The 60948-nt window shown below is 32.3% G+C and overlaps 1 protein-coding gene across 1 annotated transcript; it reads left to right on the top strand.

The window, feature by feature from the left end:
• The first annotated feature begins 24192 nt into the window (after positions 1-24192).
• Positions 24193-59108, top strand: LOC145304355 (lachesin-like). Its single transcript, XM_080146223.1, has 13 exons — positions 24193-24251; positions 24937-25024; positions 35533-35616; positions 36542-36650; positions 38201-38255; positions 40755-40813; positions 41971-42068; positions 43730-43808; positions 49711-49788; positions 56717-56855; positions 57342-57410; positions 57747-57844; positions 58969-59108. The coding sequence occupies exons 1-13, from the start codon at positions 24193-24195 to the stop codon at positions 59106-59108; spliced, it is 1155 nt and encodes a 384-aa protein (XP_080002349.1).
• Positions 59109-60948: the final 1840 nt, after the last annotated feature.

Below are 60948 nucleotides of genomic sequence, written 5' to 3' on the forward strand. Positions count from 1 at the left end.
TGAGTGAAATAACCAAATACGGCTGTCACAACTGTTATTTTCCAGTTATCTTTAGGTAGAAGACAATGGACAATGATTTGATATATATACCCAATTATAGTAAACAAAATTACTCCTTCTCTAGAATATAATTATCACGTTTTAACAAATTTCTTATCATTATTCTGGGAAACATATTATTACATCCTTACAAAAATTACAGGATGTCTGCGTTGAGCTTAAGATTTCACAAACCCCTGGACCAGTACAGTACCTCTTTTACAGTACACTACCCCCCCCCCCCCAAAAAAAAAAAAAAATTCTTTTAAAACTGAATTGAAAGTTGGAGGTTGACTTAACAACCTCCACCCCCCTTCTTCCTTAGGTGACACTAAAGGCCACAAGGGGGGGGGGGGTATCCACTATTAAGCATTATTTTGATAAAATAACACCAGCCAAACTTTGTATGAAAACCAAAGAACATTGACATTCAATAAAATTTCAAGGCCTTATAAAAAAACAAATAATAAAGATGTTTCTTTAAAACAGAAAATAAGTTTTTAATTAGTAAAACTTAAATGGAAAATCCCCCCCTCCCAAAAAAAAAAAAAAACCTAGCTTTGACTGGTAATAATTCAAGTCCTTAAATTCTCCATACTCTTTTCTGATATTTAAGCAATAGACACTATTTTTAACATCCTTTGTATGACATGATGTGGTCTAGAATAGAACCTGACCCCTTGCCGGTAGTAAGCCTGAAACTGATAAGAAGCAAATATTTATTTTAACAATGTTGTTTGAAATGAAGTAAAAAGCCAATAACAGTTTAGGTTTTGCAGTGAAATTAAATGAAAACTACAAGTAAGAACCAGAAAAAGCATTCAGAAAAACAATTAATATGAATTTAGAATCTATTCTACAAAAGTTCATCTTCCCAGCCCTTAAATATCCATATCATATTTATGTATTTTGAGTCTTTCTTAGAGAGGTGTTTGCAGGATCTAAAGAGATAAGACAATGGCCGACTAATTGATATACATCCCCAATGTTAATTCATAAAATCACCCCTTCATTAGATTACAGTTGTAACGTTTGAACAATCAACTTAAACAATCAAAATTCATTAAAAGTCTCCAAAGTTGTTAAGCCAACGAAAAAGAAAACCTTAATTTATAACTTTTGGGACTTGTGTAATAAACAGCCAATTATCTCCTCTCACTCTCTCAGGGTAGTTTAATAAACATTACAATTTTTTTTCTGAATCTGCATCCCTATCATTGATAGCAAAGGAAACAAACAACAAAAATTGTTAAAAATCATTTCTTCCTTTCAACAAAAATAAAACATTTTTATACCAATTTGGGTGTGCAGCTTTCTGGTGCAAACACATTTGGGACAATATACGTTTTATTTATTAAATGAAGTTTTTCCCTAATTCCGTTGTTTCATTTCTTTTTGTTTTCCACGACATAACAACTGGTTTTCTTTTGATTTCACAACATTTGTCTAAAAGATTTTGATGTTCAAGGTAATATAGTTTTTCTTTCCCATAAAGCACAGAGCGTGCATTGACAAAAACCCTTTATAAAAAGTAAAATTAAGGAAGAGGAGGGGGGGGGGGGGGGGGTTCTTAAGGTTTCTATGCATGATCAAGCACTTTTTAAGAAAATTTTTTAAAAGTCTTTATTGTGATCCGGTGAATTGTCCTAAAGTATTATTAAATTTCTGCAGTTTTTTTTTGCATTGATCAAAAACATTTGTCATAAACTTGAAAGCTATTATTTAACAGATGCGTAGCAATTCTTTAATTGGTAGTTCTTTGCTTGAGTTTTAAAGTCCAGGGATCTCAAGGGATAAGACAATGGCCTATAAATTGGTGAAAACCCCCAATTATGTTTCACAAAATTACACCTTCTGTTACAATAAGTGGTTGCAACGTTTGGATCCTCAAGTAAATGAATCAACCATTCAAAATTCAGTAAAAGTCCCAAAGGTTGTTGAGCCATCGAATAAGAAAAAGTAATAAAAAAAATAAAAATAACATTTTAGGGAGTAGTTCATAAACATTTTTTTCGAGTCACCCACACAACCCAATAAAAAGATTTATACTGCTGCTTTTTCAGATGCGCAACATTTAATATTAAAGTAAGGATATAACATGAACCCAAAACGAGCGTCATTCATTCCAATGTACAATAAATCCTTCAATACATGTTTACAAAATGATTATTGTTTTATTCTAAAGCTGAAATATTATTATTATTTCCTCGTTTCTTGTTGTATTATAATAGTACAAGGGTAATAAGACAAATTGATGACAGCATTTTTGACAGATATATTGCTTTTCAATTATATGTGTACTTACAATACACTCATTATTAGCTACCAAAATATATCAAAATACTATAATGGTTCAATTTTATAATTCTCATTATTTAAATCAGGTACGGTTTAGAAATTAAACCCATTGGGCTTTGCTTTCTAGTCGAAATCTCTTCCAATCCTATTTGATTTTTGAATTTTTGCGCCAAAAAAAATACAACCCACCCCCCCCCCCCAAAAAAAAATAAGGTTGATCATGCTAAAAAGGCTAACAAATTTAAAGGTCAACCTTTTAAAATTATTTAATAATGGAAGACAATTGTTTCACAACTACTATATAGATAATCAGCTCCAATCAATATGTATAGAATACATGTTAAAAAATACATGTCTTTGCTTTTTGAATTAGCATTACTATATAAAGTAGAAGGTTTTTGGTCTGAAGCTTTAAAGTTTAAAAACTAACCGATTGGGTTCTCTATTTTATATAAGCTTCACATAGGTCCTGTGATGGTTTTAGGCTACTGTTTTAGATTTAAGTTTTTGGGATGGTTTTAAGCTACTTTTTGGCCCATATCTGTTTCTTCAACTACAAAGCCTATAAATGATAGGAGCGTAGCCATTAGTACATATATATAAAGAATAATGTCAATCAAAAAAGATTGGCCTAAAAAAAACTTTTCTTTTGTACAAAAAAAAAGAAAAGAAAAAGTTGTAGATAAAATACAAGACAAACAATGACTGATGCATTAACAACAAGGATAATTCAGTGCAGTAAGGCAGAGATAAGACAATGGTCGGTAAATTTATGCACATCCCCCATGATGATACATAAAATTACCCATTAAAATTTATGGTTGAAATGTTTAAGCACTAAATTTAATTAAACAACTAATCATAATTCACTAAAGTCCCCAAAGTGTTAAGCAAACAAATAAGAAAACGTGCTTATAAAACTTTGGGTACTAGTGTAATAAACAGCACTTTGTCCCCTCTCTTTCTGACATTAAGGTAGCACAGCATAAAAAGGAAGTAATTTAGTCTCAACTAAATATAAAACACTTAAGGAGAGGAGGGATGGGTTGTTAAGTCGACCATCCATATTTCATTTTTGTTTAAAAAAGAAAATTAAAAATTAAAAACAGACTGACAGACTTACAGACTGCCACTAGATGCTTATTGTGTAGCTCCGACACATAGCAGTGGTTAATATAAAGAAAAGATACATTAACAAGAATAAGCATGTTCAACAATCGTTCAGATGCAAAAATTTAATAACATTTTAGATATGAATGTACTGTATGTTTTTAAAGCTACTTTTGTTTTGCATAACAAAGCGGAACTCATAGTAATCTACAAATAAGAGAAAGAGTGGACGATGGGCTGTTTATTACACTAGTCCCCAAAGTTTCAAAATAACGTTTTCTTATACGTTGGCTTAGCAACTTTGGGGAATTTATTCAATTTTGATTGGCTAATTCATCAAGTATAGTGTTCAAACGTTTCAACTACTAATTTTAATCTACAGAAGGTGTAGTTATGTGTATTATCATTGGAAATTTCATGTATATCAATTTATCTGCCATTGTCTTATCCCTTTAGATCCCTGACTTTACAAGAAATGATAAAAATATTCTTGTTTCCATATTTCTTTGTCTCAAGTTTTTATAAAAATATTCATAAGATTCATCTACATAAACAATTAAATATATGTATGTTCCTTCAAATCCTTATAATAAAGTAACTGCATGTCTGTCTGTACCGAAGGATCTTGCTAACGGCAGAACCGATGTGGTTCTCTTTTACAGGGTAACTTCTCATAGGTATTGGGAAGATTTTAACTTTTTGGGGGGAGGGTTCCACCACATTCTATCGAGGAATCTACTATAGAAAGATATGACCCCTTATAAGTATATATATTTTACTTTTTATTTTTAAAACTAGAAAAATATGGTATACAATGGATAGATAGATGGATAAATACTAGATAGATGTGTGAAGTTTTTATAGAAAAAAGCTTAGCTAAATTGTATATTTTTTGGCTGGAATGTAGAATTACTACTTTATATGCTTATTTAAAACTTTTTAACATTTTCAAGTGTTTTAGCTACAACACTTTAATTGTAAAATTTCTGCTTTCTTTCATTTTGAAACATTTATCTCTTTAACACTTTAGCTAAGCTAAGTGCATTTTATGAGAAGCGTAGCAAAATTATAAGAAATGTATGCCAGTACAAAATAGAACGTTAAGCTATCCATAATCTCAAATAGTTATCAAATTCTATATCTACAAACAATCCCAAGTACTTTAAAAACAAGCTAGCCACTAGAAGAGGACAGTGGATCTTAGAAAAATAGCCCCAAATTAACCCCAAGTAATATTAAATGCTTCCTTTAATTAGCACAATCCAAATAGACCAGCGTTTCTGAGATCTTTAGCTTTAAACAAAACAAAAACTAATTACTTTACATAATAAGATTATATTTATTTTGAAGGATTAGTAAACAACACTATCATTACCGACGTACAGAAAGACAGACAACGACACACAAACAATTATAGAGTAGCTTTGCATAAAAAGTTGAACATTTTTCTTCTTTGTTAGCTGGTTTTTTTTTTTGCTGTGTTGCTTTTGGAGATAACTGTTCTTTTCTTAGTTTTAATTTATTTTAGCTGCAAGGCTACTTTACAACAGAGACATAAAGAGATAAGACAATGGCCAATAAATTGATATATATCTTCAATATTGAATATACTGAAATTAACCATTCTTAAGATTACAATTAGTGGTCGAAACGTATGGACATCCAATTTAATAAACCAACTAATCAAAATTGAAGAATATTCTCCCAAGTTGTTACGCCAATGAATAAGAAAACGTTTCATTATAAAACTTTGAGGACTCGTGTAACAAACAGCCTAATGTTTCCTCCCTCCATGACTTTACAAATTGTTGTACAAAACCCTCTCTGTCAAAATTGTTAATATTTTGTCAATATATACAGCTTTCGCAATCTGGCTCTTATAAAAGGGGTCGTAGATGACGTAATTTTGACATATGATTTTTATAATAAGTAAAGGTTACATATAATCGATATAGTTAACGATAATCTAGTAGCATTATGACAAGATACTTATATATAAACATATTTCTTCAATAATTATTTGGTAATCCTGCCTTCTCTTTATTCTCATCTATGTCCATGTCCAGACCCCCAGCGAGGAACCAGCTAGCTTCTCTTCATGCCACCGCCATCTCCATGCTCAACCCGCTAAAAGAATCAGTTCTGTTTTGTGTTTCGTGACGACAAGATCTTCCTCTTGTATCTGAACACATTTTCTTGGCTGTGGAATTCTTCCTAAGTGGCCTACATTGCGTCTAATACTTGTACGTCGCCTCCAGCTTACAGCAGGACGTCCAAGAATTCATCATACTCATCAACATTTTATACCTAATCTGCCTAGTAATCCCATTTATTTCGTATTATATTTTTTAGTGTAAATATATCAGTGTTGTTTAATCAAAACCCAATTTGTGTTAGTTATTATATATTTTATTGTAGCGAAGGTTGCTCTATAATACCGCGTTGTCTGTAAACCGACCATACGTCAATTATCACCTACCAAAGGCAGAATTTTAAAACAAGATAAACCAATCACCAATCGTATTCAAGTTCATTTTAAATTTTTCCATACTTCATACTGCGTTAGATGACAAGGATAAATATATGCATGTAAGGGAAGCTTAACATAGGCAAGTTTTTTTAATGATTAAGCCTAAAAAGATTAAAATTCTTTACAGGCAAAATTTTGAACAAAGACATTAGACATACACATATTTACGTATTGATAAACTACAAACATATCAGCAAGAGTATAATTGGTGATAGTTTTATCACCATGTTCGTGTTTCAACCCCCATTAAAAATCCTGATTTATTTATAGAATTTTTTTTATATCTTGACAGTTTCTTGTTTATTTTGTAAAGTGTTTCATATTTAAATCTGAGATTATGTAAATGTATTTACTCCATTGAAAACAAACTGTACTATTGGTTAAGTAAATTTAATAGTTCTTATTTTTATTTACATTACAATGTAAAAACAAGAATGACAACATCCCAAAAAAGTAGCGAAGCATTAAAAACCTATGAATGGACAAACCGTCAACGTGTTTAGGTTAGGTTCAGAATTTCAGCTGATTTTTAAAATTGTAAAAGGTTTATATCCCTGAAGCTTACAGGTGGCTGAAGCGTGGCTGCCGAGCCCTGTTTTTATATACATAGGGATCTAAAAATACAATTAGTGGTTGAAACGTTTGTACACTAGACTTAATAAAAAAAAGTCAGTAAAATTCCCCAAAGTTGTGGCGCCAGCTAATAAGAAAACGTAACTATAAATCTTTGGGGACTAGTGTAATAAACAGCTCAATATCCCACTCCTCCATGCATAAAATTGAATTATCAAATTTGTATAATTTTCAGAATATAACCGTACGTAATGTAATATAAAATGTATTTTGTTGGTGTATGTATGGCGCAGTAGCTATCCATAATGTGGAATATATTCATTATTCTAAATATCATCTTGGGCAATGCAGGTACAAAGATAGATAGACAGACAGACAGATTGTCAATTATATAGATAACTAGATGTATAGATAGATAAAAAGAAAGACAGATAGATAGTAGAAAGATAGATAGCCATACAGACAGTTAGATAGGCATATAGTTAGAAAGATAGATAGACAGACGGCTAGTCAGACAGACAGATAGTCCGAAAGACAGACTGACAGAAACAAAGATAGACAGGTAGACAGACAGACAGACAGACAGACAAACAGACAAACAGACAAACAGACAAACAGACATTTAGATAGAGCGATAGTCAAAAAATAGAAAAACAAGCAGACAGAAAGTCAGATAAATAGAAAATAAGATAGATAGACAGACAGGAAGATAGATAGTTAAATAGATATAAGATCGTTCCTAAATATATTCTTCTAACTAGTGCAATTTATAATTTGATTAAAAAGTACACCTTTTCAAAAAAAAAATTTTATGAACTTAAATATAATGAATTTTTAGCAAAAATCTTTGAAATAAGGCTAGTTTTTCCATCATTTTTTTACATGAGTAAGTTTGTATTTTAAATAAAAGAAAGAAATCGCCCAAAGAAAAATATATTGTCTTTTATTTTCACAACTCCTCCCCCCCCCCCCCTCACTGCCTCAAGTAACTCTAGAAAGGCACATGCGTTTATAAGTTGCTAGAAATCTTGTTGGAAACTGACAGACAGACGTACGGATGCTTTGCAAAAACTGAATTAATTAGTCACCTTTTGGTTTTTTTAAAGCGAAGCTTTCCTATAATTATGGTTGATCCGTAAGTACCAGTTAACTTTTTAAGTTGAACTATTAGCTCTTTTCGTTATTCTATACATGTTAGAATTGTCCTATCGATTACAAAATTTTCATGATGATTCCAATAACAGTTAGGTACGATTTAGAAATTGTAGCAACTTAATAATCGTTACCAGAAAGTCCGTACGTGCATTTAAAAATGTTTAGTTTGACCTTTTTAACAACCTTTTTCTATGATAAATAATTATCCTATTCATCTGATTTTTAAAATAATGATTCCTATTATATCAAGTTATAATGTTACAAGCGAAGCTTCTCTATAATCAAGTCCTAAAAATGTTACAAATAATAATATTCATTCGTCCTTCTCTTTTATGGATGTTGTAATCCTTGTCTTTTTGTTATTGTAGGAATAACAATATCAGAATATGGTATGAATCAAAATTACAGGAAAGAATGTAATCATTATTACTTTCGTATCTACGGACAATTGTCTGTTAACCTTGCAAGAAATATTAAAAATCTTACAAACACGTTTTCTCATTTAATAGCTTATTTTTTATTTTTATTAAAATTTGAATAGTTCAAAAATAGGTAAAAAAACTGTAACCAAATTTTTCAACCAGTAATTTTGCTTTACAGATCAGAAGCATTTTTGATTATCATCATTAGAAAAAAAATAATTATTGTTCATTTTCTTATACCTTAAAATCTTTGATTACATTAAATTCTTTTTTAAACAGAAATAATGTAACAAATGGACAGAAAGTTGAAAATTTAACAGGTAAATCTTTTTTTAAAATCATTAAATAACCAGAAAATGCATTTTTGACAAACTGCTTAAAATTTATACTTTCCCTATTTTTTACCTAAGAACATTGTTCTGTTTGCTTTGGGGTAAGCATGTACTGTGTATTTGTATAGTAACAAGGATGACAATATCCATAAAAGCGAAGCTCTGAAACTATGACGGACGAACATTAACTCTTAGAAAGTGTCAGAACTGATTATACAAAATATAAATATAAAAGTTTTGACAAAATTATACGTAAATTTGTTGAAAAACTTCTTAAATACAAAATTCTTTTTACGGACATACTGACATTTTTATGACTTAGTAATGGAGATGCTTCGCTTATAATATTGTAGCTTATTGTATTAGCAATCAGTACTCCAAAAATCAGATCAATCGGATGAGTATATCACATAAAAAATTTTTGTTAAAAAGTTAAAAAATCAACATGTTTCAAATGAACGTACGAACATTCTTGTAACGATTATAGGGTTGCCACACTTTGTAAATCATAAACTACTTCATGAATCATTATGCAAAGTTTGAAATCGATAGGACAATCCTAACATGCCTAAATTAACGAAAAAAGCTATCAATTTGTGACGGACGGACGGACGGACCGACCCTAATTATAGAAAAGCTTCGCTTTTAAAAAGACATATTTACTTTTTCTTTACTTTTACTCAGTTCAATTATTTATTTTTATCATAAAAACATGATTTTTTTACTAAGAGTCTGGAATAGAAGCATTCCGCTTATAACATTTTGAAATTAGCACTATGCCTGACCACGGATTAAGTTTTGAAACTAGGTTATATTACGCGGCATAAATGCGAACAAAGCAGTTTTTACAACTTTACTTATCCCTTTAACTTTTTTTAACGTTGTAAAGACATTAAAGTTAAAAACTCCATTATGATGTGATTAAATTCAGTAAGGAAGGGAACGGGACATTGGTCTGTTTATTACATTAGTCCACAAAGTTTTAAATATTTATTTCTCGAATCGTATTATAAACAGCTTTCCGCGAATATAGAATGTACAATTATAAGATTAAATCCAGTTTTTTTAGTCCCGAGGTGCCGAAGGTACGGGCTAAAAAACTGGTTTTAATCTTATGATTGTACATTTTTATATTCGTAGAAGCTGGATAATGATATAATACAATGCTAGACATAGTTTTTTTTCGTATGGATGAGAACCGGTTCCTATCCACCGGATTCGAATGAATACGAGAAAAACGTTTTTTTTATTCGTTAGCTCAACAACTTTGGAGACTTTTTTTTCAATTTTGATTGGTCGATACATTAAATTAAATGTTCAAACCTAAAAATGTAATCTTTAAAAGGGGTTATTGTTTGGGGATGTATTGTACATCAGTTTGTCGGCTATTGTCTTATCCCTCCAGATACCTGGATTTAATGGTATGGAAAAAGAACAGTAGGTAAACATGGTGTGCAATTAATTCCGTACATTATCACATCCGTTTACTGTTTCATAATGGCAAAAAGCACATATTTTAAGAGATAAGACAATGGACGATAAATTGATGTACAACGCCAATGATGGTAAACATATTAATCCAATCTTTAGATTAGAATTATTGAATAAAAGTTTACACACAGATATTTACCCAAAGATTTAAAGCCAACGATGATTAGGTAGGGTTATAGAACTTTCAATACTAGTTTATTTTACAGTCTGGTGTCTCCTCCCTCCTTGCAAAAAAAATATTAAAAATTGAAAATGAAGAGAAGGGCAGAAGGACATTTGGGAATAGTCCCTTTCGTAACATCGCCCCATAAGGGGCGATTCGTCGTATTTTTAAAATGGCTTTTTATAGGTTAATTTAGGTTATATTGGGTTAGGTGATTGTCCCACAGGGTTAGGTAATTGGGCCCGCAGGGTTAGAGCCCCCCGCAGGGGCTAGAAATAGGAGAAAAGTTACTGTGAAAAATACGAAGAATCACTCCATAAAGTGCGATGTTACGAAAAGGAATATACCCGGACATTTTGTGCTGTTGTAATAAAGGGCATTAAAAATTACTTTTTATGTAATGAATATAAAGACTTCACTGAATAATAAAGAATACACGAGTTATAGCAAAAAGTTTAAAGGAAAAGGTTAAATATAAAAACATTTTTATATATGATGCATTTTTATGTTAAGTTAGGTTGTGTGATAGTTTCTCTTACTTCACCGGTGTCCTGGACAGGAAACAGGTTTTTTTTTAGTTACGTATGGCAAGACCTATATTTCTGTGCTAGGGCACATAACTTTCATTAAATCACAGCTGATCATTTTTGTGGATTTTTTTGAAAATTACTTTTTTACCCAAATTTACATAGTTTTTCCCAAAAAAAGATCACAATATTATCACAATTCCAGCTTAATTATTCTAAATTTTTGTGAAAAAGTATAATAGATGACAGCTATAACAAGATCTATAACCTCAATTGACTATTCTAAGATTTGTAGGTAAAACATAGATCCTGTTTATGAAAAGATGTTCCTCTGAGGTTCCACGAAAGAATCAGAATCAGGAATGATTTTGTACTTCTAGATACCAAGCATATAGAGGAATGGTAAAATTATTTCATTACTGAAACCAGGGAAACCTGACAATCAGGGTTCCAGCTACTGTCCTGTCTCACTTATTTTTACTGCCTGCTTAATTCGTCCCTACCTGAATGATGCTGTTAAACTTGCAAACCAACAACATGGCTTTCACACAGGCAGGTTCACCACCACTGCCTTACAGAGTATTAAAACCTTTATCAACAACAGCCTAAACAATAAGAAACCAGTTTTCAGAACAGTGCCAGTTGCCAATTTTCATTCAAAGGCTTTTGACACTGTAAACTATGAACTTCTACTGCCTGATATTAATGTACTAGACTTTAATGAGTACATGAAACGTTTTCATGTGAATACCTAAGTGGTAGATAACAATTTGTTGTTCATATATCTAGATCTGCATACAAATTTGCCAAACAGGCTGTCCTTAAAGCAGGGGTCCTATACCATGTACTCTTCAATCTGTAAATTTCATCAATGCCAACACCTCACTCTAACCTACATCTAGTTTTCTGTGCTGACAACTCCAACAGCATAGGTACCCTTATTGAACCTTATGTCAAGGACAAAAGCTTACTAAGCAGTTCTTGATGATTGGTTAAAAAGTCAGAATCCAATCATTTCTTCAGTCAAATCATCTGCAATAGTCTTTACCACCTTTTAAAATGAAGCAGGCACTGAAGTCATTGTAAAGGTCAATGTAAAAACAGTACCATAAGTCAGACATCCTAAGTTCTTAGGTGTTACATGTGCAGTGACAATCTTTTCTATTTCAACTATCTTGTTAAGGAGCCTAGAAACAAACTAAACTCTGAAAACAAAATGCTTGAAGCTCTCTTCACCAGAGGGAAAGGAAAAGAAAAATTCTGCTCTAAGAAGCCATCTGCTGTCACATCATGACCATTGTGACAAACTGCATGCAAAGACCAAGATTATGCCAGTGAAAGACCATTAACAGATGCTAAGCAAACACGTTTCTCCTGTCAACAAGAACACTAAATCACCTCTACATGACAAATCTGGTCCCACCTCCCCCAAAACACCAGGTGAAAAACTCTGTAGTATCACTTTATGGCAGAGAAAAAAAAATATTTCCCAACTAGATCTGTCTGAGAAGACCTACAAATCCAGATTTAAGGAGATACACACAGAAATTTTCAGAAATACCAACAGAAACCAAAATGACAATAAAGTTCTAAACATACCAGCCCCAGCTATCAGAAAACATAAAAACTCATTACCCATAACAGCTAAAACCACCCTTGCCCAACACTTTGAGGTTACAATGAATACCTTGAAGGCCATAGTTTGTGTCTGACACTGGCAAGAGTTACACACAACCACCATCATTTCAACTGCAATCACAACCCATCATCACCTAGAGTTCTTTGAAAGCAGCCAGATTCCTGAACTGACTGCTTCCAATGATGATGAGCAGGAACATACAGCAACAGAGGAACTATTTAGACACCCAAGACAACCCGGAATCAATATTGAGCAGGATAACTTGTCAATACTACAAGGAAAAATTTATACAGAATCATTACTGATTCTGAGGCATGTTAGTTTAAAGTTCATTGGAGGAACCTCAGAGGGACATCTTATTACAGCCAGTAACTATGCTATAACAATTCATGAGCCATGCATGAGGTACATGAAAAGTGAGTATTTTTTTGTGTTGACCATCAAAACAAACTTAAGTTTTATTAAACTGTTTAGACATTAATTCAAATAATAAATTCAAATAACTCTTACCCATTTTCTAGACTACAAATCTTAGATTAGTCAATTGATTCTGATAGATCTTGTTATTGAAGATAACATAATCTTTGGTTCAGCTGTCATCTATAATACTTTTTTTGAATAAATTTAGATTAACTAAGTTGCAAATGTGCGAACATTGTGATTTTTTGGGGAAATACTATGAAAATTTGGGTAGAAAAGTATCTTTCAAAAAAATCCACAAAAATGATCAGCTGTGATTTAATGAAAGTTATGTGCTGAACTGTCATACAAGCCCGGTCATAGAAATATAGGTCTTGTCATACGTAACTCAAAAAAAACCTGTTTCCTATCCAGGACACCAGTGACTTATTGTACTTTATGTGGGTCAGGTTTTATATCTTTTTTTCCTTTTTTGTTGGGGGGGGGGGGGGGGGTGGGGTAAGAATATCATTCCAATATATATAGCATTGGGTCATTTCTACGGTGACAACGGAAAGTGTCGTATGTGACGTCATTAAAATAGTCTATTATTCATCTCTTTTTCATTGGTTTTCTTTCCCACTTCTCCTCTCATACTTCCTTTTTAGACGTATTTTTATGACGTCACACATGACACTTTCCACCATCCAATTTTTACCCAATCCCCAAATTATAAGGAGAGTTGAAGGCGAATCCGCTAATCAAATTATGAAAATAAAATTATGTAAAGTATATTTTGTTCAACCTTTCTTACCGTGTATAGAACATTAAGCTGTCCATGCAATGATTGAGAGCCGCTAGCAAAATCATAGAATATACAAATATAGAATTATACCATGTTTTTTTGCATATTATATGTACATAGACTGTCTATTATAGAACATTAAGCTGTCCATGCAATGATTGAGAGCCGCTAGCAAAATATATTAAGAATTTTAACATGTCAATAGCATGTCATATGTCCATAGAATATTTATCATATAAGATACAATGGTTGAGAGCTACTAGCAAAATCATGGAATACATAAATATAGATTTTTATTTACTCTTTAATATATTATATTCTCATAGAATTTATTTTTTTAGAGACTAAAATTTTTCCAAGAAAATTTTAAAAGAAAACTTTTAATTGAAGATTAAAAAAGACTCTTTAACAATAAAGTATAAAATGAAATAGTTTTTAAAGTTTTTTAATTAACAAGGATGACAACATCCATAAAAGCGAAGCACTGAAATGGTAGGACAAACGGACACTAACACTTGTAAAGTGTCAGAACTGAATAATCAGAATATAAATGTAAAAATGTCGAAGCAAAAATTGTAAGTAAAATTGTTGAAAAACTGCTTGATACAGAATAATGTTTATGGACATACTTACATTTTTAGGACTTGATTATAGAGTTGCTTCGCTTATAATATTGTACTTTGTTGTCCCAGGAATCAGTATACCAAAAATCAGATCAATCGGATTATTATATCACATAAAAATTTGTTGTTAAAAAAGTAAAAAAATCAACATGTTTAAAATGGACGTACGGACATTCTGGTAATGATTTTAGAGTTGCTACGTTTTCTAAATCGTACCTAACTACTACCGGAATCACCATGCAAAGTTTGAAATCAATAGGACAATTCTAACATGCCTAAATTAGCGAAAAAAGCTATCCGTTACGGACGGACGGACCGACCCTAATTATAGAAAAGCTTCGCTTTTAAAAATACCTCTTTAATATTCTAAACAAATTTTCTGTGATAAAAAGTAAAATATTTCTTTCTACCTTAGTCCCAACACATTCATCAAAATATTTGTAAATCATGAAACAGGATTTAATAAAAAGATTTATAACCAGATCTGAATAAAAATTTTTGTTTGATATTACTTGATTATAATATTATTAGCGGCTACGCCCCTTACATCTATGTATTTCAAGAGGTGTAAAGAGGGTAGTAAAATAGCCTTACAAAATCGCAAGGCATAAAAATAGTCTAAAACTATCCCAGAATATATTTATCTGAAGCTAATCCTTTAATATAAAGTAGTGAGGTTTAAGATATCATAAAACATTGATATGAATCTTTTTAGGGAAGCATTATAAATGTCTTGGGGCCTTTAAGGCTCTTTTAATTACCTCCCTCGAACTTTTCTAGAGCCAAAGAGGTAAAGCAACTGGTTACTTTATATCGGCCACAGTAACAGTAACAAGCCCTTCTAACTCCACAGGGGGAGCATAGGCCGCTAACATATTGTCAGTGTTTCTGTAACAATGTGGCTTTTTATGGATATGGGATAGGGTTGTCAGCCCATAGCCCTATGATTGCGATGTAAAGCGTCCATTTGCCCATCAGACAACCAACCCTTTGATTGCACGACCTAACTGTGCATGGTAGTGAGTTGCGCCTATTTTGGGCCAAGGCATTCCCCCTACTCTAACTATTTATGTCGCGCACCTGACATAGCAGCAGTAGGAACCATTTTTAACGTCTTTAGTTATGACGCGGTGTTGGACCGAGATTCGAACCTATCACCTTCCCGACGACGAGCGGATGCGCTACCGTGTTGAGCCACGATCGCGGGTTTTATATCGGCCACAACCTATATAAATATTTGATTAATCATAGAAAATTCAAAACAAGGTTTAAGATATTTCTAAGTTGCGAAGTACATTAATACTATTTTCTCCAGGCGCTGATGGGGGGTAGTACTGTTTAATATAAAAAAACAGAGTAAATGTCAATTGGTAAGAAGAAATTGTAGTCATCCTTTTACAAGAGCAGCTGAGTAAATCAAATATACTTCTAGAAAATAACGAAACAAGGGGCTTCTAGGAGTTTTTCTATTGAAAATCAGTGAGGGAAGGAGTGCAATGCAATTTATTACACTAGTCCCCAATGTGTTATAATAATGTTTTCTTATATATTAGCATAACAACTTTGGGAACATTTATTGAATCCAAGTGTCAACCAATAATTGTAATCTATAGAAAGTTTAGATTTGTGTATCATCATTGGGGAGATACATCAATTTTGGCCATTGTCTTATTCCAGTAGATCCCTGGAATTTGTTGGTAGAAATTGAAGAAACTGGGTCATGAAAAAAAGGGAACTGGTGATCATCAATTCTCAACAATAATAAAATATCTCTGCTAAAAAATTCATACAAAACAACTAAATATCCTGTTTTATAAAGTAGTAAGCTTTTATGTCTGTAGCTTAAGATTTCGATAACTACAGAGTTCTCCAGCATTTAGGAAGCATCTCATAGGTCCCAGGGTTAGTTTAGGCTACTTAAGTTTTCGGCTATTTTCAACTGATCATCGAATACAGAGCTCCTAGATGCTAAGGTTACAGCCGTTAGTAACTTATAATTGGGAAGGTACAGCTACGATTTAACCAAAAGTGGTATTTTGTATTTACAAACACCTTTGACATGAAATGTTTTTATAAGTGTAAAAAAAGTATCAAATTAAGCTAAAAATTCAATATAGTATTCCTCAGTTTGAGTGGACACTCTTTTAGTTTAAGGAAAATACTATTGGTGGGGCTAACAAAGTTAATGAAAATAGAGAGTATATGACCCATTGACACAATAGCAATGCCATTTCTTTGTTAAGGAGTAGGGGGATTGTGGAAAGGGGGTCCCAAACATTAAATTTTGACATGTAGTGATTCTAATGGTAGCTGCACTATTACTTCAAACATTATAAATATATATATAGTATCTCTATTGGTAGCTGCACTATTACTCTAAAAATTATACATCTATAATTAATAACTCTATTGGCAGCTATTACTCTAAACATTATACATATATATGCAATAACTCTATTGTTAGCTTCACTATTACTCCAAGCATTACACATCTATAAGTAATAACTCTATTGTTAGCTTCACTATTACTCCTAACATTTTACCTCTATATATAGTAACTGTAGTGGTAGCTGCACTATTACTTCAAACATTTGCACTTACTTACACTGGCAAAAGCCAATGGTCTTGTAACAAAGTAGTTTGCAAAATGAAAAGCAGTAATTGTTATTACTGTAAAATAGTTACTTAACACATCGAATTACAGGCAATTACGTGGATAATAAAATAAATAATCATAAGATTAATTCCAGTTTTTATGCTTTTAATTATAATATTCATTAAATAGATCTTTAATACCATACATTATTTTTTTAACTTGGCATAGAATCAGTTTTGATCTAGAAGATATTAATAAATTTCAAAATAATTATTTGTCCAATGCACCCTTTTTAAAATAGATAATGTATAGGTTTGATTTTGTTATTCATAAACTTTATTTGCTATACTTTGAATTAAGCAGAGTCGGAAATGAAAACACATTAGCCTCTGCCTTGAAACAAAGCTATACTTATAACAAACATAGTCTTTGACATAAATACTTTTAATAAAACAAACAACGGGAATTGTAGGACAAACGAAAATTAACACTTGTAAAGTGTGTCGGTACTGATTAAGCAAAATATAAATGTATAAGTCTTATCAAAGTTGTAAGTAACTATTTTTACAAAACTGTAATATTGTTTGGGTACAAACTTACATTTCTCTGACTTGAATTATTGAGATGCTTTGCTTGTAACATTGTACCTTGGTGTAATAGGAATCATTATTCCAAAAATTATAACACTTTAAATTTTTTTTGTTAATGACTAAAAAGGTTTAAAACATTTTTAAATGAAGAGTGGATGTAGGAACTTTAAATCTTACCTAACTATTATAGGATTCATCAAACAAAGTCTCATTTTTAAGTATAGAAGATTGAATTTTTAAATTACAAACAACTGAGAATTGGAATTTTAAAAATTCTAATCCTGGCGGCTTCAAGGATTGCCAGCAAACCTTTCTAAACATCCAGGTATGGAGAAATGAAAGTTGTACCCATATTTTGCTTTTGCTTTTATGACCTTTAAATCACAAGGGAGGAGGGTATATTTGTCGTTTTATTATGCTAGTACCCAAAGTTTTCTAAGAACAAATTCTTATTAGTTAGCTTAACAACTTTGGGGACTTTTATTGAATTTTATTTTTCTTCATTAAGTTGAGTGTCCAAAAGTTTTAACAAAAAATTATAATTTACAATAGGGGTAATTATGTGTATCATCAATGCAGATTTACATAAATTTATCGGCCATTGTCCTTTTCCTTTAGATCCCTGTTAAAATCCAGTAAAACAACTATAGTAATGAGTTTAAGATGTTTGAAATTTAATTGTTTCTTAAATTAAATATGAGAAAATTCAGCCCGAGAAAAATATTTAATTTTTAAACTGTAGTTCGAATAGGCTTCGTTTAATTAAAGTGTTCTACATTTGATGAACGATGTATGCAAAATAAATCTTATTGATTATTTATGACTTTTTTGGTTATTCTATCAAATTTCATATATAAAAAAATTTGTGTTAATTTTCCATAAATCATGTGTGTGTGAGTGTCTGTGTATGTGTGTCTGTATGTGTGTGGGATAGTCTGTGTATATGTGTGTATGTGTGGATGTGAGCTAAATTTGTGTGTATAAAATATGTAAATATAATGGTTTACACTGGCAACAAAAAGATATTAATAATTCTTTATCGGAAGTAAAGAAACTTATGGTTTGGTTGTACTTTGCTACGCTCCTGATATACATGTATATAAGTAGTAGAATGTCTGTCTGTTTGTCTATTTGACTTTCAATACCAAAAGATCACTTGATAGGAAAACTCTTTCCAGTATGGCTTTTAAACCTAATAATATCCACTGGATTAGAACCAGTTCTCAGCCTTACAAAAAGGAATATCATCGTATTACATACAATTTTTCACGAATATTTCAATAATTTTCCTTTTAATATCCGCGGGAATCCGTCTATAATACGATGCGAAAAATAACTATTCGCCTCCCCATTTTATTTATTTTTTTATTTTTAAAACAATCTACTTGACTCTTTTAAAAGTGAATCTTTTCTATAAATAGGGTCGGTCCGTCGGTCCGTCACAAACATATAGCTTTTTCCGTTCATTTAGGAATATTAGAATTGTTCTATCGATTTCAAACTTTGCATGGTGATTTCTTTAGTAGTTAGGTACGATTTAGAAAGCGTAGCAACTCTATAATCATTACAAGCTACGTCCATTTTAAACATGTTGATTTTTTAAACTTTTTTAACAACAAATTTTTATGTGATCTATTCATCCGATTGATCTGATTTTTGGTATGTTGATTCCTGGGACAACAACGTATAATGTTATAAGCAAAGCAACTCTATAATCAAGTCCTAAAAATGTAAGTATGTCCATAAACATTATTCTGTATCAAGCAGTTTTTCAACAAATTTACTCTTATACATTTATATTCAGATTATTCAGTTCTGACACTATATAAGTGTTAATGTCCCTTTGTCCTACCGTTTCAGTGCCTCGCTTTTATGGATGTTGTCATCCTTGTTTTATCTATCTTTAACCTATTTCTTTTTTAGAAAAAATGTCCTAATTCCGAATTTTATGGTGTCTAAATCCAGTAAATAATAATTAGTCATATCTTGGGTTACATGTACGATATATGGTACCAGCTAAATATATATATACATATAATATCCATAAAAACCGAGCGAAGACCAAAAACCATAGTCATAATAATCATTGTACTGATTGTTACAGGAAGTTTAAAAAGCGTAGGACAATTCTAACATAGCTAAATGTCGGAGCTTATCCTTACGGAAGGATACACACTCGGATCGGACCTTAAATATAGAGAAAAGCTTTCCTTTTAAAAATAATCACTAATATTTTGTCATGCAACTCTTTGATCAGAGCTAAGGTTATAAGGTAAAGCTCCTCGCAGATACTGAAAAAAGACTTTTCGGATTTGAATGAAACTTGGAATGTGGAAGGTTAAAATGAAAGCACCGTATTTTTGGCTTAAAATTTGGAGGGAAAATAGTTTATTTTATTGTAAAGCTTCATTCTTGGAAACATCGCATCTTTTCTGGTAGTGTACATTTATCTTGTATTATAACTGTAGAAAAAAATTCACTGGCGCTTTTACACCCTTGGGAGCACTGATATCGCCCCCCCCCCCCTTATTATTTTTAAATAAATTGAAAATAATGGGGGGAGGATTATTTTTGTGTTTTTAGTATTTTAGGTCAGATTAGGTTAGGTTAGGTTAGGTTAAATGGGTAGCCCCGTAACCCCCCCCCCCCCTATTATGGATTTATTTCAAAAAGGGGGGGTTGGGTATTGTTATCAACTTGCGGCAACTTATGGGAAAGCACCATTACACTCAACATCTATGACATAAAAGATTATTGTAAGAAAAGACAAATTTTTAACATTAGCAGCATATCTTTACATCTGTCTATCTAATTGTATTTCTAAGTATCTTTTCTCTATTTGAAAGAATATTACTTGCTATATTTATCATTTTATCTTTCCATCTATCTATCTGTTAAAGGTACTTTTTTATCCATTTGTAACTTACATTTCATATATATTGTTCATATGATTAATTTTGATTCCTTTTTTAATTAAGAAATTTTCTCGTATTCATTCGAATCCGGTGGATAGGAACCGGTTCTCATCCATACGAAAAACCTATGTCTAGCATCGTATTATAACCAGTTTTCTACGAATATAGAAATGTACAATCATAAGATTAAAACTAGTTTTTTTAGCCGGTGCCTTCGGCACCACGGGGCTAAAAAAACTAGTTTTAATCTTACAATTGGATATTCTATATCCGCGGAAAGCCGTTTATAATACGATACGAGAAATAACTATTCTAAAGCTTTTCTTATATTTAAGGTCGGTCCGTCCGTTTATGCGCCCTTCTGTCCTTAAAGTATAGCTCTTATCTTCAATTTATGCCTATTATAATTGTCCTATCGAATTCAAACTTTGCATGATGATTCCCTTTACAGTACAATTTGAAAAATTTGAACAGTATCCCGTATTAAAGCAATTTTGCAACAAATTTACATACAGTTATTCAATTGGCCTACATTCTGATTTTAGAGCATCGCTTTAATGTATGTTGTCAACCTTGTTCTACCTACTTGTCCATCCATGCTACCATCAATCTACAATCACATTAGCAACATATTATATTGTATGTAAAAACATCTCAAAATATAAAATGCTTTGTCCCCAAGAATTGCTGTCATCATGAAGCACTTTAGTTTCTTTTCCCCTGGTGTCCCATCACTTCAACAGAAAGCCAATTTAAAATAATCGCCAATGTGAAACTAGAAGGGTTATTATAATATATTTATTATTACTTGGATATTACACCACATTATACTGTACTCTAATAAATTGTAACTTGCAGCTGGCTAAAACTACGATCCCTTTACCCCATCATCTCGCCTCCTACTGGATGAAAGAAGTGACCAATAAATAATGACCATGTTAACAAACTAAATAGAGAATCAACTTCTAGGTATAAAATATACATGGTGACATTTTGGTAATGATTTTAAAGCTGATATGCATTGTATATCTAACTATTTTAGGAATCATAATGCTAAGTATGTAATCGATGGGACAATTCTAACATGCCTAAATTAACAATCAAAGCTACATGTATGTATATAAGTGTAATTACATTAATAGTAAAAAGAACGAAATAATCTATTTAAATTTATTTATGTATTCAATTTTAATCTTATAAAATATTGAAAATACGTATTTACAATGCATTACAACAGTGAATTTTAGATTTTAAACAATATATTTGTCTGAAATAGCAAATCAACACTTTAATTTGGATACGTTAGTCTTTTTGAAAGAGTAGCGGCTACGCCTCTAGAGGACTCTAGGGGCTTACAAGGTGTTTCAAAACTTTTTCCTTTTAAAAGGAGTTATGGGGCGCTTTCTCTTAGAAAGGGGTGTGACACACAAAAATAGTTATAAACCTTTAATGTCGTCGTTTAATGTCTCAAACCATCTATCTGATTGTCTATGTATCTATTATCTATTCATTTTAATCTATCTATCTATTTTTTTCTCTCATAGAATCCAATGAATGTTCTCGTTTAATTTGTCAAAATAATCCTAGTTTTCTATCATTTTTTTCTATTTTTTATAGTAAAACTATCTATTTTTTACTCATGAAATGCCATGAAATGTGCTTAGATAATCCTGCTTTTCTGCTTGTCTATCTATCCATCTATCATCTATTCATTTAAATCTATCTATCTATTTTTATTTTAGTTGTTGAGGGCCATGAATGTCGGTTAGTGTGTTCTTACCACCCAGCTCATATGGTTGGTTATCTATCCATCTATTATCTATTCATTTATATCTATCTATCTATTCATTATTTCAGTTGTTGAGGGCCATGAATGCCGGTTATTGTGTTCTAACCACCCATCTAATATAGTTGCCTATCTATCTATCTATTATCTATTTATTTAAATCTATCTATCTATTCATTATTTCAGTTGTAGAGGGGCATGAATGTCGGTTATTGTGCTCGAACCACCCAGCATACATGGTTGTTTGGAGTCACCAAGGAATAAAATAATATCAAATTATGTCAGTTAGTCAGCATTTCTTAAATAATAAATATATCTATTGTTTATACTTTTATCCCTTAACTTATTAAATTTTGATGTAAGATATTCAATCTCTCTCTCTCTCTCTCTCTATCTCTCTCTCTTTCTCTCTCTCTATCACTCTTTCTCTTTCTCTTTCTCTCTCTCTCTCTCTCTCTCTCTCTCTCTCTCTCTCTCTCTCTCTCTCTCTCTCTCTCTCTCTCTCTCTCTCTCTCTCTCTCTCTCTATCTCTCTCTCTCTCTCTCTCACTCTTTCTCTCTCTCTTGCTCTTTCTCTCTCTCTCTCTGTTTTTTTTTTGTACTGAAGGATCACGCTAACCGCCCAATCGAAAGGTTTCTCCTTTACAGTGTAGCTTAATGCCTACAATTGAAGGTGGTGGGGTCGACTACCCTCCCTTTCAAGTGCCCCTAGAGGCATCTATGGGGTAGCTGCTGGTGACTTTATAACATAGTTTTAGTTACTATAATAGACACGAGTATTTTGAACAGTTAATCCTCTGGACAATCCTTTTTATTGGATTAAAAAGGATCACAAAATTTATTCAATATATTTCTACAGCTTAGATAATGTCTAAAGTATTTTATTAGATTTCCATAGCATCCCTTTATGAAAAAGTAGGGAAAGGAGTGGACTGAATTAGCATTAAACCATCCCGGGACATATATGTGAAAAATCCTGATAATAGAGCGCTAAAGAGATATCTAAAACCACCACAGGACCAGTAGTAGAATCCAATCGGTTCAGTGGCTACCGAGATCTTAAGGGACAGACAGACGGACGGATAGACGGACAGACATCATTCTACTTTGTCTTATACAAGACTATTGATTCAATTTTGACAACATTACTTTTACAAATAAACACAAATTTATGTTTTCTAGACTTAAGAAAAGCGTTTGATATTATAATTTCATGCTAAAAAAACTAATAAGGGACTCTTTAAAACAGACAATTAATTAATATTTTACCTAAATTATTTATATGAAACTTTGCCTTTGGAAGCTTGAAGGAAAGAATGAATTGTAGATTCACTAGACTAACATTTTCCTCAATTTTTTCATTTGATTAGTTCAAATAGTGTTAATATAAAGCCGTACAAATCTTAATAACAATGATTGTTTATCCGATTAAGCGAATATTCTGCTCCCTTTTTTAGTACAAATATAAAGCTGTACAAGTCTTACAAATAACTATCTTGCCCGATTAAACGGATATTTTTCTACCTTTTTTTATTTTAAAGTTCCATTAGAATAGTTTTATCCGAATAATCGAATATTTTACTCCTTTTTTGGTAAAATTTATACTGGCCTCTAATTGGATCCTTTATTGTAAGACGTCATTTTTTTGTGCCACTTTACGCAGTCTCCCTTTCGTAGTACAAATATCTTGCTGTACATTTCTAACAAACAACAATTTTATCCGATTAAACGGATATCTAAAAGTGCTGCACCGGCAATAATTTTGCAATCCGACAATTCACACTCAGAGCTAACAATTTTATACCATACCTTTCCTCTAATTTTATAATGAGAGAAAAATCATTTTAAAAGAAAAATAGCTAGTTTTAATTACTTTTATTAATTTATAAAGTAATTATGTCTGTTCGTACAATTAAAAACTTATTCACCCCCCCCCCCCCTCCCCCCTCCTTTTTGATTTATTTTCCAGTAGGGCTTCGAAACCGATTAATATCCGCTGGATTTTGACCGGTTCTCAGCAGTACCTAAAAATTAAGTACAGCATCGTATTACAGACATTTTTTTGCGGATATCACTTTTAGAATCTTAAAATTAAAACCAGTTCTGTTCTTAATCTTATAATTTTATTTATATATCCGCGGCAAACTGTTTATACTATGCGATTTATAACTATTATTACACTAATCGAAAATTTTCCAAAATGATATTATTTTATGATGTTACAGAGCGTGTTTTAACAGTTGGATCCCAAATAATAAGGTAAATATTTTATTTTTTAAAATTATTAGTAGATTTTTTTCATTTTTTTTGTATATATATTTAAGCAAAACAAAAGAAAAAACAATGAAATAACAAAATAAACATAATATAAATTACTATAATTTAAGAATAATATTCATTTAATATATAAAAATATGTTACTTAAGTCAAAATATTAAAATATGTATGTAAATTATTATTTCTAATTCATATAATCGTTAAATATGTTGAATAAATAATGTTAGTAGAATCCTTCAAGTCGACACATCAAAATATAACTTCCCTCCTCGATTTTTGTCAAATTCTTAATTCTATCTTAATAAAAATGACGTCATACAATTCAAATGACCAATAATAGGCAAATACACAAACTAAATTATCAATTGCGGGCCAGTATACATTTTAATTGACCAATAAAAGCCTAGAATGACGTCCCTTTTATATCACTAAACTTTTTTTTAATCTGATTTTCTAGACTACTTAAATAAAGTAATTCCCCATTGTCCTACTCCTTTATTTCATATAATACAATTCAATACAAAAGAGCATGATAATAAAATGTATTTTTATATCAATTAGGTTAACATACTATGTAATATTACATGATTTCATTTAGGCAATAAAATAAGGAAAATCAAATATTTTTCTTTGCTTATAAAAACTACATACCCAATTTTTATTTCAGTGATAGTAAAAGATACGTAGTTCAAGAAGTAGGAGAGCTGTACATCCTAGCAGTTAACAGGCAGGACTCTGGACTATATACCTGTCAGGTAAGAAAACTAGTTCCAGAAGTAGGAGAACTGTATATTCTAGCAGTTAACAGACAGGACTCTGGACTATATACCTGCCAGGTAAGATATCAAGTTCCAGAATTAGGAAAACTGTACATCCTAGCAGTTAACAGGCAGGACTCTGGACTATATACTTGCCAGGTAAGATACCTAGTTCCAGAAGTAGGAGAATAGTATATTCTAGCAGTTAACAGACAGGACTCTGGACTATATACCAGCCTTGTAAGATATCCAGTTCCAGAAATTTGAAGACTATTATTCTAGAGGTTAACAGGCAGGACTCTGGACTATATACCTGTCAGGTAAGATACCTAGTTCCAGAAGTAGGAGAGCTGTACATTCTAGCAGTTAACAGGCAGGACTCTGGACTATATACTTGTCAGGTAAGATACCTAGGTCCAGAAGTAGGAGAACTGTACATCCTAGAAGAAATATTTTAGTATTAGCTAAATGTTAATCAGATGGCTGAATTAATATCAGGTCTGAAATCCCAGCGGAAACTTACTCTTTACTTACCTTATTAAATGTCTGTCCTACAATAATTCATAAGTAAATTCAAATCAGCAAATCTTTGTGAAACTGTGATTGGACTTGAACCGTCTAACCCAAGAACTGATGACAAATTGTTGTACTTGAAAACAAAATTACTTTTGATGTAAAAATATTTTTAAAATTGTTCCACGAAGCGGCGTGCACTTAAATTTAACCCAGACTGTATTCTTTGCAAGACTTGTCAATACAAAATTAAATATTTTAACAGCAAAGAAGAATTATCTGTCATTTACAATTTCATTTCAATTCCAATTTGTCCAAAAATAAGGTGGGCATATCAATATTTTGTGCTGTTTTTATATCAACATAAGTATGCTGGTTTCTTATAAATAAAAAAAAACATGTCGATAAAGTGTCAGTTATAAACATTTTATTTTTTACAACACATAGTTGAAATAATTCTTTTTGATATTTTACTGCGATCATTCATTCAAAGATAATTATGTAATCCATAAGTAACACAGCAATAAGAAGCTCACAAATTTTTAAACTAACATTTATGAATTAAAAATAGCATTCTTTTCAATCAAACTTTTAGATACCTCTCATTAATTTTTAGCAATTTATAAACAATATCCATTAGAAGCAAGACTGACGGAATATATTAGTTGTATACTTGATGCTCTTTGGTGAGAGAATCTTCACAAAAAAATCAACTTAAATAGCAGCCGAGAAATTACAATTCCCCCAAAGCGTTACTGACGTACTGACAGACGTTAAAACAAAGTTGATAATAGAATAGCTTTACTACAAAAAAAAAAATATACCTATCTATCTATTTCCTAACCCAACTTTTTCTATCTATCTATCTAGTTACGAAAATGAATGATCTGTTTACAAATATTCTTGAAATAAAAAGGCTGTCAGTCTGTCTCTCTGTCTGTCCGTTTGTCTGCCCTTCTGTTTGTCAGTGTCTACCAAAGTCTTAAGTCTTTAGTCATGGCTTATATTCTAACAAGAGAGATATAAGATTAGATGGCTATAGATAAAGAATCAGATAGATTGTTTTAAAACTTGAATTAAGAGATGCATAATACATAGATAAGTAAAACTATTGGGAATAGTCCCGATGCGTCGTATTTTTAAAATGGCTTTTTATAGGTTATTTTAGGTTAGGTTAGGTTATATTGGGTTAGGTGATTGCCGCACAGGGTTAGGTTATTGGCCCCTCAGGGTTAGAGCCCTTCGCAGGGGCTAGAAATAGAAGAAAAGCTACTGTGAAAAATACGAAGAATCGCCCCATAAGATGCGATGTTACGAAAGGGACTATACCCAAACTATTTTATGTATAAAAATGTTCATTTTTAAATTGCAGAAAAGTTGAAGTAAATATAGTCTTAGACAATATATCCATATTCTGATTCTAGTAGCTCTGAATAAGTGTATGTTTGTCTGTCTATGTGTCCAATAGTTGGTTATAGGAAGTATGTGTGTGTGTGTGTGTGTGTATGTGTGTGTGTGAAGTAACTGCCGATATTGTCAAAGGAATTCTTTACCCTTTAAAAATATTGTTTTTCTATCAGAGACCAACAAATTCTTGCTGCCAGGGCTCGGCAGCCGCGACTAAGCCTCAAATATAAACTCGTTGGAATGTTTTGAAAAAAATACTAAAAAGAAGGATCGTCTCATTTGGGTCAGGTATAGACTTTCAGCTGATTTTTAAAATTGTAAAAGGTTGATTTTCCTGAGGCTTATAGGCGGCTGACGCGCGGCTGCCAATCTCTGCTTTCTGGGGTAAAAGTTTATACATTTATTCAAAGCGAACCTTATATACATTTAGAGTTTATTTGTCCAAACGTTTGTTCCGTAACGAATTGTTGGATGTAAATATTTTTTATTTCAAATAACTGAATGATAATTCCTGTAACAATGAGGAATAATTTCTCTAACTCTGGCATAATTTTCAGAATTCCTGATTCAAATGATCGCTAATCGTAATTTTTGAAATAGTGAGCCTATAACGATTAAGTATAATTTTAGAAGCGTCCATATTACTATTAAGTCTGAAGATTTTGTTTGTTTTAGCAACGCTTTTATGAATGTTGTCAACCTTGTTATAATATCATGTAAATTTTATTAAAATGTATTTGAATAAATAAAAAAAACTTATATATAAAACACTTTCTATTTGAATTAAATTCTAAAAATAATATAAATAAAATAATAGTATTTAAATTTATTTTTTCGTAAGAGACACAATTTTAATAATATTTTTTTAGTATTGAAGCTAACTATATAATTCACTTTGACTGTCCGTCATTCCGTCAGTCAGTCAGTCCGTTATGCTATGGGAGAAATGTGATTTTCTCGGCTGCTATTCAATATAGACAACTGAAATTTTAATTTTATGATATATGCGCATTGCGCATCTATTCAATACATAGTTTTGTCCGTTTGTGTCAGTTTTGCGTCTAAAGACAAAATAACATATTTTTTACAGGTTTCGTGAGTTTAAAGTTTAAAATGTTTTTTTTTCTCTCGCATATTATATCTCTCTTCTTCAATATGCCAACTGAACATCTGCTATATAACTCCGTTTGTTGATTCCATATATTTGTGTTTCGCTACTTATGGATATTGTCTTTAGTCCCCAAATCTTTCTTATTTGTTGGCTTGACAATTTTTGGGCCTTTTGTGAATTTTTATTGGTTAGTTAGTTAAATTGAGTGTTCAAACGTTTAAACCACTAATTATAATCTACTGAAGGCATAATTTTGTGTATCACTGTTGGGAATCTATCAGCCTTTGTCTTATACCTTTAGATCCATAACAAGGATATGAATAAAAATGCAATTTTTTTTTTTAAATTGGTTGAAAATTCAAAGACTAAATAGTAAGTAATCTAACCTTAGACAACATTGAACAGGATGTATAGTTGCAATGATATACAAAAAAAATGCTGTAAGCTCTAATGGAATTATGCCTATTTATCTACCTATCTGCACTTCTTCTATCTAGTATTCTTTGTTAAGTCCAGACAGTTTGAAGAGTATAAATATTCAAACTATTTTTTGCATTGTTTAACACAGTTTACTAGCTACAAAACTTTCTATCTATCCATTTTTAAAAGCGAAGCTTTTCTATAATTAGGGTCGGTCCGTCCGTACGTCCGTCCGTAACGGATAGCTTTTTTTCATTAATTTAGGCATGTTAGAATTGTCCTATCGATTCCAAAATTTTGCATGGTGATTCCTTTAGTAGTTAGGTACGATTTAGAAAGCGTAGCAACTCTATAATCATGACCAAAATGTCCGTACGTCCATTTTAAACATGTTGATTTTTTTACTTTTTTAACAACACATTTTTATGTGAATTAATCATCTGATTGGTCTGATTTTTGGTATATTGATTCCTGGGACAACAAAGTATAATGTAATGAGCGAAGCATCTCTATTATCAAGTCCTAAAAATGTAAGTATGTCCATAAACATTATCCTGAATCAAGCAGTTTTTTCAACAAATTTACTTACAATTTTGCTTTGACCCTCATACATTTATGTTATGATTATTCAGTTCTGACAACAAATGTTAATGTCCGTTTGTCCTACCGTTTCAGTGCTTCGCTTTTATGGATGTTGTCATCCTTGTTTCTATCTGTCTATACTTTCTATATCTGTCTGTTTGTCAAATTTGTAGAAGTAGCAATACTTATATAAAATTGTGTCGATCCACTAAAATGGAAATAATAAAACATTCCTGGGAGAAAGAAATTCTTTAGAAAGTGACATTTTCTCAGCTGCTACTAAATCTAGACTGTTATGGTCATATAAAGATTACTTTCATCAAGAAGCATTTACTTTATAACTAACTTTGTCAGTCAGTTCAAACATAATATTATGTTAAACATGTATTTCATTTTCTAGAGTAGCAATATTATCTTTTATCTTTGCCTTTGATATGAGAAATGCAGCGCTTCTGAATTAATTCAATTAACAAGCTTAGCTAAATAGATAATTGTGTTTCATATACAATGGTCTGTCTTGTAATCTAACGTTATAGGAAATTTTTTTTATTGAAGATTGTATTATGTAATTGCAAGTTTTTTATTCCATTTGTTTTATATAAAACTCTTGACACAACCCAATCTGTCCCGATTTTGTATCACTTTGAAAAGTGCGATTCCAGTTACGTCATATACTTTTTATATGACGTCACAGGAATCGCACTTTTCAAAAGTGATACAAAATCGGGACAGATTGGGTTGTGTCAAAACTCTTAACCTGAACGTCCATTCCCCCTGGTATAAATGTTAAATGCCTACAACTATGTGAAACTTTTGTTATGTGTCAACAATTAAAACATAGTTTAACATAGGTTATTCAACTTTCTATTTGAAATTAATTCAGTAAAAACTAATATAGATAATAAATAGTTTAGTTATTTACAGCATCGAATTATAAAAAATTTCCGCGGTCATCGAAATGAAAAATTATAGGATTTAAACAAGTTTTGTTAGCGCCGTGGGGCCTAAGGTCCGGGCTAACAACTTTTTATTATTGAGATCTTTCAGAAAATGGTCGAACAATGACAAAGCCAAAATTGTCCTGTTGTGACGTCATAAATTTTGGTACAGGAGAAGGGAAGGGGCGAAGAAATCTCTTAAAAGAAGATGGGAGAAATGGGGTTCTTCTTTCCTTTCCCTTTCCCGAAATCTATGACGTCACAACAGGATAATATGGGCTTTTTCTCGTGCAATCAAAAAGAACATTCGATTAGAGCCACTTTTACTAATATTTTACCTCAAATTCACAAGATATCATACAATTATTTTATTAATCTGATTTTCCTGAATTTAAATCTAATTTTAATCATTTTACATTTATTGAAATTAAAGTTGAAAATATTAAATAAAATGAAAAGATTAGACAATGTTAAAAACAATTGTTTTTTAAACTTTTTGCTTGTGGAAATGTCATGATTTTATTTTGAAAACTAAGTTGAGAAATAAATTTAATTGTTTTACAGAATCTGGGCCAAATTATTTTTTTTTATGGCAGTGCTACAAAATATCATAATAATTTTGATACGAAAAATATCTTAAATGATAACCTAAAACATTATTTATTTTTTTGATTATGATGGACTCAGGTTTTAGATGCAATTTTAAAATAACATTCAAGAAGATAATAAGATATTCTTTGGTTGAAGCCCCTAGAAGCTATAGATGATGTGCTTATGAAAAACTAAGAATAAGCAAAAATACTAATACATTTTTCTCTTCAAAATATTATAATGAACATTTCATAAACTCAGACATTTGCTAATTCACTTATTAGCAAAAATAAATTTAATGTTGCATTTTTTGGTTAAAAAAACATTTTAAATGACTGAATCAAATCTTCAGCCAAAATTTGTTTTTATTTATAGAAACCATTTTACTCATAAGTAAGAAATATTTGATAAAAAATTGTTTTGTAGAACCATTCAATTCTTATGATGGATAGATTTTGAAGCTAAAAACAAAATTGGTTTAGACGGCACAGAACAATAATACAGTCTCAGAACACACTGCATTACCTTGTGTAACATAGTGCCTTCAGAGCAATCAACAATATCAAAATTTAGTCAAAATTCCTTATTGATTGCAAAATCTTTCTCAGTATCTCTTAACTGTACTGTTAAAAATAATGTCTGAAAATAGTTGTAAATAATAAATCTCTTTATGATTAAAGAAAAAAAGAACAGCCAAGTAAAATGTATTTGATAAAATTTGAGATAAAAAAATTAATAGTTTCATAACATTTATAGAGTAGATGCGTATTGATCTGCAAAATATTATTGGAAAAACTCAGCCTCTAACATTAACCTACCCATAAAAAAATATCACATTGCCCACTAGGGTATCACAAAAAGCCAACAGTCCAAGTGAGTTGTGTAGTAGTACAGCCTCTATACTAAATACAAGCCAAGAGTAAATCATCTAATCAGGTTAATTGTGAAAAACTAAAATAAAATGCCAAAAATACAAAGTTTTGTTTAGTTTGCCAGACAGTTTCTTATAAAGGGTCATACTGATGCATCTGGAATATCTAAGTAGTTTAACTTCTCTAAAACAAATCAATACTTTATAATTTGCAGTCAAGGTAACTAGTAAAAGTTATTTAGCTCTTAAAATTTTTCTAAATCTTATGGTTAGCAAATACAATGTGACAATATTTTGTTATTTCTGGAAACCATTAAAGAACAAAATAGAAAACTTAAAATTTATAATATCTTTTAATACTGTAAATAAAATTTTAATGAAGGTAACAAAAAAATTTAGGCCTAAATAAGTCCACCCCTTTGAAATAGATAAAATAGGCCTTCAATCCAATTACAGTAAAATATAAATACATAAGAAGACTTGATATTGTTTATGAGTGCATGATGACCCTGGCCTTAATTTCTTCAACCAACTTTCAAACTCTAATTTTGCATAACAGAACTAAATTTGTCAATCTTCATTAAGTCAAACTGAAATTCTGACCTCTAAGCTTTACTGTGATAAATAAGTATAAATGAAGTTACGCAGAGATTTTGCAATTTTGTGTTTGTTTTTACATTGTGAAGAAAGTCCAGTTTTATAGCCTTGTGACAGGGTCATTTAATTTTGCAAAACTGTTGCTTTCAATAGTACCAATTTCTAGCCCCTCATTTCCGGAATCTATGAATTGGCTTGCCTACAAATGTTTCAAAGCATATTTTTTTTGTATTCATGACTTTACAAGAAGCTTTCCTACTTTATGTCTTACTTCCTAATTCTTCATGTTAAGCTAACTAAGAGTTCTACCCATTTGAGTTAAAGAAACCCTGCAAGAAATACACCGCTTTAACTGCTAAAAGACTGCAGCTTCAACAACTAAAAAGTTACAGACATTTCAAAATTATTTTTTAGTACAGTGAGAATTTTGAAAGATTTTCATTGCTCATGATAGAAATTTCAATATTAAATTACATCGTCTAGAAGCAAAATTAAAAGCTTAAAGGCTGGCATTCTCACACTACAATACTCTCAGTACAACGCAAATTAAACTGAATTTTGAATATAAAGAACGGTGTTTTTATTGTAAAAATGTTATCAGTTACTGGCATCCAAAGTTTCTGCCAAAAATAAGCTTATAATTTTCTTTCTAGGGGATGTATCTTTTGGGTAGTGGGTCTACTCGTGGCATTCTTTCAGTAGTTAAAGCGGTATATTTCTTGCAGGGTGCCTTTAAGGAAATAAAATAAGAAGAAAAAAATAAATAAAACACTGCAGTACATAACTCTCAATGAAATGTATCTCAAAATTTAATTAAAACTTATGGTAGGAAATTATAGATTTTCGTGGGTTGAGAAATTTGGAAAGTGTTTCATTAAATTATCTCCAGTTTTAACAATCTTCATATTTCATGTCTGTGTGTCTGTCTTTCTGTCTGTTGTACCAAAGGATCTTGCTAACTGTTCAACTAATAATAATTATATTCTGAAAGGTTTAGTAAAACAATAATGAAATATGACGTTTTCTTTACTTGTTATTTTTGTATCACCACCCTTATAAATATTATGCAGAAGAAAAATTGTGCAACTTAACTCAATATTCATTGACAAATGCTTCAAATAGTTATCAGAATAGTATTATGCAATTTATCATAAATAGGTTTATAAAACTATTTTCCATCATTTATTTGCCAATTAATTTAAAATATTTTACTTTTTGATCATTTAGTGGTTTTGCCTTTAACCTCCAGGAGTTTAGGGGCTTTACCCTATGTGGAGAAAGAGTTCAACCAATAAAAGCTAGTTTGTAAAAAAGAAATATATTTGTTCTGTTTATTTTTTGTCTTACATTTTTATCATTTATATTTGCATTATCAGTTGAGCTGAATATTTTCTTATTTTTACAAGTGTTCTGCAGAACAAAGGTGTTCCAAGAAATCCGCAAAAGAATTAGATATTTTCATTATCACGGTTCAGATTTTTCCGATTTTGTCAAAATATGTATTGTATTCAATGTTACAACATCCAAATTACTTCTGATTTTTAACTAAGACTTGGGTTTAAAAAACTGTTTCTCAACTTATTTATTCTTGTCATTTGATTCAATAATATGAATCAGAAAACATTTTCCATTCACTGAATTAGAACCGGATCTCTGTCATACTGAAAAATCATGCAAAGAATCGTTTTAGGGACAATATTCCACGAATATTAAAATAGAATTAAAAAAATAATACCAGTTTTGTTAGTCCTGGCATTCGGCCCCTCACGTTACCAAAACGCTATCAATCTAATAGGTTTTTTTTGTATTTTAATATCCACGGAAAGCTGTCTATAACACGATTCGATAAATAACTATCATAATATGATATTTGTTGAGGCCTTTTGTTGATATATATTATTCAGATTTGTTGAAACACCTATAATAATTAGTTAGCATTGATAAGTAATTACATCTGTTAAGCTAAGTACTATCAAGCAGGGATATAAAAGGATAAGACAATGGCTGATAAATTGACATGCATCCCCAATGATGATACATTGAAATACCCCTTTTGTAGATTATAATAACGTTTGAAACGTTTGAACACTCGACTTAATGAATCAACCAATCAAAATTCAAGAAAAGTACCCAAAGTTGATAAATTAACGAATAAGAAAACGTTAATACAAAACTTTGGGGACTAGGGTAATAAACAGCCCAATGTCCCCTCCCTCCCTGATTATTAAGAGTCTAGCTATTAAAAAGGTTTTATCTATTTATTGTTTAGTATATTAATTCTAAGATTTTTTATTTGAAAAAAACAAGGTTGACGCCATATAAATGAACTGTTCATAAATCCTTGTAATAAAGTAACAGGTGTCTGTTTGTTTGTACCGAAGGATCTCTTTAACCACTGAACCGACATGGTTCGCCTTTACAGTGGAGCTTCTCATAGGTCCTGGGAAGTATTGTTGTTAAGTACAAGATTATAATTTTAAATTGAAATTTTAGAAAAACAAAAAAATACCATAACATATCTTATTTATCACTTGATCGTTAGGGTCCTTGTTTATAATACATTTATCTGGTAATATTGGTTTTATGTAAATATACATATCCTTATACTAAAGTAACAGGATGTTTGTCTGTGTGTGTATCTGTGTGTCTGTACCGAAGGGTCTCGCTAACCGCTGAACCGATCGGGTTCTCCTTAACAGGGTAGATTGTCATATGTCCCAGGAAGGTTTATAACTATTTTGGGGGAGGGTACCACCACCCTCCCAAGAGAAATCACAATAAAATCAAAAATATTAAATATTTCCACCACATAGTCTCGCTAGCATAGTCGCGCTACGTAGTCGCGCTGCGTAGACGCATGAATTTAACAATTGATAACATAGACAAGTTATTTCTCAAATTAGATATTTAAAATAAAATAAAAACATTTAAAGGCCACTAGAGGCCTCTAGGGGCGTAGCCGCTAGTTGAAGAATAAAGTAAAACTAAATATATAAAAGCAATATGCAAAATGTTGTCTATTTATAGTTTTTATAGACACCTTTCTGCGCGAATATTAAATTGCAAAGTTTTTAAAATTTAAACCAGTTTTGTCAGCCCCGAAGTCCCTGGTGAACAAAACTATTATTAATTTGTGATTTTTATGTTATCATTAGTATAAAATAATTTGTATTACTTTTGAAGATATACTGCATAGACGTCCAAGAAAAATTTTAGCTTTTCAATTTTTACCCCCCCCCCCCCCCCAAATAAAAAAATTGCCTCTATGATATTAGGATCCCCCCCCCCCAAAATAAGCTAAGGGGGGCCGTAGGCACCCCCAAAATTTTAATTTTCAAATTTTTACCCCCCCACCCCCCCAAATGAAAAAGCTTGGACGCCCCTGCCATACTGGGAGAACAAATAACTGGGACAGATGCCTTAAAATATTGGACATAGAAAGATTTGGTCTTAAAGTTAATTAATTCTGCTATAGGTTGATTATGAGGGCAAGACCTGGAAGAAATATTATAACCTGGAGGTTTTTACCCAACCTGTCCTGCAACTACTACCAGAACAGGTACGTGAATAGATAAAATAACAGGACTTATGTCTGTCTGTCTGCACCGAAGGATCTCGCTAACCGCTGAACCGAAGTGGTTCTTATTTACAATGTAGCTCTTCATGTGTCCTGGGAAGGTTATGATTATTTTGGGGAAGGATACCACCACACTTGTGACTCATGAGAGAAATCCCCCGTAGAATAGAAATGCAAATAAAAACAAATTGCTGCTAGAGACCACCAAATGCTTAGAAAACATTTATACCAGAAAACATTTCTTGGTGCTACTAGAAGCCTATAATATTTTGTTATAACATTATTATTTCAGAGTGTACTAGTGTACAAGATAGGTGAGTCTGTGATCCTCTGCTGTGTTATAATATTATTATTTCAGAGTGTACTAGTGTACAAGATAGGAGAGACTATGATCCTCTACTATATTATAATATTATTATTTCAGAGTGTACTAGTGTACAAGATAGGTGAGACTATGATCCTCTGCTGTGTTATAATATTATTATTTCAGAGTGTACTAGTGTACAAGATAGGAGAGACTATGATCCTCTACTATATTATAATATTATTATTTCAGAGTGTACTAGTGTACAAGATAGGAGAGACTATGATCCTCTACTATATTATAATATTATTATTTCAGAGTGTACTAGTGTACAAGATAGGAGAGACTATGATCCTCTACTATATTATAATATTATTATTTCAGAGTGTACTAGTGTACAAGATAGGAGAGACTATGATCCTCTACTATATTATAATATTATTTTATTATAATATTATATTATTATTTCAGAGTGTACTAGTGTACAAGATAGGTGAGACTATGATCCTCTGCTGTATTATAATATTATTATTTCAGAGTGTACTAGTGTACAAGATAGGAGAGACTATGATCCTCTACTATATTATAATATTATTATTTCAGAGTGTACTAGTGTACAAGATAGGTGAGTCTGTGATCCTCCGCTGTGCTGCCGAGTCCTGGCCGAATCCCGTCATTTTCTGGTACAGGGACAATATCTCAGAACCTATTGGTAATTCATTTATAGATAGTCACATAGACAGATAGAAATTCCAGGACAAACGCAGGAGTGACAAATGTTGGGGTAGACAAACGCATATGTGACAAATGTCAGAGTTGACAAACGTAGGAGTGACAAATGTCAGAGTGGACAAACACAGTGTCTAAATTATTAAGTTGTTTAAGTATTTCTGTACAGGTTAGGTTAGGTTAAGCTATGAATATACAAATAAGAACACCGCAGGGTTGGATGGTTAAAAATTGAGTTACAGAGTAGCTTTACAATAACAAAACACATTTATTCATTATCCTGAGGTAATAAAAAAATCCTACTGATCTTTCCTCAATTAATCCTAATAAAATGAAAACAGAAATGAAAATTAATTAAAAACCTTTTTCCTTTAATAAAGTAATAGAACATTATTCATTATTTAATATTGTAATAAATAGGAATATAAATACCTTATTTCAACTATAGAGCATCAATAACCCCCCTTTTTTACATTCTGTAAAAACCCTCAATAGACAAGTATTCCTTATTATAAATAAATCTTTACAAACATTTTGAATTGATAAGACAATTCCAACATGCATTAAATCCAGGGAGTAAGGGAGGGGACAATGGGCAATTAATTCAATTTAAGAGTTTTTGAAGAAAGGCCATGAAAACCAGAATAATCCCGAAAATATGGTGGAAATTGTAAAGTGATTGTTGATTAAATCTAGAAAACCATAAACTAAGAAAAAAGTTCCAAGAAAAAAAGCAATCATTTGAAAATAAGATTACCAGTATTACAGACTGACATAACCATTCTGTAATTAATTACTAGAAATATCTCCCTGGATCTCTTCAGATGACAGGGAAAGAGAAAAGAGATTTGGGGGCAAGTGATGTGAACACGGAAAAAAGGGGCAGGCAGGCGTGTAGCTGGATGGGCAAGTATATGACCCACACGCCTTCCTGCCCCTTTTTATCCTGTTTATTTCCCCCAACTCCCTTCTCCATTTCCCTTTCTCGTCTACTTTTAAAAAGGAGGTGGGGATGAAGGGTGTGAAATATAGTATGGGAGGGGGGCCGTGTATTTATATTTGAACTACTCTCTGTCTGCAAAACTATATATATTCAAAACTAACATAGCGAGTAACGGCATTTCTTGCGCAAGTCCCCAAACTCAGTCAGAAACTGCTAAATTCTTGCACATTCCCTTTAAGCCAGTCCCCAAAGTCTGAGACTCCTAAAGATTGAATATTCGATCCATTGTCCCCTCCCTTACTCCCTGCATTAAATCTATGATGATAGCTGTAATTAATGAATGAACTTAGACACACAAGAACAGGTTTTTAAAAATGAGAGAAAGCTAGGGGGAAGGTTTCTCACTGCCAAAATGTGTAATTGCACTTTTTTTAAATGTATGTTTTACGATGTCTATACAATAAATAGGTTGAGGAAATGATACATGAAAAAAAATTCCCTTCAAATTTTAATGATTACCTAGATATAAAAAGAATAGTTTTTGTTTCAATAATAAACAATTTACATGTTAATCTTTTTGTAATTTTTAGGTCAAGGATTGTCATTGAAGCTAATTATTGATAAATGGTCAGATGGTGCTTATAGGTAAGATAATATTTTTAAAACAAAATTTACATAGCGACATCCATGAGCTCTTTCCCAAGAGATTGATAATTAGTCAGAATAATATAAGTTGCGTCTGTGCTTACCCACAAATTACCAACAGACAAAACGATGCATTTTAAATGTATTGTCCTTTCTAGAATAGAGCTAGAGGGGATTTGTTCAGTATCTTAATTATGTGGGGGTGGGTACACCAACGGGATGTATTTTCTATAATCAACCCCCATGGAAAATACAATGCACGCCACTGTCCTATCCCTATATCCATGAGTTCTATATGATGCTTTTGTTAGTTCCTAGATTTTCCTAAGGAAATTGGTTCATTTTTAACAATAGAAGTATTAATGGGGTAGGTCGGTATTACCAGGTATGGAGAGGATATTGAACTATAAATTAATGTTGGTACCCAAATTTTATAAATACAAATTTTTATTCGTTTGCTTAAAATCTTTGGGTACTTTTTTTTATGTAGTTAAATATCGCATATATTAACCCTTAACGGTCCGGGGGGGGGGCGTCCCCCATCCGGTTTTTTCTATCTCATTTTCTGTGTGTGAAAGATAAAGAGCCCAAACTGCTTGACTTTTTAAGTATGGGTATGACACATAACTGAGAGTTGGAATTTTTTGAATATATCCATCCTGGCGGGCACAGGATGCCAGCAAACCTGGCAGGGTCATCCAGGTAAGGAGCAAAAATATTTTTTTGACTAAAACAAAGCATTTTATCATACCAAATTACTAAAAAATCCTCTAGTAGTACATCCTTATATGAAATACAGGTGTTCAAGTCACTTTCAGGTTCCAGGTATGATCCTGCAGGTCCTGATCCTCCAGGTCTCCAGAAATCTTTAAAAGGCTCCTGTGGCCGCAATTTTTGATCTAGAGACTTCAAATTTTAAACTTAAGCTTTTCTGACATGTCTACATAACATATTAAAATTTCATGAAGATCCGCCGCCGTTTTCCCGCCGACCGCCGACTGCGGCGGCTGGCAGCTGCCAAGTACAGCTGCGGCCGCTGAAATTTATATTTTGATATTTCTAATGTAAAATTTACATAAAGATAAACATTTTCTGGAAAAAAAAATTTTCTTCTAGCTTCAAAAATAAGAAAAATACAGCCGTTTGAAATTTTTAAGTAAAAAAAGACCTAAAAACAAAGGTTGTTAAATAAAAGGGTGAAGGAAGCGAAAATTGACTTAGACCTATAAAAGGTCGGAAATTCATTATCAAACAGGGGACTTGCACAAAAAAATTTAGCCCTCTAGCTCTAATAGGAACTGAGATAATAAGGGGGGGCGTTTAACGCCCCCCCCCCCCCGACCGATTAAGGTGCGGCTAGGGGCCCGACTGTAAAGGGTTAAAGACAGTTTTCCATGGATATGCGATGCGATGCGATACATGAGTTATCAGTTTGGCTCGGAACCGGTTTTGATCGTTTGGAAATTTATCGGATTCGGTGCCATACTACAAATAGGTTTAATACTAACTCAACTTACATTATATTATATTTGACTCGCCCTTATCCTTAATTTTTTTGTTATCTTTTAAGTCATCATACCATAAAATTAATTTTTGCATACCCAAAAATGATTATACTGCAGTTTTAACAGCACAAATATGATTTAAACTGATTTTTACCCTTTGAATTGTAGTAATTATCACACTTCCATTGATCTATTCCTTTATCCGGTGATTTAACCAAGGACCAATTTTAATAATTCTATGTAAGTGTCAAAATTGAAAATTAGAGGGGAAATATCCAGGGATCTAAAGGGATAAGACAATGGCTGATAAATTGATGTACATCCCAAATGATAATGTACAAAATACCCTTCCGTAGATTAAAATTAGTAGTTTTAATGTTTGGACACTTAACATCATCAACCAACCAATCAAATACAATTAAAGTCCCCAAAGTTGTTAAGCCAACGAATAAGAAAACTTTATAATAAAACTTTGAGAACTAGTGTTATAAACACTTTGTCCCCTCCTTCCCTGGGAATATCCTTCTTCAAATTAAAAGATTAAATTCTCTCTTCCAATTGAATAAACTTATTCTATATTTGTCACCATGAAACCAAATATTTAATGCAGAGATCTAAAGGTATAAGACAATGGCCGATAAATTACTGTACTTATCTATTGATGATACACAAATTTACCTCTTCTATAGATTACAATTAATGGTTCAAACGTTTGTATACTCTTAATGAACCAGCCTATCAAAATTCAAAAAAGTTCCCAAATTCTTTTAGCTTTCAGTACACAACTTACTTAGTCCGTTAGTCTGTCGGTTATGCTAAAAAAAAGAGATCTAAAGGTTTCGTGTTTTTTTTAAATATCTTTCTGCTTATTATTTGTCATCCTATCTTTTTTGACTAATTAACATCTGTTCTTTAACACCAATTTGCCCGTTTTTCCATCCCTGTTTTTTTGTGACTCGCTACTTATGGATTATTTATTATCAATTCTTTTTAGATGTGAAGCTTCTAATCAAGTCGGGAATGCTGTCGGTGTATTCAAGATTAAAGTTAAATGTAAGTATTTTGATTTTTTCAATTACCACACTAAATTTCATATTTAAAACGTTATCAATACATTGTTATCAACAGTTCGGTTTTCAGATACAGGTTATGCAATAAAAGAGTTGGTTGTCTGTTGATGTTACTGTACGACAGACCATTAATGGAAAAGTTAAAAAGAAACATCAAACTCGACCTTTATTTACAAGATTAATTTTCACTATATCTATAATACAAAGAAAAATTATGTCTGTCCGTATGAAGCTTAAGATCTCGGTAACCACTGAACCGATTGGATTCTACTCTTCAGAGAATATACTTACTGGTCCTGTGGTGGTTTTAGGCTATTTTCTTGGGAGGTGGGACACCCCCAACCCCCCTTAAGACCAAAAAATCCCCCCTTCATTTTTTTGCAGAAGATTTCCCTGGTCCTTTTTTTTGCAGAAAATTTCCTTGGTCCTTTTTTTTTGCAGAAGATTTCCCTGGTCCTTTTTTTTGCAGAAGATTTCCTTGGTCCTCTTTTTTTTGCAGAAGATTTCCCTGGTCCTTTTACGAATTTCAACTTAATTTTTTTTTTTTGATCACCTATTGGGGCAAAGCCCCTAGAGGCTAGGGGCGAAGCCGCTAGTTCATATATATAAGAGCACAAAGCTCTATAAATATTGGACTGTAAATTTCACTCTTTGAGTCTTCATCCAAAGTTTTAGAACACTTATCCTCTTAGAAAATTTTTTTTTCAATTTTTTTCAATTTTGTACCCCCCCCCCCCCCTTCCCCCCCGACTACCGACGAACAACTATTTTAGGTTAGGTTAGGTTTTAGGCTAGGGAGGGGCAAGGCAAGGGGGCCGAGCGCTGCGGCTAGGCAGGCTAGGGAGCCGAGCGCTGCGGCCAGAGTTCATAGTTAGCTGTCGGGGGAGGGGGGGGGGGGTACTCAAATTTTCAATATTTCTAAATTTCTAAGAGGATAATACCACTTTCTCTTATTCTCTTATTGATAAAAAACTTTGGATACTTTTGTTAAATATCGTTTGGATGGTTCGAGGTATTAATGTCCCCAAGTTTTGATTAATAATTTTAATCTACAGAAAGAAAGATTTTGTTGATCGTTATCAAGATTTCCACTATCTTATCTCTTAAGATCCTAGTTAAATTTCAATCATTATGCTTTAGATAAACCAGAGCTGAAGATTGAGCAAGAAGCAACTGTGAATTATTGTTCTATTGAAATGAAACTCTATTGTCATGTAGAGTCATATCCACCTGCAGAGGTTAGTATTGTTCTATTGAAATAAAACTCTATTGTCATGTAGAGTCCTATCCACCTGCAGAGGTTAGTATTGTTCTATTGAAATGAAACTCTATTGTCATGTAGAGTCATATCCACCTGCAGAGGTTAGTATTGTTCTATTGAAATGAAACTCTATTGCCATGTAGAGTCCTATCCACCTGCAGAGGTTAGTATGTTCTATTGAGATGAAACACTATTGTCATGTAGAGTCATATCCACCTGCAGAGGTTAGTATTGTTCTATTAAAATGAAACTCTATTGTCATGTAGAGTCATATCCACCTGCAGAGGTTAGTGTTGTTCTATTGAAATGAAACTCTATTGTCATGTACAGTCCTATCAACCTGCAGATGTTAGTATTGTTCTATTGAAATGAAACTCTATTGTCATGTACAGTCCTATCCACCTGCAGAGGTTGGTATTGTTCTATTGAGATGAAACTCTATTGTCATGTACAGTCCTATCAACCTGCAGAGGTTAGTATTGTTACCGATTACCGATAAATCGATGTATATGTGAAACACAAAATTACCTCTTCTTTATTTTAAAATTAGTGGTTAAAACGTTTAGACATTCAACTTTATTAATCGACCAATCAAATATAATAAAAGTCCCCAAAGTTGTTAAGTCAAGGAATAAGAAAAAAAAACTTATCAAAAAACTTGAGGGACTAGCGTAATAAACAGCCTAATGTCCGCTCCCTGCCGGATAGACCTATTCCATCATTCTTCTTAATAAAAGAATTAATATAACATAGAAGGTATATATGTATTTGTTTGTTTATTGCAATTAATGTCTGGGAGGGAGGAGACATTGGATTGTTTCTTACACTAGTCCCCAAAGTTTTATGATAACGTTTTCTTATTTGTTGGCTTAAGAACTTCGGGGACTTTAATAAATTTTTATTGGTTGGTTCATTTAATAAAGTGTTCAAACGTTTCAACCACTAATTGTAATCTACAAAAAGGATAATTTAGTGTTTGATTACTGGGGATGTACGTACATCAATTTTTCGGCCATTGTCTTATCACTTTAGATTCCTGAATTAATATACATGTACATATATCATTGTAATTGTTATAGATTGTTTTTTGGTTCTTATAAAAAGATTAAGCTAAATATAGAGGCAAAGAATAATTTATATAATTTTTTCTCATATTTTTAAACTGGCTATCTCTGGATCTATCTATCTACTTATATTTATCTATCCATCTATCTATCTAGCTGTCTAGCTCTAACAAATTAATGATTTTTGGTGTTGATAAGTTGTGAACGAAAGCATCACAACTGTAGATTTAAATCATTTTGGTTGAACAGTTTAGATGCTACAAGTTTATAACGAACAAATTAAAATTTTGTAAAAGTACCCATAGTATTGGGGGAGCGAATGATAGAACGATGTTATAAAACTTTAGGTACCAGTGTAATTTACGGTCCAATGTCTTCTACATCCCTAGTCTAGAGTATCAATGAAAATCCCATTCCTGATAGCTATATTTTTACTATACATTCTTCACTTTAGTCAGTTTTTATTCGTTCATCTATCACTCTATTCATTTATATATGCTTCCATGTATCTATCCACCATAAAATCTATCAATTCTATTATCCATCTATCTAACTAAAATCCTTTTATTTCTAGTTATGGTGGAGTCACAACGGATTTGCTGATAATATTCTAAATCAAACTAACCCTTCAATTCTACACATCAAGTACCTGGGTAAGATGGCGAAGCCCTGAGGTTTTTTAGAGGTTTTCTTTCCTTTTCTCACATTCCTCCTTTTTAGACGTATTTTAATGACGTCATATATGACACTTTCCCGCGCTTCGATATGCATAATCATTCTTAACCCTTACAGCTCGGGCCCCAATTCCCACCTTAATAGATCGGGGGGGGGGGGGGGCTCAAAAAGCCCCCCCCCCTCTATCTCGGCTGCAGGTATAGATAAAGACGTAAAATTTTTTTCTGGTGGTTCATGTGTATTTTTAGAGAAAATTACTTTTTCTAGTCATAGCGGCCAGACCGCTCCTTAGCCGCTTTTTAGCGGCCAGCCGCTAAATTTTAAAACAGCTGTAGAGCGGCCAATTTTGCAGCTAGGATGACCAAATTTTAGGACGAACTTTTATTTTTCATAACAAAAAAAATTACTTTTTCTGATCATCGCCGAAAAACGGCAAATAACGGAAACCGCCATTTTCGGCGGTTACGGCGGTAAAACGGCGGTTGGCGACGCAAACTAATATTTTTATCTGTTTATTATTGCTCAAGGATTTACCAAAAAAAAATTTAGGTCTCTAGCTGTAATAGAAGTCACGATATTCATGATATATGTCTGTAGTAAAAGCCGGACAAAAATCGGTCATAAAGTCGGTCAGGGAGCGGTCAAACGGTCATAACACCACTTTTCTCAGAAGGTCATTGATATCTAAGTATTCACCAAAAAAATTTTAGGTTTCTACCTTATACACAAAAGTCATAATGAAGAAATTAAGATTTAACAGTTTAAACCTTGTAGCATAGATTTGCTATTTGGTAGACTTTTTTTAAAAGCGAAGCTTCGCTATAATTAGGGTCGGTCCGTCCGTACGTTCGTCCGTACGTCCGTCCGTCCGAGATAGATAGCTTTTATTCGTTAATTGAGGCATGTTAGAATTGTCCTATCGATTTCAAACTTTGCATGATGATTCCTGTAGTAGTTAGGTACGATTTAGAAAGCGTAGCAACTCTATAATCATTACCAGAATGTCCGTACGTCCATTTTAAACATGTTGATTTTTCTAATTTTTAACAGCTAATTTTTATGTGATCTAATTATCCGTTTGAACTGATTTTTGGTGTATTGATTCCTGGGACAACAAAGAACACTATTTTAAGCGAAGCAACTCTATAATCAAATCCTAAAAATGTAAGTATGTCCATAAACTCAATAAACATTATCCTGTATCAAGAAGTTTTTCAACAAATTTACTTACAATTTTGCTTCGACTCTTATACTTGTATATTCTGATAATTCAGTTTAGACACTATACAAGTGTTAACGTCCGTTTGTCCTACCGTTTCAGTGCTTCGCTTTTATGGATGTTGTCATTCTTGTTATGTTATAAAGGTACATATTATCCTGTCTCTATTTAAAACTGATGCATAATGTAACAGGGTTTAAGGTATAAGCCAATGATGGACTAAAAATCAATTTTATTTCTTAATTGGTTTGTTTTAAATTCAATCTTTGATTTCTGGTTTTAATTTTGGGGAAAGAAATGGTTGTTGATTAATATGTTAGTATTCCTTTATCTTTATTAATGTCTGATGTATATGTGTGTCTACTAGGGGAGGGACTCAAAATTATTTTCAAGGCAAAAATTTTAGCAGCACTGATGGAATCATTGAAGCTAATATTCATTTTTATACTATAGGCTGATTTTTCAATTGAATTAGGGCATGATTTCTCAACATAAAATAACCTAAAACCTGAAAGGCAGAGCCAAATTGGTCCAGCGGTTAAATAGATATTATATTTAATCTGCACAAGCATCATTCTACTTTAAATATCAGAATAACCGTCGCGCCCCTGGCAACTATGGGAGAGGGGTATAGTAGTAAAATAGCCCAATACCATCCCAGAATATAAATGAAGCTTTCCTAAAAAGAATTAACTTTAAATAATTGGATAGTTTTGCTTAATGTAAAATAAAAATATCATACAATTTGTAGACCCCCAATGATATAAAAAGATCCTTTACCCAAGGGAGTTTTAAATCATGTAGCAGGAAAGTATGGGTTAGTATGTATGTATGAGTGTTCAGACACTTCCACATATCCATAGTAACAGGATGTGTGTCTGTGTGTGTGTTTAAATCCTGTAGTAGGAAAGTATGGGTTAGTATGTATGTATGAGTGTTCAGTCACTTCCACATATCCTTAGTAACAGGATGTGTGTCTGTCTGTGTGTGTGTTTAAATCATGTAGCAGGAAAGTATGGGTTAGTATGTATGTATGAGTGTTCAGTCACTTCCACTTATCCTTAATAACAGGATGTGTGTCTGTTTAAATCATGTAGCAGGAAAGTATGGGTTAGTATGTATGTATGAGTGTTCAGTCACTTCTACATATCCATAGTAACAGGATGTGTGTCTGTTTAAATCATGTAGCAGGAAAGTATGGGTTAGTATGTATGTATGAGTGTTCAGTCACTTCTACATATCCATAGTAACAGGATGTGTGTCTGTTTAAATCATGTAGCAGGAAAGTATGGGTTAGTATGTATGTATGAGTGTTTAGTCACTTCCACTTATCCTTAGTAACAGGATGTGTGTCTGTCTTGTGTAGAGGTATCTAGGGGCGTAGCCTCTATTATTCATTATGATATAATTTATCAGTATAAAATACTGTTATAAACCATTATTATATGCCAACTCCTAATAAAAGCAAAGCTTTTTCTATAATATATGTCGGTCTGTACGTTCGTCTCATTAATAATTTTTATTGATTAAGTTAGAATTGTCCTTTATATTTCAAATATGAAATTCTAATTCAAGTAACATTTTAAAAAGCATTACGATTTAACAAATAACGTATTTTATTTTTTTGAACGCATTTTTTATAATATAATGATTCTATAATTTTTTTATAATGATTTCTTGGACAATAAGGCATTATGTTGATGTGATAATATGCGGAAGTTAATGCCCACCGCAATGTATGTTATCATAATTATGTAGTTTTCAGTTTCAAAGCTACTCTATGAATTACCATGTCCATCTTATGGGATATAAGAGGATATGGATGTACATCCCCAATAATGATAAATAAAATTACCCCTTCTTTAGATTACAATTAGTGATTGAAACGTTTGGACACTCAACTAAATGAATCAATCAATTTAATAAAAGGTTGTAATAAACAACATAAGTAGGTAATATGTAGTAATAATATATAATGGCATTAGAATATCGTTATTTCAATATTTAGTCAGTCATGGCCACTATTTTGTGATTGCGTAATGATAAATTTTATTTATTTGACTTAAAAATAAGGTAATACAATCAAAAAGATGGTTCTAACCTGAAACCGGGTATTTTAAAATGGAAATATGAAACAAATTAATCAAATTTATATGTTACAAATTTATACAGATGTAATATGTATTAATAAACAAGGATGGCATCATCCATAAAAGTTATTGGATCTTGGATAAAGTAGCTTCGGACAAAGTAGCTTCGGACAAAGTAACTTCGGACAAAGTAGCTTCGGACAAAGTAGCTTCAGGACATTTACTTAAGAAAAGTAGCTTCCTAAGAAAAATAGTCTCCAATAGTAATAAAGACCATGGCCGCAGCGCTCGGCCCCCCGGCCTGCCAACCTAACCTATGTTAGCCTCAGAACATTTATTTAAGAAAAATATCATCAACTGATAATACATAGATGGTTTAGAATTTCGTGGATTTTGAAAAAGTGGTTGAAAGATTTTTACAACTTTTAATGTTGTTTTTACATTTTTTAATAATGTTTTTAAAATTTTTAAAAATGTTTTTACAATTTTTTGGTTAGGTTAAGTTAGGTTATAGGCTAGTGGGCCGAGCGCCCGCGGCTAGGCAGGCCAGGGGGCCGAGCGCAGCGGCCATAACCTTTATTAACAGTGGAGGCTACTTTCCTTAGAACGCTACTTTGTCCGAAAGCTACTTTGTCCTGAAGCTACTTTGTCCTGAAGCTACTTTATCCTGAAGCTACTTTGTCCTGAAGCTACTTTGTCCTGAAGCTACTTTGTCCTGAAGCTACTTTGTCCTGAAGCTACTTTATCCTGAAGCTAATTTGTCCTGAAGCTACTTTGTCCAAGATTCCCCTAACTTTAGAAAAGATTCACTTAAAAAATTGTACCTAGTGAAAATGATATTCTACATGTTATACATGAATATTAGAGAGTTTCAAAATTCCTTGAAATGTCGGATTTTCTGCTGAAATAATAGTAAAATATATTCTAAGGTTTTCGCTAATCGCTGGATCGCTTTTCTCTAGGCCATGTGAAGGATTTCGTTTATCTAATAGGAGGACAGTCGCACCCCCTAGCGAATTAGGTCCTTAAAGAATATCACCTAAGTTTTTAAAGATAAAATTCAAAAATGTTGAATATTGAAACACTCTAATAACATATATTAACTTATTTTATCTAATTAAATATTACCTAAATAGAGAAGTATGGCTAGGGTGTTTCATCACTTTTACATAAATATCAGCACACAGTCAAAATAATCACCAATTATTATATAAAAACAGGGAGGTGAGAACATTGGGCAGTTTATAACACAAGTCCCCAAAGTTTTATAATAACGTTTTCTTATTTTTTAGCTTAGCAACTTTGTTTACTTTTGATAAATTTTGATTGGTTGGTTCATGAAGTTAGGTGTCCAAACGTTTCAACCGCTTATTATAATTTTCATATAGGGTAATTTGTGTATCATTATTGAAGATGTACATCAATTTATCAGCTATTGTCTTATCCCTTTAGATCCCTAATATAATTATCAGAAACGACCTATTATTAGATTTGAAATATTAGATTCTCAAAGGAAGTACATTCGAGAAAGGTAAAAGTTGGGGAAATGATACCGAAGTAAATTTTCCCTGAGGTGTAAAAAATTTAGAAAGGGGGTTAAAAAATGCGCCATTTGACCTAAAAAATAGAATACTCCCTAACCCCAGTAAGACCACCCCAATATTTTTAATTAGCGACGATCTTTGATATATTGATTTCTCTTTATTCCGATTTAATTTTCTTTTTTCTCGCGTAAGTGATAAACTACTGTTCGGCTAGCCTATATCATAATTAGGTTATAGAACTTACATACATATATTTTATGGGAAAAAAGGTTTTTGACATACAAATTGAAAATTTGATACGTTTTCCCCTTTGATTTAAAAGGATAAGCTTGTTAACAAAAAGCGCAGCAGTAAAAAAAAATCTTTTAAATGAAATAGAAAAGTAAATTGTTGTACAGTAACAATATTGGTATTAATTGTGTGACTGCTTGCCCTAGGGCATGTGTTGGATTTCAGGGATATAAAGGGATAAGACATTGACCGATACATTGATTTATAATCCCAATGATGATACACAAAACTACTACTCCTGTAGATTAAAATTAATGGTTGAAACGTTTCAAATCAACTTAATAAATCAACAAATCAAAAAGTCCTCTAAGTTGATAACAAGGTTAAATACATATAAAAAATATCAATTATCAATTGTAACACAAAAGTAAGGATTCACGAAGTCAATTAGGACCGTACAAATGCGCAATCCCTAATTTGTTTTTAAGAATTTGTTACTACTTACAGATGTAGGTAGTTGTTGGTAAGCCAACGAATAAGAAAGCGTTTCTATGAAACTTTGGGGACTGGTGTAATAAACAGCCCATTCTCCCCTCTCTATCTCTTTTTGCGATTTTGCAGTAGGGGGAAATCCTTTTTGTATAATAACTATCTTCCAGTCAAAGGTCTGACAATCAAGGGGGTTGGCTGTCTATTTCTTGTTACATACCCCTAGACGAACAGATGAAACATGGCTATTTTTCATTGGAGTTTTACTTTTATTGCTAAAAATCAAATTTTTTTTATTTAATTTTAGAATCAACCAAATTGACGACTGTAACCTGCCATGCCAGGAATGAAATGGGATACTCAGAAACTACCCATGTTATTACAGGTATCTAGATGTCTTATTATCTATCTAGCTAGCTAGCTATCTAACCTGTCATGTTAAGAATGAAATGGGATATTCAGAAACTACCCATGTTATTACAGGTATCTAGATGTCTTATTATCTATCTAACTAGCTATCTACCACCTATGTATCTGCTCTGCTGGGAACGAAATGGGATATTCATAAACAACCCATGTTATTACAGGTATCTTAATGTCTTATTATATATCTTACTAGCTATCTACCACCTAAGTATCTGCCTTGCTAGAAATGAAATGGGATATTCAGAAACTACCCATGTTATAACAGGTATCTAGATGTCTTATTATCTATCTAGCTAACTAGCTATGTAACCTGTCGTGTTATGATTGAAATTGGATACTATCAAAAAGAGAGGGGGCAATGAGCTGTTGATTACACTAGCCCCCAAAGTTTTATAATAACGTTTTCTTATTCGTTGGCTTCACAACTTTGAGAACTTTAAATGAATTTTGATTGGTTGCTTTATTAAGTTGCGTGTCCAAACGTTTCAATCACTATTTGTAATCTATTGAAGGGATTATTTTGTGTATTAACATTGGGTATGTAGCCAACAATTTTCTATCTCGCTATCTTAACTTATTATTTTAAATCTATGTAAAATTATTTATTCTTTTTAGGCCACAAAAATTGATTGGTACTTGATAACATATCTTATTATGCTTATTCAATTAAGCGGTATGATAATCCAATAAATAAAGAAGTATTATCTAATTTTTTTAGCATACATGATAGAAAATTAAATTACTTTTCTCACAAAATTATCTACATATATATGTTACTTTTTTCAGTGTTCCTTTTTACACTACTAGCTGCTTCGCCCCTAGAGGCCTCTAGGGACACTTAAGGGATGGGTGGGCAAAGAGTCGACCTTACACTTTTTTATTTTAGTTTTTGGGTGTTATGGTCGTTTGCGGCCTTGTTAGCCAGGCATCAACTAATGCATCAAAGAATAATATTTTAACCAAAATGATGCAGCATAAGGACATATGATACCTTTGTCATATTCAACAGGGGTATAAGGCATAGAACAATGGACGATAAATTTAATTTAAATTAATAACAATTATAAGTAGCATCTAATGAAGCAGCTTATAGTGCCTTATAAAAATGACGCCATACATTACAATGTATACTGGCCTATCATTGGTCATTTGTATTGTATGACGCCATTTTTATTATGCACAATAAGCTGCTTCGCCTCTAATGAATCAAAACTATCGGAAGATAAGATTAATTCTTCCCATTAATTTAGAGTTACCATAGACAGACAGTTACTAATTTTTGTTATTTTTGGGGAAAACCTCATTCTCACATAAAGGACCCCTTAAATAGTGTAGTCATTTATTTCCCCGATGTAGTCATTTTTTTTTTCCCTGAGGTATCATTTTTTCCCTGGTATCATTTTTATCCCCGTGGTAGTCATTTTTTCCCCCGAGCATGGCAACCGGTGAACAGAATCTCAGTTCTGCACCACAAGCCTCGCATGACTGAAGTTCTCATGTCTATACAGTCATATTTATATGAAAATCTGAGAAAATATTTTTAGAAGATTTTTAAATTTTTTTTGAAGATTTTAAATTTTTTTTGGAAGATTTATGAAGTTTTATTAATTACTAAAAGAAAGCATAATTACCTCGGGGAAAAAAATGAATAAATAATGAGCTATCGCTCCATCCTTTTATTCCCTTGGGCAAAAAATATTCATTCCTAAACAAAAAACTGGATAGGAATACCCCATTTATCGCCTAGTGTCCTTCTATTTAGGAATATTCAGGGATAAGACAAATAATTGATATTCATCCCTAATTAGGATAAACAATATTACCCCATCTGTAGATTTAAATTATTGATTGAAACGGTTAGACACTTTAAGGCTGATACTAAACAATTAAAATTCAGTAAAAGTACCACTACATTTTGGGCCAACAAAAAATATAAAACTTTGGGTACCAGAACACATTAACACATTTTTTGTCTATTTATGTATCCTTAATTTTATTTTCCTTTGACATAGCGTATAATGTTACTAACAAATATGTATTATTTTTTACAACAAATAGGTAAGGACATTTCATATCAAGTTACATTTTTAATTTAACTTTGTTTAACTAATATTTTTAAAAAGGTTAATAAAAACTCTAATTAATATTCATTTAGACAAAATGTATTGTAATGTTCAAATAAGTATTTTTTTCTGTAAAAATCACCTACAAAAAATTGTATTTCTAAATCCTAATTGGGCCATTCTATTTTATAAAGTATTAAGGCTTTTTTGTCTGTAACTTAAAATTTTCATAACTGCTCAACCGATCGGGTTCTACCTTTAGAGAAGGTTCATATAGTTTCTGATATGGTTTTAGGTTATTTTATTTTAAATATAAAAAGTTTCATGCTATTTTCTCCTGTTCTTATCTCTCTGATTACAGAGCTCTGTGATGCTAGGGGCGAACCGCTAGTCTAGAATAAAATATTACAGATTTTTTACGGCCAATTGAACATCTGCTGTATAAATCTCTTGGTCTATTTATCTCTCTTTGTTACTAATGGATGATGTCATCCCTGTTTTTTTTGCTAGGAATTTATCCAGGGATTTAAAGGGATAAGACAATGGCCGATAAATTGATGTACATCCCCAATGATGACAACCAAAATTACCCTTTCTGTAGATTAAAATTAGTGGTTGAAACGTTTGGACACTCAACTTAATAAATTAACCAATCAAAATTCATTAAAAGTCTCCAACGTTTCTAAAAACTTTGGAGACTACTGTAAAAAAAAACTATTGTCACCTTCCTTCCAGATCTTATTCGCATGTGAAATATGCAAATAATCTTTTGGTTACAACTTGTTTGAGTGAAGGTTAACCATAATTGCAGACTTACTCCCCACCACATCACCCCCCGCCCCTTCAACATCACCACCACCTAAATACTTTAATTTCAATTTAAACTATTTTAACCAGAGCTGGATCTTTAAATCATTTTAGTGGTGAGCCAGATCAGGGTGAGCCAACTTTCCACCAATGAGAGCACAGCATTTTATGAAATGCCGCGCTGTGATTGGCTGAAATTCGGCTCACCCCGATCTGGCTCACCACTAAAATGATTTAAAGATCCAGCTCAGATATTTTACTCTTTCCTAATCAGGGACTTCAAGGAATGGTACATAAACAAAAATCAATAATGCCCCCAATTTAAAATGGGGACAAAATTACCCCATTTGTAGATTGAAATTATTAAATACCAGGATTTAAAATTAAATTAGTTATTTATCACCTAAATAGTCCTATGTGGTAATGAAAAGTTTTTTTGTCCCTTATTTACAAACAATTGCAATCAAAGAAAAATATTAAGAACGACATTATTTTAAAACTTAACCCTTACAGATCGGGCCCCCATTCCCACCTTAATAGATCGGGGGGGGGGGGTCATATTGACCCCCCCCCTCTATCTCGGCTTCTGTTAGAGATAAAGACGTAAAATTTTTTTCTGGTGGTTCATGTGTATTTTTAGAGAAAATTACTTTTTCTAGTCATAGCAGTCAGGCCGCTCCTTAGCCGCTTTTTAGCGGCCAGCTGCTAAATTTTAAAACAGCTGTAGAGCGGCCAATTTTGCAGCTAGGATGACCAAATTTTAGGACGAACTTTTATTTTTCATAAGAAAAAAATTACTTTTTCTGATCATCGCCGAAAAACGGCAAATAACGGAAACCGCCATTTTCGGCGGTTACGGCGGTAAAACGGCGGTTGGCGGCGCCAATTAATATTTTTATCTGTTTATTGTTGCTCAAGAATTTACCAAAAAAATTATAGGTCTCTAGCTGTAAAACGGCGGTTGGCGGCGCCAATTAATATTTTTATCTGTTTATTGTTGCTCAAGAATTTACCAAAAAAAATATAGGTCTCTAGCTGTAATATTCATGATATATGTCTGTAGTAAAAGCCGGATAAAAATCGGTCATAAAGTCGGTCAGGGTGCGGTCAAACGGTCATAACACCACTTTTCTCATAAGGTCATTGATATCTCAGTATTCACAAAAAAAATTTACGTTTCTACCTTATACACAAAAGTCATAATGTAGAAATTAAGATTTATTTAGAATTTTTTTTTAATTTTGGTGCTACCCAACCGACTTTGACCGGACACCACGACCGACACAGACCAGATATCCTAATAAAATCAACTCTTGCCGACGCTTAATTACTAAACTTAAAAAGTCATGAAGCCACAGCTCTCCATCTTACCTACAAAAAAAATGACATTGAAAAACTAGAGGGGGGGGGGTCAATATGACCTTCCCCCCGATCTGTAAGGGTTAATCATAAGGACGCTTCGCTCAATATAAGATGCTTTATCCAACTTTTTTTCTTTTGGGAATATATCTACTCTAGAATTTTATAGATCTAAAAAATGTCGAATTTTTGGCTGCAATTCATGATAGAGATTAAAATTTATGAAGAATATAATAATTATCTGCGATAAATGCAATTTTCGAAGATGATTAAGGTCCCTCCACAGATTATGACGTCATACGATAGAATAGCCAATGGGAGACCAGTATACACTGTAATTTACCAATGGTAAAATTTATGCTGGCCTCTCATTGGTTATTCTATCGTATGACGTCATAATGGTTTCACAACGAACATAGGAGTCCCAAACGTAGGAGGAAAAGCATTAAAGTGGACTAACGCAGGAGTCCCAAACGTCGAAATGGGACAAACGCAAGAGTGGGACAAACGTCGGAGTGGACAAACGCAGGATTTTTGGGACAAACGTCGAAGTGGACAAACACAGGAATTCCTAAACGTCGGAGAATTTTTTTTCAATTTTGATTTTCTTAGTTAGGTTAGGTTAGGTTATAGGCTAGGGGGCCGAGCTCCCGCGGCTAGGCAGGCTAGGGAGCCGAGCGCTGCAGCTATGGTCATTATTTTGTAGATAGGGGTTTGTCTACTCCGATTTTTGTCCCACTCCTAGGTTTGTCCACTTTGACGTTTGGGACTTCTGCGTTTGTCCACTCCGACGTTTGGGACTCCTACGTTTGTTGTAGGACCGTCATAATCTGTGGAGGGACTTTAATCATCTTCTCGTCTGCCATTGAAAAATGCTGTATTATATCCCTGATAATTGGCAAACTTTCACTCAATTTAAAGATTTGAGAAATGCACTGTTCAGTGTTCAACAGTTTAACAAAGTTCATACAAAAGATTTCAAGGACCTAGGGAAAGGCCGGCGAAATGAATTATTTTTTTAGTTTAGTTTCTTCAGTAGCTCATTTTCTATCTATCTTTCATCTTTCTATCTATTTCATTAATAGCTGTATTAATCCGGCCACATCTTTAGAAGTTTTTTGTCAAGAACAAGGCTCTTCCCCATTCTCTGATATATACTACAAAATACCCACAAAAAAAAAGGATTTCAAAACATAAATACATAAAATACATAAAGGTATTCTTAGATATCATCATATTTTACAGTAATTATTTTTCTTGGAAAAATAACCTAGTGCAAATAAAATATTAGATAACAATAAACAATACAAAGCTTCTGGGAAAATCAATGAACTTAATGATAGTCATACATACAAAACATAGGATACTTAATAACTTTATGTTTATATCTTAACATTCCTGGTTTATAAAAGTTGTTAGAAGGGTAGGTGGATTTAATTGTTACAAGATTAGTTTCACTCACAGTAAGATTACTCAAGGATTTGTTTATTTTATCCAATCATAATATCCAATAGCTTTATTAGGGGAAATATCTGTCAAATGCTGCTGTAAAGTCAAACTGCTCTTCATTGTTTTACTATGAATATATAGTCATCAAAAATTTAAAAACATGTCTTGTCTATTGTTAGTTTAAAAACTTTTGAGAAGAATATTAAATCTTGATTGGGTTGTTCAAACTGTTGGTGTCCAAACATTTCTACCAAAAATTTTAATCTGTTTTAAAAACCCAGATGTAAGAATTCTAAATGTACCTGTCCTAACAACCCAGATGAGTGGACCTGACACATACACTCTGACATTAATATTAATATGTAGGAACTCCAAGTGTACCTGTCCTAACAACCCAGATGAGTGGACCAGACACATACACCCTGACATTAATATTAATATGTAGGAACTCCGAGTGTACCTGTCTAACAACTCAGATGAGTGGACCAGATACATACACCCTGACATTAACATCTATCTTAACAACCCAGATGAGTGGACCAGACACATACACCCTGACATTAATATTAATATGTAGGAACTCCAAGTGTACCTGTCCTAACAACCCAGATGAGTGGACCAGACACATACACCCTGACATTAATATTAATATGTAGGAACTCCGAGTGTACCTGTCATAACAACCCAGATGAGTGGACCAGACACATACACCCTGACATTAATATTAATATGTAGGAACTCCGAGTGTACCTGTCCTAACAACCCAGATGAGTGGACCAGACACATACACCCTGATATTAATATTAATATGTAGGAACTCCAAGTGTACCTGTCATAACAACCCAAATGAGTGGACCAGACACAAACACCCTGACATTAATATTAATATGTAGGAACTCCGAGTGTACCTGTCCTAACAACCCAGATGAGTGGACCTGACACATACACCCTGACATTAATATTAATATGTAGGAACTCCGAGTGTACCTTTCCTAACAACCCAGATGAGTGGACCAGACACATACACCCTGATATTAATATTAATATGTAGGAACTCCAAGTGTACCTGTCCTAACAACCCAGATGAGTGGACCTGACACATACACCCTGACATTAATATTAATATGTAGGAACTCCGAGTGTACCTGTCCTAACAACCCAGATGAGTGGACCTGACACATACACCCTGACATTAATATTAATATGTAGGAACTCCAAGTGTACCTGTCCTAACAACCCAGATGAGTGGACCAGACACATACACCCTGACAGGAAGAACTGTCACCATCCACAAGCTGCCAATGTTTAAGCTTCAAGCTAGAACAATCAATAAATATTATGATGTCAGGTACAGGTGTTTTATTATGCAGTTTTACTCAAAGGTATATTCGAGCACAAAAATATCCCCCTTTATTTTGAATTTAGCATGTTCGCTCTTAGCTTCTAGGTGTACTGTAGTGTATAATTATATGTAGTAGCAAGGAAGTTCCTAAAACTTAAACCTAGAAATAAAATAGCCTAAGAGCATTTCGGCACCTATGTAAAGCTTCCCCAAAATAAAAATCTCAATTTTGTATAGTTGTTACTAAAATCGTAAGCTAAAAAGAAACTTGTCTAATTTATAAAATAAGATTAATTGCTTCGGCAGTAGCCTCTAGTGTATATGCCCCAAGCTGACCCACTCAACCAACCCTTCCTATTGTTGTTCACATTTTAAAATACCTCACAAAAGGAATCTTAGTTCTTAAAGAACCGAATTAAAACATTTTCAAATAAAAATCAAATTTGTAAGAATTATGTCCTTTTTAATCTGAAAATCTGCTAATATTTTCAGAGATATGGACTGGAGTAACACGACTACCATAGCCGGAATTCAGCTCAGAGATAACTGTTTCTATTTTAGGTAATAAACAAATTAGGCAAGGATAACAACATACATTAAAAGCAGTGGCGAATAGATGATTCTGCCTAGGGTGTGTATTACATCGTTCCTGAATATTTAAATTTAATAACCTCCTTAAATTTAAAGGGATGCGCTATTTTTACCTTGACAGCCAACATGCCTGTATTAAGGGTTTTATAAGAAGGGGGGGGGTATAGTATACTCTTGTCAAAGGGGGTATAGGGGTGAATACCTAGGGGGATTTATCATTAATTTGCTGGTAATAAAATTTAATATATGTATTTAGAAGTTTTATTCTCATAAGATGATTTTAAACTCACGATTTTGTTTTTTTAGTTATGACTTTCTGGTTCAAGATCCAATAGAAGTTTTAGTGACTGCTTTCAACAAATATGGGGCCTCTCCACCCTCCCCATTGATAACACTTTATGCAGGTACTAGCGGCTACGCCCCCTTGAGGTCTCTAGGGACACTTGAGTGAAAGGGGGGAAGTCTACCTCTACTTTAAATTTTAGTTTTCAAAGAGAAAGAAGCAGCTTATAGTGCCTATAAGAAAATGACGTCATACAAAACAAATGACCAATTTTAGGCTACCATTTGTAGGCAAGTATGACGTCATTTTTTTGTAGGCACTATAAGCTGAAAGCAAAAAAGTTACAGTTTTTCTACAGTTAGGGTCCATACTTCTGGCCATAATGAATGGCTCTATAATTTAGGCATATTTAAACCACCCTATTGATTTTAAACTTTGTTCGAGATTCTTGGAACAATTGGGTATAATTTATAATGCATATCAACTCTATAAACATTACTAGAAAGTTTATTCGTCCACTTTAAACATTAGACTATTATCATACATATTGACACAGCGATTCCCAAAACGATTTAACACCATGTAATAAGCAAAGCTTCTCTACTGATTAATAAACGTCTACAGTCTAAAAACGTTATTATCCTGTATTAAAGTTTATAGAAAAATACAACTTTACATTTTAAGTCGTTGGGGCGGAATTTTTCTTCGATTTCAAATAATCACCTAAAGAACCCAACGTTTTCTCGTATTCATTCGAATCCGGTGGATAGGAACCAGTTCTTATTAATACGAAAAAACTATGTCTAGCATCGTATTATATCTAGCTTTCTAAGAATATAAAAATGTACACTCATAAGATTAAAACAAGTTTTTTTAGCCGGTGCCTTCGTCACCTCGGGGCTAAAAAAAACTAGTTTTAATCTTATAATTGTACATTCTATATCCGCGAAAAGCCGTTTATAGTACGATGCGAGAAATAACTATTATTGACAAAGAATAGTTATGTATCGCATAGTATTAAACAGCTTTCCGCGGGTATAAAAATGTACAATTAAAATGTAAGATTAAAACCAACCTTTTTTAGCTCCGAGATACCGAAGTCAACGGCTAGAAAAACTTATCTTAATCTTATGATTGTACATTTTTATATTCGTAGAAAACTGGATATAATACGATGCCATGAATAACAAATTCCGGCGGACAATAATCGGTTTCGAAGCCATACTGGAAAATGTATTATTTCAGATACCCGTCTCCCGAAACAGCTTTCCTCTGGTTGTGTCTCTTTCTTTTATAACAATATTTATACTAATTTATCTATCTATCTTGTCTTCCATATTTATATCATTAGCCATTTGTTGTCATTTAATAAATTCATTATTTGAATTGCGTTATTTTATATATTTGCAACTGTAATAAAGCATTTAACAAGTACTATCCTTAAACTAAAGTAACAGGATGTTTGTCTGTGTGTTTGTACCTAAGGATCTCGCTAACCGCTGAACCGATCGGGTTCTCCTTAACAGGGTAGTTTGTCATAGGTCCCGGGAAGGTTTATAACTATTTTGGTGGAGGGTACCACCACCCTTACACGAGAAATCACAATAAATCGAATTTTATTTTCCTCGAATAGAGACTCCTACGTAACATTGCAAAGTATCGTAGCAATTTGATGGAGACTCCTTCGCAACATTGCAAGGTATCATATTATTTTTTTTAAAACACCAAACATTTAAACAAGAGGCCCATAGGGGCGTAGCCGCTAGTTATGTCTAATAGTAACAAAGCATTTTTAAAATTTTCTTTAGAGTCTGTGTTACATTAAATCGTTCATAGTACAAAACTAAGGTGGATTCTTAATAAGAAAATTAGGGTCACTTAGTGAGGCAAAATTGTTTTTCTAAAAGATCCTCCGAAATCACACAAAAATCTACAAAAATTAAACAAAATCTTATGTTAATAACCATTTCATGATTTTATTTATTTTTTGTAGATTTTTTATGTGATTTTGGAGAATTTTTTACAAAAATAATTTTGCCTCACTAAGCGACCCTAATTTTTTTAAAGAATCCAACTCTGATTTCTAGTCCTTTTTGGGATCCTATTAGGCAAATATCATCAACCTTTTTACAAGTAATATTTTATGTTATGCACATTTTTTTTAAATAAATAGAAATAGCACAAAACATAATAAAATATAAAAAAATAAACAGAATAAAATTAGTTATTTTAGTTTTACAAGTAATATGTATAAACCAAGGATGACAAAATCCAAAAATGCGATGCTGAAAATTCTAGCAATAGAAAACCAACATGAAAATGAACTTAGTAATAATTAGTGTATTGATTAAAAAGATTCTACCCACTTTATTAAAAACTAGCGGCTTCGCCCCTAAAAAAAAATAGGTACCTGGAGGTGCCCCCACTACTTTATATTTTTAAAAATTAAGGAGGATTTTTTTGTTTTTTTGAGGGGGTTTAGGGTGTCCCACGCCCCAAGAACATAGCCTAAAACTACAACAGGACCAGTAGCTATATTCAACGAAGAGTAGAATCCGATCTGTTCAGTGGTTACCGAGATCTTAAGGGACAGACGGACAGACATCATTTTACTTTGTATTATAGATTGTCATGTGTATTACCATTTTTTTAAAAATAGGTTAAACAAGGAAATTATTTTTCATGACAAAAGCTTGGAAACAATCATGTTTAAAATGTACATACAGACTTTTATGAATATACACTATACAGCTGCTTCACTTTAAAAATTATTCCTTATAGTAACAGCAATCCTCTATGAAGATTTTGAAGGATTCTGCCAACCCTAACTAATAAACAAACTGCATATATACAAAAAACTTGATTATAAACAAGGGTAACAACATAATTAAGTAGCGAAGTAAAAAAAAATAGAATAAAGCTAATTGTTTTTTTTATCTATAGACACAAAAATCCCTCAGAATTACGTTTCCCTGAAGAAGTTTCAGACGGACGTTTCAAATTATAAAGTAGGCTTGCTACCAAAAATATGTTCAGTATTAGAATAGGTATATAAAATACTCTAGGGAGTAATTATTATATACCTATACAGATGTACCTACATAATATAATAATATAAAATATATATAGTATTAGTAGTGAATCTTCTCTATAATTATTATATACCTATACAGATGTACCTATATACTATAATAATATGAAATATATATAGTATTAGTAGTGAAG

This window comes from Acartia tonsa, chromosome 13 (assembly GCF_053477335.1).
Source record: "Acartia tonsa isolate MP-2025a chromosome 13, ASM5347733v1, whole genome shotgun sequence".
NCBI classification, from domain to species: Eukaryota; Metazoa; Arthropoda; class Copepoda; order Calanoida; family Acartiidae; genus Acartia; species Acartia tonsa.

Bases quoted from the DNA above. Each gene is read 5' to 3' on its own strand.
- LOC145304355 (XM_080146223.1), top strand. From the start codon at position 24,193: ATGATATTATTTTATGATGTTACAGAGCGTGTTTTAACAGTTGGATCC. The intron at 49,789-56,716 runs GTATCTAGATGT...ATTAATATGTAG, and splicing joins AACTACCCATGTTATTACAG to GAACTCCAAGTGTACCTGTC. The intron at 57,845-58,968 runs GTACTAGCGGCT...GTATTATTTCAG, and splicing joins ATTGATAACACTTTATGCAG to ATACCCGTCTCCCGAAACAG.